The sequence below is a fragment of the Eurypyga helias genome, unplaced genomic scaffold, assembly GCF_000690775.1.
Source record: "Eurypyga helias isolate BGI_N326 unplaced genomic scaffold, ASM69077v1 scaffold14786, whole genome shotgun sequence".
Taxonomy (NCBI): Eukaryota; Metazoa; Chordata; class Aves; order Eurypygiformes; family Eurypygidae; genus Eurypyga; species Eurypyga helias.
This window is the reverse complement of record NW_010256248.1, coordinates 10,525-73,368: the sequence shown is the minus strand read 5'-3', so window position 1 is coordinate 73,368 and position 62,844 is coordinate 10,525. Positions and strand designations below refer to the sequence as shown.

Below are 62,844 nucleotides of genomic sequence, written 5' to 3'. Positions count from 1 at the left end.
TCCAATCATTTCATAACCACTGTAGCCAAGACAGCCTCCAACCATCACATCCCCCCAAAATCCTTCTGTGGTCACAAACAAAAGGTCCATTGACGCCTTCCCTAGCTGGCTGCCTCACCAGCTGTGTCAGGAAGTTGTCTTCCACACATTTCAGGAACCTCTTGGACTGTTTCCTCTCTGCTGTGTTGTATTTCCATCAGACATCTGGTAAGTTGAAGTCACCCACGAGAACAAGGGCCAGCGATCGTGAGACTTCTCCCAGCTGCTTGTACAATATTTCATCTACTTCCATGTCTTGGTTGAGTGGTCTAGAACAGACTCCCACCATGATATCTGCCTTGTTGGCCTTCCCCCTGATTCTTACCCATAAACACTCAACCCTTTAATCACCATCATTAAGCTCTACTGGTCAAAACACTCCCTAACATCCAGAGCTACCCCGCAGCCTTTCCTTCCTTGCCTCTCCCTTCTGCAGGGTTTATAGCCATCCATTGCAGCACTCCGGTTGTGAGTAATCCCACCATGTTTCTGTCATGGGAACTATATCATAGTTTTCCTGCAGCACGATGGATTCCAGCTGTTCCTGTTTGTTGCCCATGCTGCATGCATTGGTGTAGGTGCACTTCAGTTGGGCTATTGGTCCTCCCACCTTTTTTTGGGACAAGCCCTAATTCCTATGCGACTGTTCTCAGACACTTCCGTGGTTTCTAACACATCAATAACCCTTGTACCTTTGCTGTCCTGTGGATCTCCATCCTCAGCCTCCACTGAGATGGCACACTGAAGGATCTTGCTAGCACACTGTCCCTCAAGCATTGGCATGCCACCCCCAGGCTCATCTCTAGTGAGCCTGGTTTTATCCCTTTTTCCCTTCTAAACTAGTTTAAAGCTAGATTTAAACAAGCCCTGCTAACTCCTGAGCAAAGATCCTTTTCCCCTGTCTGTTACCAGCAGGCCCCACGGTAAGAAGGAGTACCCTGAGTAGCATCCGAGCTGTGGGCTCACCAGGAGCCCCTGCCAGCTCTCCACCGGTTGCCAATATTGGTGCCAATGGGGCAGACCATAGCCACATCACGGTGCTGCCAGCAGGATGAACCTGTTGGAGGTGGCAGTGGCTAAATTTCATTAAGTTTATTCTGAGCATACACAGGCTGATTTTGTGCTTTGAAGGTCATGCTCTTCCATTGTCCAACAGCTGTGTTCTCGCTGAATTTCAGCCCATGGCTCCTGGTTATGCCCTAGTGAATGATATGTCTTTTCAGGCAAAGGTGTTAAATATTTGTCAGATGCTGAACCAGCACATGCCTTCCATCCCGATTAACCCCTGGACAGGCAATTGGGATGGAAAAGATCCTTCTGATCAGGTAAAGTTTAATAATGCTCAAAGATCCCCAAAACAAGGTCATGTGATGACAGCTGTCAGTCTGCCTTTGTAGGGCTTTGCCAGGAGCTCTTTCTATAATATCATGGATTTCTCTCCACCTTCTGATGCCTGAGATGAATGCAGGGTTTTGGTCCCTGGCTCTGCTGCATCTTTTAGGTGAAACCTAGCCCCTCCAGGTGGAAGGCGAGGGAGGAAGGGGTTTGTGCCTGAGCTCATGGTGTCCCTCAGCATCTGTCTCCTGGGAGATCCCTCTGTCCTGTCACAGCAGACCCAGCAGCTGTCATGCAGGCAGGCTGGTATCTGAGTTTTCGTTGCTAAGCACTGGGTGCTGCATTTCTACTCCTGTACATTTATGCAAAATAAGAGAGGAGAAAAGCCTATACTTTTGGCTGCATTGCTCCCCAGTGCTGGCAGTGTTGCTTGGTAGGTGACTGTCCCCACAATGATCGAAGTGGAGGGTGTAAATCGAATTTTCCAAGTGCATCAGTGCAATTAGGCAGAAACATGATGTAAATCCTTCTCTGCTTCCGCTGATGCGAAAATTATGACCTTTTGTTTTTAGATAAATGGTTAGTGTGGCACTCGGCCAGGACACAGTGGTGTTTTCTGAGATCGCATGTGACTCATTAAATCTTTTATACCGCAGTTAAACATGCTAAAAAAAGACCCTGGTGGAAAGAGCTGCTCTAAACCTCAAACCTGCTTGAATTGCACCTGAATCTCAGAGCTTGAGGGATTTAGATGCTTGTGTCAAGCTTACCAAGATCCACCTGGTTTGAAAAGTGAGGAGCACTGGTGACTTACTAACACAAGGAAATCCCTTGGTGCTCATGTCTGTGCAAGCTCCCAATGCGAGAGGCCGTTTAGCCTCTCTGCGTGGGAGACTGAGACAGAGCAATCGTGGGAGACTGGGAATGTGTGTGGGACTCATCTAAGGGTAACTGATGTTGTATCACACATTATTGTGGCTTTAGACTAGAAATTGGGAAGAGGCTTTCTAGCAATAGGATCTGTTTGGGGGAATGGCCCATTGTGCTAGAGCCAGAAGCTGATGTATTCCTGGTCCATACTGGGAAGCAGAATAGGACTACTGGGGCTTGCTCGTCCCAGAAGTAATGAGCAATATTGCACAGGGTTGATTTTGGCTTTTTCTCTTCTCCTCCCACTGCACACCCAGGCCTATGACTCTAAATGAACTTCAGAGGCAGAGCTGGTCCTGGGGAAGACAAAGGAGGGTGGGGGCCCTTGATTTGCAGGCGTGAAGCAACCCACACTAGACTGCATTAAGTAGCAGGACAAATCCTGCTCTCTGTAGTGCAATCATTGGGGCTGGGGGTGGAGTTTCCTTATTTGCTTCCCAGAGCTCCTGTGGATCTAACACTATCTCTACTTGAAAGATGCTCAGAGTCCTGTTAAAGCTTGTGCTCACTGACTGTGCACACAAAACATGCACACCCACAGTGTATCAAATACGATACAGAAGTGTGGGAAAGTGCTGTCCCATGTATTCTGCATGCAAATCTTTAATATTATGCCTACAAGTAACCTGCATGCCGCTGAGAGGTCTCAACTCTGCACTGTTCCCCAGCTTGTGGGTTTTGGCAGACCTTTCAGCAGAGGTGTGGACCCTCGTTGTTAAGCTATGCTTACTTCTCTTAATTACCTTTCAGAGACCCTTGAGAAGCATACTTCGGGTCCCTCAAAAGACCCAGACCATAGTCTTAAAACCACTGATCTTAATAGGCTGTTTCTTTATGCAAATATGACTGCATGTCCAGTGGATGACTTTAATTGCCCAGTGATGATCAGGAGCTTGCAGGACCAAAAAACTGTAGGCATGAAATGAATAAAAAAAGAGAAATCTTTTAGGTTAATTGGAAAGCCTAGAGCTGAGCATTATTTGGAGCTGTGTTTGAGAGTGTGGGTGAAAGCAATGTTTGAGGAGCTTAGAAATATCTTCTTTTTTCCTCCAGAGAAGAGTATTTGCTGGCATTGAGCCAGGACCACTGTCTGCCCTTGGCTTGGGATGTAGTAGCCTTCTGCCTTAGCTGTCCTCTCTGCAGGGCTGTCTGACATGGGCTACCGGCCTCCTGGCATGGCTGGCTGGCTGACAGGGAGTGCGTGCTACCAGGTTGCAGACCACGGGCTCAGTTCTGGTCTCCTGCCCCTCTCTGTGACCCACTGAACTGTACCGCAGAACAGCATTTTCTCTCCACTCTCACGTAACATCTTCAATTACTGTAACTAAAGTTTAACTTTGTTGCAACAAAAGGTTAAATGAAAACCCCTGATTTCTAGCTTAGATATTACCTGTTTCCTTTGATCATTATATATTATTTGGATTAGTCATAGCTGACATTAGGTACATTTTCTGTTTTGCAGTGCTTCAGTGCCTCCACATTCAGGAACGAACTATCTATCCAGGTGGAATTCTGTCTGTCTGTCTATCTATCTATCTATCCATCTATCTATCAATCCATCCATCTATCCATCTATCCATCCATAATTCTTAATGGAAAATTATAAATTAAAAATTTCTGTAACAGAAATGTCATGAACGAGAGAAAAATCTGACAACTTCTACACTCTCGAAAGGGAATAATGGCAATTTATGCTGCTATTTTCTCCCCATGAAAACCTCAGAACAGACGCACTTCTAAAATGAGGAGGAGGTGTTTGCTGTGCATTAAATAGCACAGTTTTATGGAAACAACTTTCTATATTTTTGTTCTCAGAAATGTTTTTCGTTACTTAGGACTCAACAGATCCAGCGTATTTTCCTCAAGACCTGGTATTTGTCCAATGGAGAATATGGAAACATCTGATTATTCTTGCACGTTCGATACTGAATGTCCAGGGCTTAAAAAATGCTGCAACTCATCCAAAGGAGCAGGCTGTGTGGATCCAATGCCAGAGGGTATGTTACTGATAAACTCAAGAATGCTTCTAATAGAAATGTGCTTAATTTTTCCTTCTGAGGGTGGAAGTGAGCAGGAAAACTGTTACCAAAGCTCTTCATAAATCAAATATGGGAATCTGCCTTGGATCAGTTCCAGGATATTCATTTTCAGTACTTGCACCCGTGCGTGCTGAGCCGCTGGTGCTGCGGGTCCGGTGGACCTTACTCAGGCTTTTCTCCTTTGCTGGCACCACTGCCTGTGGCATATGGTGAATGAGGCCATAGATGGTGGCTGTGCGTGGGCCCTTTATATCTGCCAAGTTAAAGCTTGCTTCTGTTTCTCAGAGCCTTCCTATAGCTCTGTCGCTTTCTATAGCATCAGACCTCAGATGACTTGGCTCTTTTATTTTGTACTCTTCAGGAAGAACATTCTGGTACAACGTGACAGTGCTTGTGAAAATGGATTTTAATGAATTAATCAGAGTGGATTCCCACCTTCTGAATCACTCACGCCTTTTGCACTCCATGGTACGTACAAACACGAATGCTCCCCTGTGTTGCTCGTTGCATCTGCATTGCTGTTAGTCAATAATCGCCACTTGCTCCAGCCCGGGAGGGATGTCGTAGTCCTCTAGAATAACCTTGCCAACCTCTTCAGTAAGTTTTTCAGGTCCCTTCCAAGGGCAATTTAATGACATTCTGAAATATAAGTCTTTCCTGCTTAAGAATTGCTTTCCCCAGCTCTGGCTCAGTTTAGTTTTGGGCCTGTGACTAACAGGGTCTGGATTTTAAGAACTGCTAAGTGGGATGTTCTCTGATAAGTTAACTTTTGATGAGTTAAACCTTTCAAGAGACAAAACTGACCTGTGTCACTGGGACCTACATGGCAGGGGGACTCAGAAGTGCCAGAAGTTTCACTCTGTATTATAGCAGGGGAGTGTGCTAGGTCAAGGACGTTTTGTTGTCATTCTTGCCACAGAAGCAGTGCTGGAGGAGACAGCAGGGTGTTGCTTTTGCCATAGGACTGAAGCTCTGCCATGGCCAAGCTTTGGAACAGGCTGCCCAGGGAAGTGGTGGAGCCGCCATCCCTGGAGGTGTTCAAAGAACGTGTAGACATGGTGCTTGAGGACAGGGTCTAGTTGGTATGGTAGAGTTGGGTTGATGGTTGGACTAGGTGATCTTATAGGTCTTTTCCAACCTTAGTGATTCTGTGCCTGGATTAACAGTGGCGCTGGCAACAATGCATGCATGGCCATGCAACAGCAGCACGGCATGCCTCTCCCTATCTCCAGCATGGCAGGTGGAAAGAGTCTGGTCCAAGGCAACCAAAAAAACCACAGTCCTAGCAGAGGTGTGACGCACGTTTCCAAAAAGGAGTGTCTGCAGGAAGAACCAGGCTGCAAACTAAAGCAGCGCTCAGACAGGGGAGCTTGCTTTGTCTTCTAAGTGGTATTTAGGAAATGGATTGATGAACTAGGACAAAGCTGCTCCAGGCAATAAACCCAAAGCATTTTTCTAGCGCATATCACTATACCACAGAGAAAACCAGGCTTGGATGTGGCCTTTAAAAGGTACCCAAAAGGGCAGTTCCCTATTTCCCTCCATTTTTATTTCTATTGCTCCCCAGTTTCCAGTTGAGAGTGGTCTAGTAGCAAAGAAAACCCTTCTCCCATCATCTGCTAGCACTGACAGGAAGAAGAATAGAAGGTAGCAGTGACATGGGGATGCTGCATGAATTTACTTTTTCCTCCTACCTGAATTCACTCTTCTCATATCCTAAAAAAGTGAGAAACCCTGGTCCTGTTGCTATATACTAAGGAATAGAGGGCAATGATCTACCAAAACTTTCCTATCTTGGTCTAAAGCAAGCTATGGCTAAGTCAATCACTCAAAAAATAGAAAATACAGACTGAAGCTTTGCAATGAGCTACTACTCAGAGAAATGTCTTCTAGGCCCTGTCTGCTCCACTGGCTGCTAATGCTCAGCCCACCACCTTGTCCATTCTCTGACCCCTGACTTGCAGTTCTGACGACTTGGTCAGTCCTGGGGTCTCTCTCTGGCTGTTAGCCCCAGCCTTCTTACTCAGTCTATTGCTTTTCTTCTTTTTCTTTCTATTCCCTTTGTCAGCAGTCTTTTTAGTTGCTTGAAGTTAGACATGTCAGACAGCTTTATTGCAGTTGAGTTGAAATAAGCATCTTTGCCTATTGAGATTTTGATGTTTAAGCATTACAAGCCAAAGAGGCATTTTCCTTATCTTCCTGGGTTGCGTCCTCCTGACTAAGAATTTGAGATCTAACATGAAGCTCCCTTAGCTTGGCATTACTGTTTTGTAAGTCTGTTGTGAAATGTGATAATAAGAATAGCTCATGTTGCATAAATAACAGACTTAAATGTTGCCACTTTGCTATGGTTCCCGAACCGGTGCTTTCTGCACTCAGATGATGATGATAATCATTGCATAGGTTATGCCTCATGGGCATACAGTTGTGCTGATGAAGAAATGAGATACCAAAGTGTTTGTTCCCCTGTTTTCCAGATTACTGGTGCGTTACATCCCTTGAATGCCTCCGTGCACCATATCCAGAGTAACCGTGCAGAAGTATACTCTGGGACAGTGGCCTCCCAGGTTCTCATTGGACTGCACCAGCCAGCTCCGCTAGCAGAGGTTTCTTCTTCCTTAAAGGACATTGTGAAGCGTGTGTATGAAGTGATTGACACGGAAGTGCAAGGTTAATTACTATAATCCTGTTATGGGGGGGTAGCTTTTTCAGGGGGTGTCATCCATCTTCACTTGGGATTTCATCTGTATGACTATCAATTTGCTTTCAAAAATAGTGAATCTTGTGAACTTTGCAGATACGGCCCTAACCTATTCATTATAGGATGGAGAGGGGTATAAGTTAGTTAATAGTTATTTTGGAGTGAATAGTTTGGAGGGGAACACTCCTGCTTCCTCAATATAATTTATCTTCTCCTAATAGTATACCATCTTCATACGAAAAAGCGAAGGTGTTCAAAATCGGTAGAACAGTCATTAATTGTATTAAACAGGCTCTTAAAAAGGTGTTTAAAGTATTCTTTGGAAGCAGATATAGTCTCTTTCTATAGACGTGTATTACTTCTAGTAGCTTGCATGAAACAAGAAGTATTTATAGTCCTTTTATTATTATAGCATATTACTACCTTCTTTTTAAATGTTAGGTAAGTGCTTAAATATATTTGGTTTAAATTAATTTAATCTACTTATTACTGTGTAGTTATCTGAACATTTTCACTCCTGAAATGCACCCATAAGCACCGTTGTTACCACTTTTGATTTTGTGTTTACTTTTGAATCCTGAGTCCAACTTTCAGTGAAATAACCAGGTGGATCCCATTCTCCCTGCCCTGACATCTCTTGGGTTTGGGTGACACCCTGGAACTGCAAGCAAGAGCTACCACTGACTGTCCTCTGATTCCAACGAACTAGTGTAAAAAGTGATAGGGTTATAACTGAGCAGGGGCTACTTGTGGGGAAGGGCAGCATTCTGATGTCATTGCACCTGTATATGCCCAGAAGAGCTTCAGCAGAGCTACTGCAGATTTACAGTGAATTTGTCATGGTCTGAGCCTGGTCTATATACATCACAGATCAATCTTGATGCTGCTCTCAATATCTCTGCAAGGTGTGTTCTTCTTCTTAGATGTCAATGAATGTTTCTATGCTGAATTCAACACTTGTCCTGAGAAAAACACCTGTGTAAATCTGGAGGGTTATTACAGCTGTGACCCTCAGCACGGACAGGCAGATGTCAACCCTCACCAGCTGAGCCCAGGAAAGGAAGGTAAGAAACTTAGGTCTCAACTTGGGAAATACTGAGAATGCTTCTGCAGGACTGAGTGGTCTGTCGCAGGAGCCACCTGCAGGGCAAAGTTTTCTGGAGCATGTAGTGCCCGTTCTCCTCTTGTTGAGAGAAGATGCCACGAAACCCACCTGTTCACTATTTCTGATTGAAATGCAGGGCATGTATTTCACAGCACCTGGCAGTTTCTCCTATCTCACTCTCAGCTGTCCTCACTCACCTGCTAAACCCTCTAGCTTCAGTCCCTGACTGCTTCTCAGGGCAAGTCACTCTGTGTCAGTAAACCTCCCCAGCCTCCCAGGGACAAACGATCAGCGACCCTATTCATATATGAACTCTCCTTCCCCTTTTGACTGTGTGACTGCGGCCAGGACTCAGTGGTTTTGTACATCCTTCCCTGGATTATGCAGGGTCCTTTGCTGGAGGCAGGGGAAGTTTGGCAATGGGTGAAATAATAATTTGTGCTATCAGTTCAGCAAAACAGAAAGGCACGTACTTACAGCCCACAGACATCAATGGGCTTGCTAATAGGCTTAAAGGTAATGAGATAACTAAGTGCTTGCAGATTCAATGCTTTAGTTAGAAAACAATTTTACAATCCTTTAATCTCAAAATTTAAGATAATGTATTACTTTATCCTTTTGTGATATGATAATATATTTATTTTCATTTATATTACTTCTGTTGCTGCTTTTCAGCTGTGGAAAACATGAATGGTATTCCTTTGGATTTGCTTTGTTAGGAATGCTTTAACTCTTTAATAATACTATTTTTCCCCTAGGCAGGGCAGCATCTACTCCAAGTTCAGAGTTGGATCTCATTAACACTAGCAATAGCTCTCTGTCTGTAAGTGATTCAAGTTTCTTGTCCATGAATAACCACTCTACAGAAGCTGGATGCCGTAAGTAACCTTGGATTTGAATGAGTATTGTCTTGCTATTAATTCAGCAACTCTTTGGTCCCTTTGCCCTGGGGCTGGCTGAGTTACAGGAGGGTGTGCACAGAAGGTGGTAATAGTCTTGGAATGTAGCAATAGCTCTCTGTCTGTAAGTGATTCAAGTTTCTTGTCCATGAATAACCACTCTACAGAAGCTGGATGCCGTAAGTAACCTTGGATTTGAATGAGTATTGTCTTGCTATTAATTCAGCAACTCTTTGGTCCCTTTGCCCTGGGGCTGGCTGAGTTACAGGAGGGTGTGCACAGAAGGTGGTAATAGTCTTGGAATGAAGCTTTTTTTTAAGAGAGGGGCTCCCCCAAGAGGACATTCGGATCGGGATCTGTAGTGCTGTGACCGCTGGAGAAGCCCCAGTGCTATTGCCATAGCTACTGAAGGGAACTGGTCTCCTGGAAGTGGAGGTGGCCACGCTGGCTTCTTGAGCCACTTGTGCCTGGCGAACCATTCAAGTGGAGGTCCCATCACTGGGCTTCTGCTAGATATCCTCCAGCGCGAGAGCATGCCGGTGAGGGCTGCGCAAGGCCAGTACCACTCGCTCGCCCTGGTCCCAGCTCACTGCATGTCCCAGGCTTCTCCTGGACCAAGATTTGGGAGGATCTACTACTGACCGCAGGAGCTCCTCCTGACCACAGCCACTGGGATGCGGGCCTTGTGCTTTCGAGTTTGTGAAGGTGTTGGTGGGGTACATGAGTAAGGGAGGTTGGTGCAGCTACCCTACACTGGAGCCAACCTTTGTGAGTATTCTCCCTGCTATACATGATAGCTGTCTGAGGGACTATAATGGGAACAAACCCCAGGAAATTTGTCTTTATATGGGTGTCTTCAACCCTTTCAGGTGAGAGTTATCACAGTCCTTTTAACGACGTTTTCCTCTTGTGGGAGGAAATAGCTTTAAGTATTTCTTTGCAGAGGTCAGAGAGACAGGCTGGATGTTCTTGATCTGCATCCACAACTTCTGATCCAAGCTAAAGCTAGAGGAGTTAAACTGAAGTCCCTCTAGAGCAGGGGCAGTATGGCTTTGGGGGCGTTTGGCAGCCATATGATTCAGAGGCCTGGAAACAATTGTGGCCTATTGAAATAACTTAAGATAACAGCCCTTTTTCTCATTCTAACCATTACCATGAAAGAAGTGAAGTTGGGGCAGCAGCATGCCATGATCTCATGGTTCGCGTGGGGGATGATGTTCATCTCAGCTGACCCCAGCTGTTTACAGGAGAGGTGTCTAGTCCATGCTTGCCATTTGGGCACTCTCTCTGGTTAGCAGAGACAGATGGGCTCTGCTGGAGGGCAGTTCATCCTACCCAATTCAGTCACTTCCTTCTCCTCTTCCCAGGAAAGGAATGATCTCTGAAGGGTCTTGTCTTTTCCCATTGACATGACAATGATTGCACCGGACCAGGGTGGCATAAATAGGTGAAATGCTTCCTAACCACTCTGACCCCAGCCTGTAAAAACTGTTTTTTCCAGGCGTAAATCAAGGCAGCCTTTGCCTGAAGGGGGGCATTTTGATGATCAAAGTGACAAGAGGCAAAGAAAGTGTCAATGTATATAGAGTACACAGATTCACTATTCCAAACTTATTTCTGTTGCTTGAACCTGTAGCTTGCTGGCTGGTTATTAGTGTTACTAGAAATTCAACACAAATAGGTATAGTAAAAGGAAATAGAGTAAGCATCCAATTAATCACTAATGGGATGGTTCATGGATGAGGGTACCTAGTATTATGAGAGGGGCAGAATCTGTCATGATGTAATGTAAAAGGAGCTTCCCCTTTGGATTGTCAAAGTGCTTGTCTATAATGGGTTTAGCATAACACAGTGCTTTAAAGGCAAAATGTTGCTTTTTCTGTGATGACTCTTCCTGGCCCTGCAATAGATCCTTCTGCAGTTAGAAACCACCGAATCTTCAGCGTTACCAGCAACAGTTTTGAAATGTCCTGGCATGTCACTTCTACTCTGAACCATACTTTCCAAGTCCAAGTGTTCAAGGGCAAAGAGGTTATACAAAACCTGAAGACAGAGGAAATGAAAATGGACGTGTCTGGACTGGAAGCAGGTGTGATGTATTCAGTAGAGATCAGCTATGAAACCTGTGGAAAAACCAGCATCTCCCATCAAAATGTTAAAACAGGTAAATAGACACTTAAAAAAAAAGAAATTCTCACTATCTCCCTCCCTCTCTCTCTCTTCTCCCACACACTTAGAGTTCAGCAATGATCCATTTGATCCTCCCTGAACTCCACTTCCCTCCTCCTTTGGCACTTTTTCTCTCTTCTCTTACTCCCCAGCATTTATGCAACCCGGCCCATCAGGCAGCAGAGCTCTGGCCTTTTGATTTTTTTTATTGTTTTGGTGGTTTTTGGTGTTTGGTTTTTTTTTTTTTTTTTGATGCCTGGCATTGCATTCTGCTGCCACCTATCTCCCATCAGACACCATTTTTCCTAGTTGACACCTGTGGCCAGTGAGAAATACAGTCAACTGGTTTGTCAAGGGCTTACCTGAGCTAACAAGAGTCTCCAGAAGAAGGCCAGATTTAGCTGAATATTTTAGTGAGTGACTGGGATTAAAGGGAATAACAAGGGCTGTGTAAGAAAGCTTGCAGAATAGCTGCATAATTTTGTTCAGTTAGCTAGTGATGCTAGCTCCCTGCAACCCTAGTGTGTTGATCAAACACAGTTTTACTTTTCCTTTATAAAATACTTCCTAAACCTTCATGCAAATAAAGAAATAAATCTCTTCACATTTTCTTCAAAAAGCAGGCAGTGAACTATTTAATACTGGCCAGAGTGAGATATCCATAAGAGCCTTCCCTTTGATCAGACGAAGGATGACTCCAGTTTGGGTTGGAAGGAAATGACTCCCTTTGTCGTGGGAAGGTAGGAGGTCTAGGGGTTATGGAAACAGGGGGCTGAACTTCCGAGTCTGAAGCTGGGACGCTTGAGGAAAAGAAATGTTTTCCAAAGATCAGTCCAAAAAGTAACAGCCTCAGATTTTCGGTACAGGTTAAAGTGGTTAATAGATTCCTTGGCTCTTGGCTTCAGCTCACGTGCTCGATACGTTGTCTCTCAGTGCTTACCAGACAGAGAAGTGGTGTGCACCGTTTTTTAAAATCTAAGAACATACTTACTATCCACACTACCAAGATAAGGAAAAAAAATAATAATTGTGACTGGTGGAGCAGAGATGAGCTCACGGACAATTCAACTCTAGATGTAACTCAAATGCAGGAGTTGTGTAGGGCCAGGTCCACAAGGATAAGCATGTACCCACCTCTCACGCAGTGGAAATTAAACACCTAGATATCTTTATGAACCTGATGTAAGTGCGTCTCCTCAATGTATGAGGGGCTTGTAGCAGAATATGGCCTTTATTTTCTTGGTTTGATACCAAACTCTCATAACATTCTCTTACCTTTCCCCCTCCATCATCTGAGATTTTGGTCTGGCTGCATCAGTTCTGACTGAATCCTTCCTCTTCTGCTTTGTCAGTGTGTGTTTAAATATTGTGTCCTACAGAGGCCAAGATATTTGGTGTTACTATGAGGATTCTCAACTACAACTTCACAGAAGATTTCCATAATGCCAGCAGCTCAGCATATGAAGAATTTTCAAGACTGGTGCTTACAGAGGTAATGCTAAAATATCCGTGGGTAATTTTTTTTTTTTTTAAATTTAGAATTTATTCATGTAGTAGAGGATTTTATGCTTGGCTGAAATATCCTGTGAAAATCATCATATTCTTTCCTGTGACCTTTCTTTATAATTAAAACAAAATCCAACTGACTAAACAGATCAAGCCTTTGGCCTTATTAGTAATGGAGTCAGTGACAATTTTCGCCTACAAAAGAGTAAAGGAATTAAAAATGCAGGCATGCAACAGGGACTCCTTTCCTTGGATCTTTCGTTTGGCAATAAACTCACGCTAGATTGACTTGAGGTATTTTAATGGATTATTGAAATGACATTGCTGGCATTCTTTTCGGCACTGTCTTCTCAATAAATGTCTGACTGCTGTCAAAGCTCTTTATTCTTAAGCAAAAGTGACCGGGTCAGGCTTTCTTCTCCAGCCTCATTCATTGCCTGTGCACATGTAGCCAGTGTCCATGCTCAGGTGTAATCATCCATGAACAAAACGCGAGTCATGAAGTCTGTTACCAGCTCTCAGCTTCCCAAACGGGGGACATGTTTCAGACACACCAGTCTCTTACAGTTTTCCTGTAGAGAACAGGGTCCATGCAGGGGAATTGGAATCTCCTTCCAAGACAAGACTTTCCCAAAACAAAGGGGGACTCATAAATATATGTGAATATAAGTCGGAGGGGGGGAAAAAGTGGAGCTATGCTTTCAGAGACAGCAGAGAAGAGGCATTTGCTCATGAGAAACTTCAAGGTGAACCTCCTGACATGGTTTTATTTCCCATAGTTGCAAATTGTTCACTTTTGTTGTGGAGAGGGATTTTTGTCAGTGAATCTCCTCTGAGACTAATGCAGATCTAATTGGCATCATTGGGAAGGAAAAGAAGCATTGCCCATCCATGTTGCTTCCTCTGTCCTCTTTTTTTCTTGCCTCCCCACCCTGATCTGAACTTAGACAGCAGTATGGCAGCTTTAATGTTCAGAGTAACACCATTTGTTCAATTGGTGCTCTACTTACCGGGTTGGTACTCAACTATAATTGTGATATTGCCTTGAAGCTGGGCTGTCTCAAACACATTTTCTTGAAGTTATCCACCGCCATGCATCTTGTATGTCATCCTGAGATTTCTTTGTCATTTGACTCGACTGCAGGCTGGACTTGGACTGCTGAATTTCCAGTAATCCCTGGGACCTAAAGCCCTGCCCATTCTGCTAAATGAAACTTCCTGAACCATTCTCTGACACCAATTGGCACAAAACAGCCTGCGTCCATGATGCTGGGTCTTCCGAAGTTGGCGGTCACATCCAGATTGCCTGTTGGGGCTGGCTCCTAGCCAATGCTGTGTCACACTCTGCCTGGGGGATTGCTGGCTGGTAGCAGCCAAAGTCAAGCTAGAGTCTGCTCCAGCAGCAGTGGAGATGACCAGGTTCCAGCGTCTGGGAGTGCAGAGGCAAATATAAGGGAGGCGTGGGGCAAAAAGCTTAGGTGACATACAGAGCTAACATCAAGGGTCTGGTGCATGCAGACTTACTGGGCCAATTCAGCTATGATGCCTGCGAACCAGGGCAGAAGGAGTTCTGCTGCCTTCAGCCACAACGAAATTTGTTTTGTAAGATGGGTGGTCAGATGGGTACCATTTTCAAAGGTACCTGGGTGCACCAAGGAGACTCACACTTCTCTGTGTCCCAGTTATCTCTGGAAAGTAAGATTTAACTTTGAAACTTCTCTTTTTCTAACATTTTTCTATGTTGTACATATACAAATCTTTAAAATGGCACCGCCGTAGTTCAGTTTTGAAAGGAGCTATTCCTGTCGGGTTCCTAATTGTCAATGCTTCTCTCCCTTTGCTCAGCTTGAAAATTCATTTCCAGCCAACATTTCTGCTTTATACAAATCTGGGAAGCTGAAAGTGCAGACCGAATCCCTGCAAGCTGGAAGCATCATTGTGAGACTCAGAATCACTGTGCAGGACCCTGAGTTCCCAGTTGATGACTCCACGTTTGCTCTGGTGCTTTCTTACCTGTACAACAGCTCTGTGCTTCTGGTGGATCAGCAGAACACTGAAGTAGAAGGTAATTTAAAAAAAATAGTATTTCCAAACAATAAAATGGTGTTTGTATTTTGATCACACATAGTATCACCAGCATTCTTCATGAAAAATACTTAATAGAGAGACAAAGTATGCGGAGTTTACGGTGGCTTGTTGGAGGGAGAACCACAATATGAGAACTCCTCTGTGGGCTTTTATCCATAAGCCCAGGCAGGGTTGGAAGAAGGAGTATTGGCTCTTCCCAGGTACCTGCAGGCACTGCTTCCCTCCAGTGTGTTTGAGGAGTGAAGTCTTTGATTTCTCCTTGTAAGCAGTTGGAAGTTTGCCATGTCTTTCTGGGACTGAATGCAGATAGGATTACTGTGGAATATTTGTAGCCTTTAGCATGCATATGCCCTCTAAGTAGCTCTGCGATTCAAGGCTGTGGGGCTGTATTTGGGCCAGGGTTTAAGAAAAGGAATCTAACACCTTCGCCATAGAATTCCAGCCAGAGAAATTCCCAAATGTCCTCTCAGTGAATAGGACTAAAGAAAGACGTATGGAATTTATGTTAAACTAGGCTTTTGTTTGATCTTCAGTAATCACCATTTTTATCTTCAAAGGACTAAATTCTGGCTTCAGGTTTCCCATCTGGCAGAGCCAGCCGGGGTTCAGAGAGTTGCCAAAGCCAACAGAATAGCTTATTCTTCTCCCCCAGTGCACTGAGCCCTTAAAAGCTCATTTACTGTGATCAGGGAAAACTCCCTTCGGAGTTGCAGAGCATATGGAGAGAACAGGACAGGGAAACAGCAGAAGAGACAAATTGCACCTGCAGCCTACAGATATCACAGTGGTAGCAGATACGTAATTGTAAGATGCTGATGTGTGCCCAAATACCTCACAAACGTTATTGATCCTGGGACTGAGTGGGGAGGGAGGCGGCAATCGCTCTGGACTGTTACTTTAATAGCAGAAAGCCAGATGGTTTCCAGTAGCACCACTCAGCCAGGAGCAAGGCCAACTCCTCCTTAGGACTAGAGAAAAGGGGTCTTAGCTCTGCTCAAACAAGCAGTTTGTTTGACATGGGTTTCAATGTGGAAAATAAGGCAAAGGAGCACAGCACACGAAGGAAAGATTTGTATAATGGGCTGTATTGCTTCCTGACCCCCAAGAGCCTGGGAGGTGCCCTTTGGCAGCAAGCCCACGCAGCTCCTCTTGCACCAGTAGAGCACTGGGAGACTGCTAGCTTCACTGGCGCAAGAGGAGCAATGCCACCTGGATCCTTCTTGGAGCCTGGCCACCAAAGGGCTACATGCTTGGCTTAGTGGCAGCAGCAGAGCAGGGAATTCAACTTTGAAACAGCAAGGAGAAGTCAGAAGGGATAGCACAAATGAAGGGAGTGGAGCAATTGCACCTCTCTTTGTAGACTCATATATTATTAAGTTTACTGCCATGATTAATAGAGACACTAAAATGGGTGTCTATTGCATCAGTCATGGCAAGAAAAGAGAAAGGGATGTGTGCTGAGTGAGGTCCTAGACCCATCTAGCACAATATCATGTCCTCAGCAGCAGCCAGAAGCCAGTTTCCAGAGAGGTGTAAGAATATGGCCAAGTGCAGATGGTGCCTCTCACTAAAGTTCTCTTGAACACCAACTATCTTCAGCTTCGGGGCTCCCTGAATCCAAAGTGATTTCATTGGGTTTCTCCTCCATGGGATCCCCGTGAAGTCATGCAAATCTTCAGCATTTGCAACATCATTGGGCAAAGAATTTCCCAGAATTTTACCCACTGCATATACCTCTTACAGGTGTAATGGGTAATCAGAGTGAACACAAAGGTGTTTTTTAATACTTCTCGGAGTAGGACTGTTGGTTGAGGGGTGTGTGTGGGGAAGGCACTTGCCAAACGTGAAAGTTCAGGGAGATCCTAAGGGAGCAGAAAGAGAGCACAGAGCACGCCTTGGCCGAGATGTGTTGGTTATAGAGGAAAACGCAGCGTGTGTGTGTGTGAGCATGTGTGATGTGCTAGTGCCAGTGAGCACTGAGAAGAGACTGTAAATGTTTTGGGCTGATGCATAATTGAATGTGGCCATCAGAGGTGAAGGAATTTGCTTAAAAAGCCATGCTAAGTGATGAGAAAGGAAACCCTCAGAGACAATGGAGCCAGTAAATGTAAGTTACTTGGCAGTGAGCACAGTAGCATCTCTCGGATGATGTTTGAAGCTGTCAGGAGTCACAATTACCTCATAGCATAGTAAGGCATTAATGAGAGCACTTTCATTGCTGGTGCTTTAGTTAATCCTGCATACTTCTGTATTCCCTCTAAGTGGCTTAGGCTGTCACATAATAGGCAGATGCAGGCCATAGGCGCATGAAATTGTCTAATGGAAACAGTCATGGATACAACAATTATCTAATGAGGAAGAAAGGAAAAAGAATTTAAATATTAGCTAGAAGGAAGTAAAAGGGGAAGGCTGTCTGCAGGCAGAATGAAGAACGCATGTATGTGCATGCACACACCTGCTCTGTGCTTTTGGTTTCAAGAATGGAACTTTCCTTTGTTTCAGAGAAATAAACACAGTGATTCATCTCTGCATGTTTGCAGAAGAAGCACTTACGATGATGCATTGTTCTAAACAATTTTCTGGCTTCTGAGCAGTATTATTTGTCCCAAGGCACAGTTTTCAGTCTAGTTTTCTGCTTTCCCTCACTTATGGCCCTGAGGCAGTGAAGGAAGGAACACAGGAGGGGCTCACATGGGATTCACTGAGATTATTCATGTCCAAAGCATTAGCTTGGCCTTTGTATGTTTGCTGGAACAAGGTGCGAATGGTAATACAGGACTCCAGATCTAAATCCCTCAAGAGTGAAGACACTTGGTGATAAAATAGGTCTGTAACTCCATGAAAGAAGCATCTCTGACTCAGAGCAGCTGAAATTAGACATAAGGAGCACCCTTAGAGCATATTCATGCACTGATGAACCTGGATCTCTATCAGAAAGAGGGTCTCAGTTTTACAGTATTACCTTTGAGAAGTAATCTTTTCTAAAAAGAGTTCTTGCTGTTAGCACTTCCTCTGTTAGGAACTAAAGAGCATTTCTTGTGGGGGTTTCTTGGATTTACCTTTTATTTGAAGCAGAAAATTATTTGGATTAAATCTCTATTTAATATTCTGTATACTGGTAGCTAGTGGTAACAGATCTATTTATTACCTGATGTATCTGGAGGTACTGTACACAGAACTCTGTATAATGTGTGCTTTTGATATAGCTATAGTAGAAACCTACAGCATCTTTTTCTCTTCAAATAATTGTTTACTTCTAAAAAACTAAAAATTTTTTTTTCTAAAAAATCTTTACCTGAAGAAAATATTTTTCGGAGTACGAGGACAAAGGTTGATTTTTATGGGAGAGAATAACACTACATATAGTATTCTGCATCACTCAGAGATTGGCTGTCAGGTAAACTATGAAAAAGGAAGACTGCATTCCTGAATTCAGAAACTGAAGAAAGGACTACTTTATGATTATTTCTAGCCTAATGCGGGCAGAAGGGAGGTTATCTGACCGATGTTCTGGTTTTGGTCTTACAGACTGGGATGAATGTGCTTCTCATGTCGAGAATGACTGCTCTGTGTTTGCAGAGTGCATCAATTTGATGGGCTCATACCTGTGCAGATGTAAGACAACCATGGACACCAACCCATCCCGACCTGGGAGAAACTGTGAGGGTGAGCAAAAGACTGGCATGTAGTTTCTCAGTTCACCATGAAAGGTTGACATAAGTTGTGGTTTTCCACCTCAGCTTTTATTGCAACTGTCTATATAGCACACAGCATGTATATAGATGCACCTTTGCAGTCTCTGGCTGAAGGAGTATATATGATCTGTCTCTGAACATAAAGGTGGACCTTCATGTGTTTTCAGATTAAATCACTCTGAGATCCTTCTTGATTAGCTTAATGACTGACTGCTGAGAAACATGAAACATACTTTTTCCTCTTTATTATGTCTGTGGCCAATTTCCTTCCACTGCAATGATCCATGCCCTCCCAACAAGAAGAGGAGACCCAGGAGTCAAAACAGATTCTTTGAATAGGCACAAACCAGGTTCAACACCATAAAAATCACAAATGCTACAGTGTGTTAATGAAACATCCAAAACCTGTTTCTGCAATGCTGTTATGTGTGGCTGAGTGGTCTCAGCCCCTTTTTCAGGTCAAACCCTGATGCCTCCTCATCCAATTCCATGTGCATTTGCTGTGTTGCAGGTGAGATTGTGAACCCTCTCACTGAAACGATGGCTCCTGAGGTAGCAAACAGCACAGAGTTTACTTCTGAAGAAGGAAGCCCTGCAGCTCCTGCTTCCCCTGCCACCACCGAGATGGTGGCTGCTGTAGGCTACAAGATAAGCACCACAGTACACCTCCCTGCTGCACTGCCCGTGGGTGACAAGCAAGCACCCACCGTTCATTCTCCCACCAGCGCCCCTCCGCCGCCTTGGAAAAAAGGCCTGGCACCACAGATGGGCTACGCTGGGGACAACAGCTCCACAGCCACAGGGGTCGCAGCCAGCAAGGAACTGGCCGTGAGCACAGAGCGGCGAGTGGCCGTAAGTCCATCGCAGCAAAGCTCTGTGGCAGAGGATTCCCTGGGCACATCGCAGCGAGCGGCTCCTCTCACAATCGCGCCCACGGGCACAGCTGGGCAAGAGCAACTCAGTTTGCCATTGCTGGTGTTTCCAAATCAAACAGCCTCTGCTACCACCAGAAGTCACACAGCTCTTGGTGCGCCTCAAGCTGACTCTCAGGGTGGCCTGGGTACGGCTTTGCCGGCCACAGAGGATGCTGATGTTCCCGCCCTCAATTCCACTTTCCAAGCACCTGTAGAGATGGGAACAGAGAACAGCTCTTGGTCTGAGAAATACTCTGAAACCTTGGGATTGCCAGCTTTGCCAGATGCCTCTCCAGCTCCCACTCCGAAACCAGGCCCAGCTATGAATGGCAGTGAGTATGAGTTTGGTGGGGGCCTACGCGCATGGAAATTCGGCTGCATGAGAAGCAAAGCCTCATTTGGAAAGATGCACAGCTGGAATCAGTGGTCTGGGATGAAGGCTTCTGAAACTGGTTTTTCTATGTCAGAATTATTTTCTTGCAGGAATTGACACTTTTTTCTAAATCAGCATGTCAAAATAATACCTCTTTCTGGTAATTTGGCAGTTAATTTTATTGATGTTACATTTCTTCATCTCAAAGCAGATGAAGCAAATCATACAGTGCACTGAAGCTTATAAAAAAAATCACGTGGCTTGGCCTTTTGCCACACATCTTGGTTTTTCTGCATGCTCTGGCATGGAGGTACTGCAACAGCGACCCCCTGTACATCGACCTCAGCGGCCTGGGTAGGCAACCAACCTGCATTCCTATTCCTCACAGTGGAGGGTGGATTAGGCAGAACCCTGCAAATCCTTGGTGGGGCAGGAGCTGCATGGAAACCTCTAAGCCACGTTTTTAAGAGCTATAGTTGAGAGTAACTAGGGTGGTAGAGGGCTTAATCTGTTTGGGTTTGGGCAGATGTATTGCAGATAATTAGAGGAATTTTCTGTTGATTGGAGCTGAATCATATATCAGTGTTAGAGTCAGATCTGTCTTTGAATTACAGGGTTTTTGGGATAGGAATGCTGCTGTCTCTGTCCATCACTGAATGTATTTTTTCTTTAGTGTGTTAGTAAGTGATACCTATTTCAGTTTTGTTTCTGCTTGTCTTTATTCTGTCTCTCATGCCTTGCACATCTCTCTGGCCCTAAACCACACTCCCCTCTGCTCTTTCCTCTTCCCCTCTCATACAATATCCTGTTCATGGGGGTCTCTACTCATCCAGCCCCACTTCTGTTTCTCCCTCATTCCTTTCTCCCTGGAAAAATTCTTTTTCAGCAGTGTAAAGCCAGCTCTGCTGCTTCTCCAGCCTCTCTTGTACCACCAGTGTCCACTTTTCCAGTTGTGCTAAGCTCTGGGTGGCCATGCATATGCCCCTCTTCAGCTTTTGTCTTCTCTCTGTGTTATATCCTTTGCTCTGCCTGGCATGGGTGAGACCTGGGAGCAGAGCCACGCAAATAACTGATTTGGGACCTTGGTGGCCAAATGGATGAAATAAATAATTTTGGACCACACAACATGTTGACCTGAATTGAAAAGCTCTATTTACTGGTTTGCTTTGTGTTCCCCTTCCTCCTTTCAATGCAGGGAAGAGTTAAAAGATGTGTGTGGGTTTTTCTTGGGGGTGGTGGTTTTTTTGTGTGTGTTTTGTTTTTTTTAATGAAAACAAAAAATGTTCATTTAAAAAAAAAAAAATAATGTCAGCTGACAAAAAAACCAAAGGTCATTTTCTTCCAGCTGGAAAGCAGATTGAAGAATTTTACATTAACAAGTTCAGTTTATAAAAACTTGTTTTCTTTTCCTGATGAATCAAATATTCGGCCAAGTGCTTTTGCTGGGAAAGAATCTTGTTCAGGAATCATGCCTGGGGAACAAGAGTAAGAGCCACCATAGTGGTATCTCTCTAGCCTGGGGCAGGAAATTAAGAGGGCAAAAATCCATGTTTGGTGAAGTTTAATATATAGCTCCTCCTTGTGGCAACATCTCTGACCTGGAGGGTCAACCTCAGCCAACTCTGAATTCATAGTCTTTTAAACACTGATTTCTTTTTTTCTTCAAAACTTCTTCAGAACCTTTTCCCCTCTCACCATCAGATAACTGAATGTGGGTTTTCTCCTAAATACCTATGTTCACATGACAGGACAAGCCATAGCAAAAAGCAAGCCCAGATCCTTTGACTGGTGGTGGTGAGGGTTCCTTTGGGATCAGAAGTATGCTGGTATAAAGGAGGCCTGCTTTGGTGGCTTGCTTTAAGCAGGCACTGCTTTCTCCTTTCCCCTGAAAAGTTTTACTTGATGATTATTTATTTTCCTTTAGTACCTGTCCCAGTTCAAAGGATTATTGTCCCCAGTGTGTCTAGAACCAACTTTGATGGAACATGGTCCACCAAGTTTATGCAGAGCCCTGCTTTTCAGTTGTTGCTGCTCAGAAAAAGCAGCTAATCTGGGAGACTAAAATTCTGTACAGGAGCCTGACAGTCTCAGAGCTGGAACCTGTTGCCTTATATAATGCTGAAATCAGGACAGATGTTTGCGGGGAGGAAAGCAAGCTGGTACTCCAGAAGGTAAAGACTGGTAACTTGATTCAGAAACAATTTTAGACTAAATCCTTAGCCAGATCATAGAGTTCTTGAAGTTTTTGGTGAAGACTATCCTATATTTATATAAAACATTGAAACGTTAGATCATGGTATGCAGGGAGCAATGATTTGTTAGCAGTTGGAAGGCAGTGTGAGGACAATTGGCTGGCAGTGGTGGTGGTGTTGAGTGATGGCAGTCATCTTGTCTGGCTGGGGCGCTGCAAGGGTGCTAGAGGTGTGAATCATGTCTTGAGAAACCCTTTTTCTCCTGCTTGTGATCACGTCTAGTGTCTGTAGTAACAATGCCAAAACCAGTGATACGGAGAGATAACCTAAAACATTTGAGACTGTCTTAATGTGATTCAGCAGATACAACTTCAGGGAGGAAGTGTACACTGTGTTGGAGTTCATCTTATCTTACAACAGCTGTCTAAAACGTAGATGTCTAATCTCAGGCAGCTGTCTAGCCACCTTCTGAGGTTGGAGGGACGACCACTGGTGATGCAATGATTTGTCTTCTGGAGGGGCTGGTGCCACACCGTTGGGTGTAGAGGGAGCTGGGACTGCTAGCTGAGTCTAGGAGAGCAATTCAGATGCCTGAGCACAGTCATAGAGCGACATTTCAGATGCCCCTGAGCATCCAAGGCAGGTAAAATACCTGCAGGAGGTCACTGTCCCTCTTGAGAGTTAGGTAGGGCAGACTAAGGTGCTGGATACCTATGTGTAGGCATTTGGGGTTTTGGCTACATTTCAGAGGGCTGACATTCTGCTGTTACCAACTGGTGCATACCCTGTGTGGCCAGGCACACCAGTGACTGTCACACACTTGTCCGTGGGCTACAGTCCATAGAACATGTAATTTAATTGTCTTTTTCTTACTTTGCAGCTATCCGGAAACTTAGTGGCACAGTGCGGATAACAAATGTGAAATACTCTCTGGGCTTTAGCAATACGAGCAGTGAGGAATACCACACCTTTGCACAGCTCTTTGTTGATGAAGTAAGTGGTTAAGAAGGATGTGACCTGTTACCGGTCTCAGTGAAACCACGTGTACGATCTTTCTCCCGTGAAGGCTGTATATGGTCCCTTGACACACTGGTGAGGTCTGAGTTCTTTGACTGTCTGAGACCGCAGGATGAGCTGAGCATGCAGCTGTGTTTTGGTGTGAGATTTGGTGATTCTCTGGTGCCTCCATTTCTCCTGCTTCTTATACCAGCTGATAATGGCTTATTGATTTTCTCCAGGGGTGTGGTCAAAAGGTAATGGATATTTTCAAAGTGCTCTGATAACCCTGCCCTGCCCAGCGGTGTGTTAATGAGCTGTATGATTGTTATTACCCTTTATCATAATACCTTAAGGCTGACATTTCTTATAATCTTCCTTGGTTTTGTAGCCCCGTATCTGGAAAGGGAGTGGTTTCTTGATAAGTCACCTCTGCCCTCACTTCTAATTAGAGCGCAGGATATCAAAGCACACTGCACTATCAGCTGTGCCTATAATGCTCTTGTAATTCTCAGGCACTGCCTTCGACAGTAGGACTTTCCTAATTTCTTAGTGAATTTATCAGAAGGTTGTTCCTGCTGCTGTTTACTCAAACACACCTGTGCTTGGAAAACTGCTTGTTATGCTGAGCTGCTTCATTGCCTTCCTATCTCCCCTTTACTGTCTGTGTTTTTTAAAGGCCTTGATAACTGGGATGCTAAATCCGTCGCTGACAATTGTATAGGTTTTCAAATCCTACTGAGTTACAGCCTGCCACTGAAATACAGCTGTCCGCAGCGGGTGCGCTCACAGCAGTGTGTGTTTGGGCAGAGGTCAGGGCCAGCGTGGGGTTAGAGCCAACTGCAAGGAGGGAAAAGCGTGATTTGGCTGTGCATGATGTTTTCTTGGACAGCAAGTAAGTTTCCCCCTGGTTGTTACCGCTTTGCACCTTGCTGGATGTGTTAGCAGAGCACAGCTTTCTCAGGGTTGTTTTGGCTCTAAGCTGTCACATCAGAAAAACAGCCACAAAACAAGAGTGACGTGGTTAGCAGAGTGAAAAGGGAGCAATTCTCCACTGACCTCACTCTCATTCATCATCATCCTCTGCCTGAGGCTGTTTTGGAATAGCATAGTATTAAAATGCACTAAAATGAATATATTTTTCTTCATTCAGTCAGATACCTTAATGCAGAAAATCACAGATACACGTGTATTTGGAGAATTTGTAAAATGATAACATAAAGGAACTAAAGTAAGTTTTGTGTCACTTTTACCCAGTCTCAAAGTTTCAGGCAGAAAATGATCACATGTGATTATAAGGAACTAGCTCCTTTCTCCAGCACACCGGTTTTGTGGATCAGCTGGCGAGATTCCATCTACCTTTGAGCCACTGTATATAATTTGGAGTTGCATAGCTACTGGATATGGCAAAATGTGTTGCGAGTGTTTTATTACAAACGTCATCTTTCTGGATGCCAGAGAAGCGTAGGAAAACAGGAATATCTGCATATATCCTATTGAGGTTATAAGGGCCAGAAATTGATCCTTTAAAGTGAGGAAAGTTTCGTGGGCTTTAAAAGCAGCATCAGGTTCCAGTTAAATAAACTTTGCCAGAGATTTTTTTTTTTTTTAAAAACCTCTTGGGAGTCACCATCTACAATTCAGACGATTTATAAATCCTAATGTGTATAATGCCCTTTGGCATAGAGCTGCCCCAGCATTCAAGTGCCATGTGGTTAAATTGGCAGCGCAGCAAATGGAAATGCCTTCCTGAAAAATAATGTGTAGATGAGAATGAGGTAAAACCTTGGTGTGACAACTTGCACAGTCATTGTCCAGGCTAGTTTTGTCCTCCTTGCAATGCAACTGAAACCCAGCGTAGCAAAGGGCGAGAGAATATTTTTGTCTTCTTGGGTTTTTCTCAGACTGTCTTTTGCAACAGGCAAGAAGAATATCACAATAGCTAGGTCTTGCCCTCAAGAAAATGAATCGGGAAAACAAAAGATTTGAATTGAAAATGCATTAAATTCCTCAGTGGAAAGGTTGTTTTGAATTTGGGTGTCTTAAACTTAACTGACTGACAATGTGTGACACTAATAAATGGATTTGAATTGAAAATGCATTAAATTCCTCAGTGGAAAGGTTGTTTTGAATTTGGGTGTCTTAACTGACTGACAAAGTGTGACATTAATAAATGATATTGCCTTACCAAGGTGACCCCCTCATTTGGAAGTGACGTAGCCCTGGTTCAACGTAGCTTAATGCGCTTAAAAGGATTGCAGTTAAAGCTATCTGAATGTGGAAGGAGTGTTGATACAGAGATTAAGACAGTTTCATTAGTCCAGCGTAATTTCACCCCTTTTGTTAATTTGACTTTATGTGCCATTTGGGACATCCTTAAAGCTGCTGGTGATGGTGGCTGGGCAGATGTGTGCTCTAGTACCTTCTCTCTGAAAGTGCTGCCAAAACATGGATGTGAGGAGGTGGTTTTTTTTTTTCTCTTTGAGTGAAAAACCAGGCTTCAATGCTGTTTCAGGCTTCTGTTTGAATTAATGCACCTTTTACTTACTTATTTCCAGTTTCCAGGCTGCCAGTGGGTTCCTTGCTCTGCTGACCATGCAGGCTTCTGTGCAGTTACCCACAACAGCTCCAACGAGCTGCTGACATTTTGCCTGGGACATATGGATGGGTGGTCCCAGAAAACCCAACAAACATGCCACAGCCACGCATGGGGTGAACCTGGCTACCTGGGTCTACCATTCTCCTTCTGCTCAAAAATCCTATTGGGCTTTTACATCCTGTTAAACTGGTTATAGTGTGGCTTTCATCTGGTCCTGAGCTTGGATTTTATTCACCTCCTGTTTTTCTTGCCCGAGCAAGGGACGTTCCCTTCCCTCAGTGCTGATGTTCATTTTGCTCATGTTCTCTCCCTTTGTTGTGGCTCCTCTGGCATACTGATTTCTCCTGGTCTGGCATTGCTCACGTTTCCTTCGTGTGCTACAGGAACTGTAGATAAAATGCTGGATCCCAAGATAATTTCTTTGTATAGTAAGAAAACCTCATACTCAAGGGCATTATGTATTGAATATTTCAATCTACAAAGGAATAAGTTTCCTTTTTTTTTCTAGCCCCATCTCATCAACCAATATTTTGATAACCTAGGGTGTGGTACCTGTTGTGAAATCGTATAGCTTTCTGGATAAAGGGTCTTGTAGTGTCACCTAGTGGCTAAAATACAAATACAGCGAATGTCCCCTGAGACTTTGCAACCTCCGAGTCCTGTTATGTGAGGAAAAGTATGAATAAGGCCAGAAACCAACCAACCAACCATCCAACACAAAAACAGACAAAATATAAAAATCCCAAGCTTTAGGTAAAAAGAAACACTAGTAAAATAAAATCTTTAGGATAGATGAGAAGGGAATAAGGTGAAATTGGGGATGGGCTAAGAGGATGTCATGGATGTGTCTATTTAACATTCAGAAGTTCAGACAAAAGCTATGAAAGACGAAAACTTAGGGCTGACCTCCAACTTCTCAGTACGTGCTTGTGAAACAGCAGAAAGAGAGAGGAGAAGAGAGAGACACAAGAGCCCCCCAGCTTGGTGAAACGAGAGATTTTGGGGCTGACAAGGACAGCCTATGGTCTGCCCAGGCTTTCATATGGGAATTTAGCTCTTTCCATCCTCATGGCTCTGCCTGTTTGCCCCATGGGGCACCACCGGGTTTGCTGTGTGGGACTCCCAAGCGTGTGGGAGCCCTTTCCAGGTGCCCACAGGGTGTATTGCAACATGCAGTGTTACCTTGCCACCAAGCACATGCACACACATCAGCTCTGAGGACTCAGAAGAGGGCTGCAGCATGCCTGCAAAATCTGGGATCGTGTGGAGGGCTGGGTAACACATAGCAGGCAATTAAGTTAGGGCTGGGTAACACACAGCAGGCAGGTAGGTCAGGCTTGGCACATAGGTGTGCAAAAGCTGTGATCACCTCAGAGAATCCAGCACAAACTGCACAAGCTCTGCACTTGGGTGCAAGAGAAACAAGGCTGCTTCTCCCGTTGGGTCCCACTGCTGACCCTTATCTCCCTGATAGGAGTCACTGCCTGCACCCCAGAGCTTATGTCAGTGGTGTAATGCTTTGCTTTAAACTCGTGGCTGAAATCCAGCTCTGCTGCTCCAGATACTTCCTTAAGAAGACATGCAGAGGAAGAAGGGGTTGGAGGTGACCTCCACTTAGCCTCCCCTGCCCCCTTAATTCTGTGGAAATTTGAGCTAGGGAAGGAAGTGAGGGATATACCCTAAATAGAGGGCTGAAAGCAAAGCAATATACTGGGAAAGAGGGGCGCCTTTCCTGCACAGGCACATATCAGCTCTCACCTGGGCCAAGTGTTGCTCGTCTGGCCCTTACGGTGCGGTTCCTCTGCTGCTCTGTGCCTTCCTCTCTGCTGGCATCTCCTGTGAGCCTGACAGCCACTGGAGGATGAAGGCAAAGAGCAAGTGTGCTGAGGAATTGCACAAATTTAGGTGTTTCTGTGGGTGTTCCCATCTCTCTATGTCCTGCATTCAAGCTAGTGGCTGCTTTGTATATAGAAGCTGTACATATCCCAGGCTCAGGAGGGTTGACAGGGTAAGCATAGGTTTTGTCCTTCACATGCTTCTGGGAGCTGCTCTCTTACTGTTGACAGTCTCCTGCTGCACCGCTGCTGGCAGTTTCCAAGAGCAATTTTAATACCAATAGCTTAGAACAGCCTGTACTACCTGCCTGATGCAGGCTTGAAAGTTGTATGTCCCATGCTTTCTGTCACTGAACTTTCTGTTTGTAAGTGTGGAAGAATGCAAAAAGCCTTCCCAGGGATGTGTGAGAGACATTAAGAAATAGAGAATCTGTGAGCATCTCCTGGAGAAAAGGAGAGAAGAAAACATACAGTTCTAATGGAAAAATTCAGAACATTTATGGATGCTATCACACAGCCTGGGCTTACCTGGGCATCTGGTTTTCTGGTATGTGCTCTGCTTGCATTGAGGTTAGATGCTGGGGCAAGAGCTGGCATGCAAACCTTTGCGTGTGTGTGTCCCGCTTTCCCTTGGGACATGCAGGTAGTCCAGTGCAGTCTTATCAGTCGCCTTGTCTGGGCAACTAGAGGAAGAGGACTGAAAGGATGTCTCCCAGTTTCTCTTTGTTGTGAGTTTCTCAGACATAGGCTGTATTTCTGTGTATAATGTTTTCCCAGCATGTCCTTTAAAGCAGAATTAATATTAGCCCTGTGTTTTGTCAGGGGTTGGTTCCATGAGATGATGCCACCTGACCTGTGTCTAATGCTGGAGGTGAAGGGAAAAGGTGCTGGAAATGCAAATGCTGTTGAACATCCCCCCAGGGCTCCTGTGATGTCCAGGTGGCCTACTCCATGGACTGCTCTTCTGTGGGAGGAGGTGATGTTCCCACAGGTGGCTGCCCTCCAGAGGTACCCAGCCTTGGAGGGTGGAAAAGAAAGAGGTCAAACATACAGCTCTAGTCTGTTTTATCTCTTTGGGAGGGGTTGGTGCCTCCATCTGAGCTGAACAGTAGAAAAGCTGAGCAGCCCAGCTGATGCAAAGCTGCACACAGGGCTGGATTTTCCCATCCCACAGAAAGCAGACCATCCTGCTCTGCAGTGTGGTAAAGGAGATGGCTGTGGGGCTATCATGACTAAGGCTCCGTGTCCTTTGAAAATGGTGGCATTTTCTTTCTTAGACCACTAGTGCAGTCCAAGGTTACTGTGAACGCTTATTTTATTGATTTCTCTAGACTGACTTAAGTTTAGCTGCGATTCGGTGCTGCAATACTTTGAGGGTGACCATTCGTATCCAAAATAGTGCAGAGCCATATCCTAGCATAGCTCTTGGACTCCCGAGGAGGATGGTGAGTCAGGGTTGTGTGCCCTGATGACAGTCAGAATTTGCAGAAATAGGATACTCCTCAGGGAAGACTCTAATGAAATATTTCTGAGATCAAATTGAAGACTAGCTTGATGGAAGCTTGACCTGTGTAGCAGTGCTGATGAAACAACACACCTTTCTGTGTTCTTTACCCTGCTCTGTGTGTTTATAAAGAGGCATTATTTGCTTGGTTCTGGTAAGAAATCACCTGTGAAGGAAGGCTTGGGGGTGGTCTGCTCTCAGCTGTAATGAAGCTACAGTCCTGAGCTGAGGGATCCCTCTGAGTCATACAGGCAGTGTGGAGTATCAGGAGGCATCTCAACTTCCATCGGCAGCTCCTCCACATATTGGGTTGCCCCCTCTCCCTGCGGGCATTTGAGAGGCAGAACATGGGAGCTTCCCTGTGATCTCCTCCCTGCCCTGCTTTTACCAGAGGCAAAGACCTCTGCCAAATGGCAGAGGAGGTATCTTCATCATTTAGCTTATTTAATATTCATGGTTAGATACATACCATATCCTTCAGCTGCTGTAGAGTGGAAACATTCCAAAGCAAAAGATCAATTTTCTGCTGCTTCCCTTCAGAATATAAACCCCAATTGTAATCCATAATGCTCTCTTCTGGACAGTGTACAAAGCCTAAAATGTAATTGCTTCTGTCCATCCATCTCCGCATGCATTTTGTTTTTATTCCAGGTACATAAATCTCTGCCCCTTGAGGTTCTTCAGCAGATGGATGCTGGTCTGATTAAAGTGTTGATAATGGGTGTTAGTAATGGGAGCACAGTGGTAAGTTTCAATTTACTGATTGCAGAAGATGTGGACATCTACTACATCATCACCACTTTCCGTGATGCCTTTGAACACAGCACCTACTTCACAGTTGACAAGAGCAGTCTCTCCATAAACGGTAAGGAGCGGCTTGTATCCCAGTAGTTCTTCAGAACTAGAAAGATGATAAAGCCTGTTATTAATCTGTAATTTTTAAGATAAAGGTATCTGTAAAACTGACGGGTGAAAAGCCATTCTCTTCTTATATTGCTCCTTCTTATCCATCCAATAAACTTTTGTTTCAGAGAACACCAAAAGATGAAATAAGTGAGGTACTCCTGATCCAAAAGGGCAAAACCAACTGGTCTTTTTCTGCGTAGCTAGCATTAATTTGAAGAGAAGAAGATATGGAGGCGATAGAAACAGTGGTCACAAACTGAGGGCTTTATAAACTACCAGTGGAAACAGGTGTCTACACAGGCTTAACTGCCTCTCTTTAGAATAATTTTGAAACACATTTCCCTCTGCTTTGCTCTGATAATTTTGCATGAGGTAGAAACCCCAAGAAACAAATACACGAACACGAGAATTCTTCTGTTCTGGGAGCTTGTGTTTTCCTCACATGCCTGTGGGTCAGGAGTTCAGATGAAAGTCCACACTTCACCAAGACCAGCACAATGACTGATTGTACAACTTCTTTTCCTTTATACGTAATTTAAGTTGGTAACCAGAAACAGTAGTCTCCTGACTAACCACTGATGAATTCTGTTTCACAAGTCGATGTGTCATCTCTGAAAAAACCCTACCAATTCTATATCCTTAACATGATACTTCTGTCCACAGAATATTGTTATAAAATATACCTTGGGAAGAGAAAGGGAAGTAAAGCATGTTTTTCCTTTCAAAAGTGAAAATATTGGCCAAGTGAAAATTAAGAAAACATCTAGGCTGCAACTTGGACCAGTCACAGAACCCTCCTGCATCCTTCATACTGGGCATTTACTAACCATCTCAGGAGTATGAAATATGAAATACTCCCGAGGTTAGTAAATTTACTGAAGTTAGTAAATCCTTCCGCAGCTGAGGAAGCCCCTGCGGTTAGAAGCATCCCCTTGTGCTGTTGATCAGTTTAGGAGGGCGGGAGCTTGGCAGCAGGGTGCTTACATTTCAGTATCTGCTGAGCATCACTGGTACACAGCTCCCAGAGGGCTTTGCCAGTGCCTTGCAATTGGCCCCTTGGGCTGTGCTTCCAGTATCCCACCTCTTCGGGACCCAGCAGCTGCCTGACACGTACAGTAGAGTATTGCAGCTAAGAGGTGTGATATTGTGATGATACGACCGTGCTCCTGTTCCAGAACCATCACATTTTCATTCATACACTCTCTACCTTTGCCTTCTGCTTAAATATTCCAAACAGATTATGATGAGTGCAAAAGTGAAGAAGATGACTGCTCCCCAGATGCCTCGTGCCATAACACCCTTGGGTTTTACCAGTGCAGCTGCAATGAAGGATTTGCTGATATGCATCCAGAAAGGCCTGGAAGAAGCTGTGAAGGCAAACATTTTTTAATTATCTAATGGCTAACTGAATGCTTAGTGATCTGATCTTTACTGGGTCATGGTCACACTTGCCACAGGTGTTGAGATTTTGCCAGGGATGAATTTGGTTTGTTGTTTTCAGCTGGATTCTAACAGGAAAAGTCTTGCAGTGGGCTTTATTTCTGACTGTAATACTCCGAGACTTTACTATGTTAGTATTTAATGCTATCTTTGTACCTTTTTTTTAACAGTTCTGTTTTCTCATATTTATCATTAAAATTAGATAGGATTTTCAAGATGGTTCGTTATTTTCATTAGCAGCAGCAGAGGGGACAGCAGAGATAATAGAGAAGGTAACAGGAAGCACTAGGTATGTGGTTTGAACTCTATAAGGCAGCAGGGATGAAATGTTGGTATTATAAACTACTTTTTGATATGACTCAATCTGTCTTCTCTCTTCCTTAAATTAAATCCCTATGTTAGCCGATGTATGATGGGTCTTCAAGCTCCTAAATTATTTTAGGCTTCTTCAGTAATTTATATTTGTTTTTGTAACCACAGTGGTAAGCTGCTCTTTGGCTGAAGTCACAGGGATTTAACTGATACCAACCTTTGTTCAGTTTTGTTTAACCAAGATATTTAGCATTACAATAATGAGCTTTTGGGAAATTCAGTTCTCAGAGAGCTCAGACTTTTCTTTTTCTTCCTCTTACGTTCAAATCAACAACTTCTTACTTTGGGGCATTTCCAAAAGCTGGGGAATTCCAGAAGGAGATATATATGTACATATATATATATATCTCCAGAAGGATATATATATATATATGTACAGATTTTATAGGTTGCTTGTGAAATAGATGCTATTTGTATGTACAAGTCATTAAAATTATTTAAGAGAATTTTTGTGCCGTGAGACACAACCTTTGTGTTTCACTGCAGGTGAAAATTATCTTGGTGCTCTCCAAGTCAATGGTGGATGAATACTTAGGTTGTTTCTACCAGCAAAGAGCCACGGGCTAATCCCAGAGCCTGTGCTGGATGTCGGGTGTTTGACATACACATTGTCCTCAACCTGTGCTTCCCCTTTTCCCCTGCTTGCAATCTTCCTGAAACCATTAAGGTTGCTACTAACACATTTGTTCAACTCCCCTGTGTGTCTCACAGGACATGTATGTGCAGTGTGGGCCTGCTACATGAGGTCTGTCCTGCACTTCCCCCAAAATGGGTTTTCTAGTTCATTCAGGGTCATAACTTTTGGATACCAACTGGTCACAAATGGGGCTGGGTTTTTTAACAAACTGCACCAGTTTATACCCCACATCCAGAAGTGTGCAGTCTCCTGCAGCATTAGGCCATAACATATGAGCACTTGATGAGCAACTTACAGTTGGGGATCTCTTGCAAGCCCTGATCTTCCAAAAGCCGTGTTTCCACGTTTTATTTGAGCACACTAATTATTGCTGCTCTCAGGAAATAACACACTTCAGCTTTACTCACAGTCACTTTATGTATCTCTCAGGCTTTTTCTTACAAAAAGCAACAGCTTTGGCAGTAAGTAGGGCAGGTTAAACAGAGGCAGCTAGTTTCCTGCCAGTAACTGTGAATTTCCTCCTAAGAGCTTGCTTTTACTTTATGAAATCAATCTGAACCTGTAAATTACAGCAGTACCTTTATTTTTGCCACTCTTCAGCATTTCCTATCAGCCAGAAGGCAGCAGTGACGGATAAGAAACCTGTACACAACACCGTTTTACCTGCGACATCTTTGCAAACTTCAACTCACGTTTCTGTCCCTGCTTCACTGGATTTTACTACTGAGCACAAAGCTTTGGAGAACACCACTTTCTCCAGCGTGGTGCTGCCTCCTCTCACCACAGATCCTGTGTCAACTCCCGACGTTTCTCCTCAAGCATCTCCTGTCCCCGTCGTTAAACCTGCCCAGGAGGTTTCCATTAAAGATGCAGTGAGAGTGTTTTGTGAAATCGAGAAGGTTGTCCTTGCTGTCCAGAAGAGGTTTTTACAGCAGGAGTCTATCCCTGAAACCTCCCTGTACCTGGGGGAGCCTCGCTGCAACGTGAGCATCAGCAATAGCACCCACGTCATGCTGCAGGCCGGCTGGAGTGACTGTGGCACTGAAATTGAGACCGTAAGTCCCCTGAGTGGGTGAATGTAAAGAAGCCCCAGAGCACTTCTTTCTCTCAGGGAGATGAGGGAGCTGGAGGGGAGGGGCAATGGTAGATCCTCAGCTAGGAGTACAGTCTATTAGTTGCTGAAATGGTGGACTAAGAAATCTCTTTGGAGGAAGAAACCCCCTTCCTGTGATGGTGAAGTTCCTGTTTGGGATGAGGGGCAAGCAAGAAAGAGAAGGGGAATCTTTGAGGTCAGGCAGCAAAACTCAAGGGCTTCTCTGGGGTCCCTTGGCAGCTGTCAGAAGCTTCTCTTTTCTTAAAAGCAATTTCATCATCGTATTTAGACAAATATTCCAATTGCTACCAGTACTGGGGACAAAAAGTGATGGCTTTCTCTTTGGATCCCAAACCAAAGGCTATGCTCAGGCCATGACAAAGTATAGAAATGTCTTGGAGCAATGATCACTGAATACTAAGGAGGAGGAGGAGGAAGATGAGTGGATATGTGTTGTCTCACTGTACAGCAACTAAGATACTAGAGGTTTAATCTGTTTGATTTTTGCAGCCAGGAGAATTGAGAATACCTAAGCACTTGAACGTGGTAAGTCTGTAGCTCTGCTATATCCCTAGAAACACTGACAGTCACAAGTTGTGCTTTCTTCTTTCTGTGTTTCAGAACATAACTAATACTGTAGTGAAAACCATCCTTAGGACTAACGTGTCTTCTCAGGGAGTAATCCAGCACTTAAAAATTGCCAGTCCCATTCACTGTGTATTTCAAAACGATCTCTTGACTTCCTCTGGATACACTGCAGAAGGGTAAGTAACAGCGCTCTCTGCTTAGAAATGCTGTTGTGTGGCTGAGTGCTGCTGCGTTGGAAAAATGCCCTGGGACCTTAGCTGTCTCCAGTCACAGTATGTGCTGTGCTAAGTAGTCTGCCATCCTGGGACTCCTGTGCTCAGGGGATCCCTGCCGTGTGCTTCTCTCCTCCTCCCCATAATGTGTCAATAGATCCAACAGTCACCAAGCCTGGCCATTGCCTGGCTAAAGCATAGCTGAAAATAAACCTTTGTGAGCTACTGGTGTAGGTTCAGGAGCTGGAATTCCTGACATCTCTCTGCCTTCCTGGGCAATCCCGTGTAGCAATAACAGTATTTTCCTGCTTTTGGAACATAACAATGATATTTTTTCAACTGATGTAGGCATGCACACTGCTATGTGGGTGCTGAGGGATGGCAAATTATTACCCCCACAAATCCTTATTTGATCAACTTGGAAAACAGAGAAGATATGTAATGCAAATACTTCTTTATGGAAGGCCTCATCTTCAAGTAAGATGGGATTGAATCCACTCTTCACAGGAAGTCAAACCCATGCTCACAGAAAAGGCGGCAGCGCAAGCTTTGCTCTGATGGTGGACGTTCTCCCTTGGTGCAAGTGCACCTCCTTTCTCTGGCCTAGCACCACGCTTAAGCTATCATCACCAAGTCTAATTTCTGTTTCCTAACCCTCCAGACATTGCATCTTCTATCCCCCCACAAAGTCTTTGTCAGGTCCCTTCTCTCTGCGCTCTGTAATTTTCTCATGTCCCTCACTGCTCAGATTTGTCCCTTCTCCATCATTTTTTGGCTCTTCTTCACTAAGCTTTTACTCTCCTTATTTTGAATTTTAAGACAGCTGATAGTCTTGTTCCCCTTCAGCTCCTCTCCAATATCTCTCTTCACTCTATTTGCATTGCCAAGACATTCCACTCTTAGGATTTTCCCTCTTGTGTTTCCATGCTCCCTACCTTCCCAACTGAAAGCTCCGTGCGTTTTCACCCTTTCCTCTTGAACAATGTCTAAACATCCTGGACTGCAGATAACTCTTCACTACTTAAATGCACAACTGGTGGAGAAGCAGGCACTGATTTATAGAAACACACAGTCAAATTTGTGGTCTTTAAAGGAGGTTAATTGTTTTTTCAGACTTTACACCATCTTTGAGGATTTGCATGGATCTGGACACTTCAGAACAGAAATGCAGTTGTTTATCGGAAACTCCCCAATACCAAAAAATTTCAGTGTCTCTGCCAGTGACGATGTACTGATTGAAGTGGGGATCCAGAGCACAGAGAGCAAGCTCAAGGTGGTCCTCACTGACTGCTGGGCAACTCCAACTAATAATGCAGTGGATCCCCTCTCATTTGCTTTTATCAGCAACAGGTACAGCAATGCCACTTACAAATAGCATGCGCCATACCTTGGCTCTTCCAGTGGTGATGGCTACTAATGTGTTATATTTTAAATACCTTTTATGTGTGTTATCATTCATGTACACAGTCCCTTACCTTTCTGACCGGTCACATCTTCTCTGAACAAGGAAGGTAGGTAGGAAGAGAGAGTGTTTTCAAAGGGTAATGTGGTAGTTGTTTGAGTTTGGTTGCCTTCCCCATAGTTTTGTAAAGGGATTGTTCATTTGACCTGAAGAATTGGGTGGGTTTGGCAGGCAGTAGTGGAAGAACATTGAAAACTGTGTGCTTTATCCATTTCTCTGTGGTTCAGATATTACCAAGAACTTATGTAAGTCTCATCAATGAAGGTGTAGGTTAGTTGATTCCTATGTGTTGTGACTCACAGACAGTATTAATGCAGCCTCTGGTAAAAGAAGACGTTAGTTCTTATCTGGACCCCCAATCTCACCCTGATGTATTCCCTGGGCTTATCTGCCACCTGGAAGTATAGGATAGTCCTTTTGCTCAGTAATGAAAGCTATTCCTTTTAATACTGTATTTGGTGAAACCAAGTTTAATCCCTTCTTTCCCAACTCTAACCATTTCTCGAATCTTCTATTCTATGTGGATACTGGGAGAATAAAGCAACAAACATCCCCTTATCACCCCTGCAGTGCTGGAGAGTTGTATTCTGGCGGGTCTGGCTGCGGCTTTCTAAGGGAGCCTTGCAACCCAAGTTACCTGCTGCGACCACAACGTGCCTTCCGTGGCCTTAGCTGCTGTGTGTGATTTGTCTCTTCCTTTTCAGCTGTCCCATCCCAAACACGTATACCACACTGCTAGAGAATGGGAACTCAAGCAAAGCACAGTTTAAGATGAAAATTTTTTCCTTTGTCAACAATTCCGTGGTTTACTTACACTGCAAAATTCGTATTTGTATGGAGACACCAGGAAGCACCTGCAGGACGGTAAGGGGTTTGCTCGGATATGCTGTTTTTCTCCGACATGCCATATGCGGTCCTGCTATGGAATGGAAGGAGTGATGTTTCCATACAGGGTTTAAAATAGCTCTTAAAGTTTTCCTGCATTCTCTGCTGAGAGCAGGGAGGAGTGGGGAAAGACTACAACTATATGGAAGTGTCCGCCTTTCTGCCTGTTCCTCATCCTTGTGGCTAAAAGCGTGGGCCTTGCACAGAAATGGGTATCGGAGCCTTTTCGTCTCCACCGAGAGGTGGCTAGAGGGTAATGAACAGGGCTCGCAGTGAGATGGGCGTTCAGAAGTGTGTTGGCTCAGATGGACGTGTCACAAAAAAGCAAGCACCCACATGGGCAGTGTCAGCAGCAAAGTCTGTCCGAGTAACTGATTTGGGATGCTTTACTGTCGATTTGCTTCTCCAGGTGAGAATTTAGGTGCCAGGAAGGGAAGCTCCATGGCATTAAGTTTCTAGGGCGGGGAATCTAACAGAGTTTATGATGGCTTTTAAAAGCCCTGTTTCTTTTCAAAGGTGGAAACCAAGCAATATTCTGGTAACGACTTCAGTTTCTAATCATCTGTGCTCCAAAGCAATGCTTTGTTTCTTTTTAGTTATAAGTAAGTGATACACACTGCTTCATCTAAAACCGTGTTGCTACCACAGAAATCAGAAAAAAACAGTTTTTGCTGATGAAGCTTTATTTATTTATTTATTTATTTTACTGCAGGCACACAGGAATTCTCCTCTCCCTCTGCCAACCTTCCTGGCTTTTTTTTTTTTTTTCCTATCAAGGATGTTTTCATTAGCAGTGTGGTGTTCCTCCATTGTTTAACACTTTCCTCATGCTCTAAATAACTCTGCTTAAGCCCATTATAAAGCAAACGATCTCTTCCTAAATGATTAAAAGTGGCTAGCAGAAGATACTTGTTTCCTTTCTCAAAGTATAAAGCTTCCTCCAGATTAAAAAAAAAAAAAGAAGTGGGGACAGGAAACCCAAACAGCAGTTGGAAAGATGGCTCCTGGCTTCACAGCTGAATCTGCCTGTTAAAAAAACAGTGCTTCAGCAACCCCCAGCCAAAGCCCACCTTCGGGGGAGGTGGTGCCCTCCCTGAGCAAACCGTGCATCCAGGGGCAGGGGAATAAGAGGGACAGGGACTGCGTGGGCTGGTGTGGGCACTGTAACGAAGTTGCTTTGCTAGGAGCTGCCCAGTGTGCTGTTAGAGCAGGCTTTAGCTGTGTGGGTTGGAGTTTAGCAACACAGTTAGCTGAAGGACTGGCTTTGGTCTGAATTACAATGGTCTGGGGGTGGGGTAATTCTGCTGTCCCATGATGAGGTTTGATTGAGATTGACATCTGCAGTAAACAAGGCACAGCAGAGTTAATCAGTGAGGCCCTCTTTCATACATTTTATATTACTCACTTCTATATTATTCATATATATATATATGAGAGATATATTGTTATTTCTCCCATGCAAAATTTACCCCTTTTGAAAAGTCAGTGAATTCAGTATCTTAGATTGAGATTAAAATGTTGTGCAGAGAAGACAAGCTCTAGGCACATCTACAAAGATGACAATGGCTTTTACAAAGAAGGGAGGGGAAGCTGCAGGAGGTGCAAAGATCAAGGAAAATTGGAGCAAGAACACAGTATGTGTGGAAATAATGTGAGATGGCTGGGAGAGTGCCCAGGGTCTGGGATCTGATCCCTTGATCTGTCTGCCACTCTGGAGGATACTGGCTGGCTTCAAGGCGGGTTTGCTTCAGCTCTTTGCCCACAAAATCGAAACTTACATCTTGTATTATTTCTTCTTATCCAGTCCTTTTATTCCTTGTTTTCTTGGTGGAAGAGAGTAAGCTGCTGTAAAGTTTAGAGTAGGAAAGAATAGACAGGCAGGGGAGCAATGCAGTAAGAAATGAGTAAGAACCACAGCTTTGAATGGGAAGAGGAGAAATGTGCCACCACCAAACATGTTTGGTGGAATATGGCTGCTCCATGGCCACGTGGAGCCAAAAAATCACTGACATAAGGGAGCAGCTATGTGACCGTATTCTCTACGGGTGTGCCTAGCTGGGAAAGCTGTTCAAGGGTAGGCCAGAGTCGCAGCTACATGGGTATGTCTATGGGGGCTGACCTGGCTAAAGACACTGTTGCTGACAGTGGGTTGAACGTCCACCCTAAGGTTTCTCTAACACAAACAGAACGTTAATGAAAAGAAAGAGATTGTCTGTGTAAAATGTCTGTTCACAGCAGTGTTTTCTGGTGTGACTAATTACAGATTTTATACTGATGGTTTCCTAATGTCATTTCTTTTGCACTTCCATTTGGTGCTCATTTCAGTTTAACAAAGCATAACATTAAGAAACAAAAGCCCCAGTGAGTGAGAATACCACTGGGCTTCCACATACTCCTCAGAAGGCTTTGTGTTTTTAATTAGTAAGCCATGTTACTTGCTGGAGTTTGTACTGATTGTTGCAGAGGTGCCATGCCGCTCGATCCCTGAAGACTGGTGAAACCATCGCTTCCCACAGAACGTCCTGGGGACCCTTGTGTAAATCAACAGGTGAGTTATGAATAGATGCTTACCAAAAGGAGACACAGAGTGACTATGATTTTAAAATTCTTTTTCACTGGCATAGGAACCCAAGACCTGTGGTACAAGGTGTTCTTGCCCTTCTGCACATCTTTTCAGGAGTGGGTGTTCACTGAAGTCATGTGGTAGTGTGGAAAAGCATGTGCTCTCCTTGATGAAGTGACTGTCAGATTGTCAAGGGAATGTGGAAAGGGAGAGGAGGAAGTGCTTTGTGTAGCTGATTGCATGGGGTAGCAAGCACAACCACCACAAAATCCAACAGTTACTACAGTTGCAAAGTGTGTGCCGTGCGTGGTTTAACCTTGGCTCTGTCCTGACTAAAACCAACACAGTGTGAAAGCAGCACGAATGTTTTAGACTGCAATCGATTTCTCAAGTGCTTACACTGTTAGCGATTATATTGAGCTATGAAGTCCAAAATCAGAGGAGATAAGAGGTTGTGGTGTTGTGTTTCTGTGGAGTCCTGGTATTGACTTCGTTACTGCATTGAGGGAAAGTAGCAGAGCACAGCTGATGTACAGCACCTCCGTTCATCTGGTGGAGTGGTACAGTACAGGTTAATAGGGAGCGAACACCAGCACTGTGTACGAGCAAGGTCTAATTTGTTGTGGATCTGCCTCTTCTGCATGTACCCCGAGTGATGTCCCCTACCATTTTCCGTCCATTGGGCTCCTCCATCCATTTGCATTCATATCTCATTAGCCTAAAACACTCATTGAGAGTATTTGTACACACCAATGTCAGAGTTTTGAGATGTGGCTGCTGTGAGTAGACAGAAGTCACCCCTGTTCCTCCTGCTGGTTGTCTGTTTTGCCAGTCACTTAACTCTCTTCTGACTGTGGAGATGAGTTAATGCTGGACTGTTAGTGGGTTCAGGGTATTTTTTTCTCCCCTACTGTGACGGTCACAATGTCCTTTTGGACCTAGAAACTGGGTCTGACAGCATATTGTATTTTCCTTCCTTAATATGCAAGTATTAGTGTGTTAAAATAGGTCTTCCGTGTTGGTTTCTGAATTAGTTCTCCTTTTTTTAAAACTTAGCAATTAATACAGCTTTCTTCGTACAGCGCTTGTATCAAGTAGATCTCGCTCCCGTTTTCCCTGGACACCCCAATGAATTCCTAATATTCGTCACTCCTCAAAAAGAACTCTGGTGAGAGGAGCTTTCTTTTGGGTTGTACTGTATCAATTCCTGGGCAAAGGTGGCACTACTAGCTGTTGTTACCTATTTCCAGTTTGGATACTCACATTCCATTTTAACTGTGAGGCTAGACCCAGAGAGTGATGTGCATCTCTGTGTTGAAGGAGACGACATGAATTATGCTGGCAGGTAAGCTGCTGCAGTGAAATGTGCAAAAAGCTTTAGCTGCTCTGCTACTGCTTGGCCACATGCTATAGCAAAGACCACGGATACATGTCCTCAGGAAGGCCTGTGCTATCTGTGTCTGGCTACAGGCTGCCATTTCCACTGTGTATCTTCCTTTTTTATTCCTGAAATTCAGAAATAACCCAAAATATATTATGCAACGTTGCCTTTGCCTGTCTTGTAATGGTGCTCTGAACGTTAGGTAGCTTGGGCGCTGCTATTACACACCTCTGTGGCTGCCAGCAGCGCCCTTTGGCCAAAGACCTTCTCTCTGATAACGGGCACGTATGCATTAGCATTTGTGCAGTACCTGAGGTACACAGAAAGACAAGTGCTTGGCTAAAAAAGTCCACTTATTTACATACGCAGACATATATTTTCATAGGTGCGTCAAGCATTTACAAGAATGAATTAGGAGTGTGCCAGAGTGCCTGTACAAACACGAAGAGAAGCATAATGCTAAAGGGAGAGGGGGTTCCTCTTGGAGATTTGGACAAATACATGGAAGTGTCTACATGTGAACCAGGTGAACACGTTCTGTTGCTGGTCTGTGGAGCCTAGCGAGACAACTGCCAGCACGGGACTTGACTGCACACGGGCATTTACTGCTCGTGACCCCCGGCCCCCCATCCTTTCCTTCCCCTCAGTGTCTGGTGCTATTCCAAAAGACTACAGGTCCCATGGCATGTCTGCCAGACCTGTGCAGACAGTGTGGACACCCTTGGGCTTCTCAGATGGCACCAGGTGCCTGTGCTCAGGCTGCAGAGTTGAGCCCACAGTGACCACCTCAGTGTGAGTCACTTGCCTGCTTCCACTGACGGCTCCAGCCAGATCTCTGCTGACTGGAAAGGGAGTTTAGAGACCCAGCACACGTGGAGAATCCTTCCCTAAATACTTTGTGTTTCAAAAAGTGTTATAGATGAGATAAAAGCAAATCAAGGGTTTTTCAATAATCGTAGATGGATGGGGGCAGGATTGAGATGGGAGAATGCTTCACCTCTAGGGTCATTCTGAAAGTAAGGTGGCATTTCTAAAAGGCACCGGTGCCGATCCTTCAGTTCTTATTTTAACAGAAAATTGTGGAGTCGAATTCCAAAGACACATCACACATCTACAGGGACTCTACGCTTGTATGTAAATAAAGAACCTGGACTGTGGCTCACGGATCCATGAGAATCGCCCTCCCCAAAAGGCTGATTCAGTTCTGTATCACAGCTCTGGGCTTCAACATGCATGCTGGCTGATTGGTAGGCAAGGCTTGTTTCTTACCCCAGGAAAAGGTTAAAGATTTTCAAAGCTGCATTTTTTTTTTTTCAACTCTTGTTTCCTTTAGCATCTGATTTGAAGAGAGAGAAGGAGGCTGGGATGGGAGTTGGATACATCATCCTCATTGCCTTTGCTGTGTTTGGTTTTGTGCTGGGAGTTGTGAGCCTTCTCGTTTTCAAGTACCAACGAAAGGTGGGAAGATACAACTTCAGGATCAAGTCTGACAACTTCAGCTACCAAGTGTTCTATGATTAACAATTTCCAGGTTACCAGATGTAAGTACTGAATCATGATCAGTTACTTTTTTTAGCTGTTTAGCTCTTCCTGAAATGGTTAAATACTTGTAGATGAGCATCATCGGTTTATGGGTATTTGAAATTCCTGTCCTCTTTGCTGTGGCTGAAGGTCATAGAAGTAAGAATGAAATTCCTACTATTCTTGTCTATTTCCAAATGCTGCAGGCTGCAGAGGAGGAAGACAGCCTTCTCTTCCTTATCTTCCTACATGTCTTTTGTCTCAGTCAGAGTAAATGACACACCACTTCAGAAGAACACCAATAACCATTTCCACAAAAAGCATGTGATTTTTGGGTTTGGATCATTGATTAGTGTAATAAAGGAGAGAAACTTTACCACTCACTTTATCTGCTTCAGAAGTTTTCCCTTTCTGCAAAAGATTGGGGTTTTTTTTGTCGTTGTCTTGTTGAGGGAGTATTTTTCAAGAAAATAGTGGAATGTTAAACAATGAGCTTGAATATTGGTAATGCATAAGCAGTGCTTGCAAGTGCCTGCAGAGAGCCTGAGGAGACAGCTCTGAGGAGTGTTAACCACCACCACACGTTTCTACAACCTGGGAATTTAACACTTTTCCAGAGTACCATAGGACTCAGCACTTTTTCTGTAAAATGATGGTGTTCTCGCTGCTCACCCCCATTTGTATGTTTGTTCCTTTAAGAGGAGGAGAGATAGGTGAGAAAGCTGGTTTTCTGGAAAAGAACACCTAACATTGCTTCACAACTGAAGGTTGTTTACTGCAAATCTGTGTTTTGTTCATGGGAACAGGCTTACTTGACACTGTTACCAGAGTTGGCCAGTAACTCTTTCCTAACAGAGCCCTCACCTATGACAGTGCAGCTGCCATGACCATTCACTAGACTCATCATGATGATGTTTGGAGATAACTTAGTTTGCTTCACTGAGGACAATCATGTTTAACACAGAGAAAGGACAGGGGAGACTATCCCAGCTCTCTGCTTGTAAGGTCTTGAACAGCCACTATTAGCTCTGTTCCCCTGAGTCTTACATTACAGAGACCACCTCTGTAGCCATCTATGGGCAGCTCCTAGGAGATAGCTGAGGGTGGTGCTCTGGCTACTTCCCAAAGGCTGGGCAGGGCTGCCTGTCGGGACCCCAGAGGGAAGTTACCCAGGGCTCCTCGGCACAGCTCCATCAGTGATACAGGTCACACTAGGGAGCCATAATCCAGCATAAAGGGCGTATCCAGGTCCATTAAATGAAAACTTACCTATGAAGTCTCTGAGTCTCTCCAGAGAGAGAAGAACAGCTTGTCTTCCTTCATCATTCTGCTCTCATGAGTGGTCACGAGTGATTGCAATTCTTGGTAGTAATGGGAATTGTGGAGTTGTGCAACGAGGTTGTAACGTAAAGGATATTGTCAGCCTCATAATGCTTATACGTAATCAGCACATTGGAGCCTCAGCTGATGGCTGCTTTTAGATGCTGGAGCTACTCCGCTCTTCTTTCCTACCTATTTGCTTTGGTTGATTAACTTTCTCAATCATGTTTGTTTTTTATTTGTTCTAGTTGGACCTTGTCTCATCACATGGTGAACTGAAGCTTGTCTTCACTCAGCATTTGGCTTTCATTACTCTTCACCATGGTGGTCATGACTGGTTGCAACGATGACTCTCCCAAATTAATGTCACATATGAAAGGCTTCTGTATCCCTCTCTTTTTTTTTTTAATTTTTTTGGCAATCCGGCTCTTCCCTGATGTCCTAAGAACTATTTGTGACTGCAGCTCCAGATTGAAGTGAAGCTTGGAAGTTTTTTTCCATGGAGAAAATAGAAGGGAAAAAAGAAATGTTTCTTCCTGGTTCTCTATTCCAGTTCCAGTATCTGGCTCTCCCACTGTGCTGCGTCGCTATGTGCCCATCTTAGCATCACTTGTGCCGTTACTGTTCACAAGCTGCATGTTCCTATAAATATTCCAGGAAGTAAATCGGCAAACCCTTAGTGTGATCTCCTTTTCAGTCTGTAATTCTGTTTGCATAAGGGGAGGTTGAAACTTTGGGCTGCGGCAATGTGGAAGTTCTAATTGTGCAACGCCTTAAGTATACAGAAGCTGGAGAGAACGAGTATTGGGTTTGCCACCCAATAAAGAAAAGGCACCATGAATCTGGGGCTTAACCTACTCATAGTGTTCCTCAGCAGGAGTTTGGAGCTTTGATTGTAAATTCTTTAACTGATAAGACTTGGTGGAAAAAAAAAGAAACTGTTTTTGCTACTGGCAGCCCGTGTTTTTTCCAGGTACGTCAATTGGTACCTATGTATTTTGTTTAATTAGGCCACAGTGATTGTGCAGTTGAGCCACAGAGCGTGCTGCCTCCCCCTAAGTGGGAGCACTCTGGTTGCAACAGAGCAGCTAGAAGTTTGAGCGGAATTTTCCCTGCGTGCAAAAACCCTAACATCAGTGCAGCAGCAAAGGTTTAGCTTACATGCTCCCTTACATACAACAACAGTCTTTTCAACTGGACAAACTGGAACAGAAATCTTTTCCATATGGGAAGCATCTCCTGGAGGACTCTTACCCAGAGCTTTCCTCACTTTGCTGCCCCAAACCTCCACTACAGTGATTTTTTTTTTAGAAGATGGAGAGTAAAGCAGGGTGGTAACTTGTCCCCACCCCTCCTTGGTTCTGATTGCTGCGTGCTGTCCTCCTGCACAGTCATAGAGTAGGCTGTGTCTGGGTCACATGTGACTCAGTAATTTACAGTGAGCAAGATAATTCCTCTTCAAGCTCAGTGGATACCGTTATAAATAACCCTAGTGAAAGTTCGTCATTAACTTGAACTCAATACTCTGAGTAGCCATGGCGTTTAGGTCTGATAGTTTGGTACAGAGTAGCATTGGAAAGCTGCTTTTCTATCCTCCTGGTAAAATTCCCGTTACGAAATAAGATTACTGAGTAAAGGACTTCTACATTTTGCAAAAGGCTGTACAGGCCGATCTTAGAGGTTATATATACACCTTTTAAATACATCAGTGAATTTCAGAATAATCATTGCTTTCTGCTTTTCGTTCAAGTGAATCTATAAGGAGTAAAAATCTTCGACTTGACTTTTCCTTGCTGAAGTACCAGTTATGGGATCCTGACGCAAAAAAAAGTCCGTTTGGTTGCAATTCAGTAGTGAAACTGCGAATTATCTTTGCAATCTTAGAGACTGATGAGCACAACCATTAGCTTTAATTATGCAGGAGTCTCTTAACTTTCGCTCCGTTTGCTCTCAAATCTATCATGTGTTTACCTTCTGCACACAGTGAAAGGGTAAGCTATTCTACCATAAATATTGTTCTAGTTTTAGTACATAGAATCCTGAGCTGCTTGAAAGGGACGTGACTGGGATTTACCTGTTGGTTTCAGTGGATCTGCACCGTTTGCAGAAGGTGGGCACTAGCCTTCAGGGTGAAATGCAAAGCAGTAGCTTGTGTTTGATACCTTGCATGCTCAGCTGAAACTGCTGTTGTGACTATCTGGGTCTGTTCAGTGGAGGTTTGGTGTCTTAATAAAAGCACTTTTGAAACTTACTGTTGACTTTTTACTGTTGTATTTTCCTCTCATGATTTAGACAGAGGTATTGATCACACTGTGGATGTGGCAGCTTCTGAAGAGCTGTTCAAGTATCAGTATGATGTTAAAACATCACTCAAAACACAACACGTGACCTTACCCAAACACCAGTGGACTGCACTTACCACCACCTACATATGTACACTTACTGAGCGTCTCTGACCAGCATTGCGAAGGGCAAACGTATTTGTAATTTCATGCTCTGTAGCAAAGACGACCAAAAGAGTACTCAACATTCCCAATCCAACAATAGTATTGCAGCAGGGTGGTAGTCCAATCTGCACATTTCACTAGACCAGGTTGCTCATGGCCCCATCCAACCTGTCCTTAAACACTTCCAATAATGGGGATGTCCCATTTTCTCTGGGCAACCTGTTCCAGTGCCTCACCACCCTCTCCATGAAGAATTTCTTCCTGATATCTAATCTAAACCTCCCCACTTTCAATTTAAACCCGTTACCCCTTGTCCTGTCACTACAGGCCCTTGTAAAAAGTCCCCCCCAGCTTCCTTGTAGCCCCTTCAGGTACTGGAAGGTGCTATAAGGTCTCCCCGGAGCCTTCTCTTCTCCAGGCTGAACAAGCCCAACTCTCTCAGCCTGTCCCCATAGCAGAGGTGCTCCAGCCCTCGGAGCATCTTCGTGGCCTCCTCTGGACTCACTCCAACATGTCCATGTTCTTCTTATGTTGGGAAGGGACACAGCACTCCAGGTAGGGTCTCATGAGAGCAGAGTAGAGGGGGAGAATCCCCTCCCTCGCCCTGCTGGCCACACTTCTCTGGATACAGCCCAGGATACGGTTGGCTTTCTGGGCTGCCAGCGCACACTGCCGGCTCATGTCCAGCTTTTCATCCACCAGTACCCCCAAGTCCTTCTCCTCAGGGCGTCTCTCGATCCATTCATACTCCCGTGTGTATTGATACTGGGATTTGTCCCAACACAGATGCAGGATCTTGCACTTGGCCTGGTTGGATTTCATGAGGTTCACATGGGATCACTCCTCAAGCCTGTCAAAGTCCCTCTGGATGGCATCCCTTCCCTCTGATGAATGAACTGCATCTCTGCTGTGGTTTAGGCCCAGCCAGAGACGAAGCACCACATGGCTACTGGCTCACTCCTCCCCCGGTGGGATGGAGAGGAGAAAATAGAAGAAAAGTCTCGTGTGTCAAGGCAGGGACAGGGAGGGATCACTCACCACAGGCAAAACAGACTCCACCTGGGGAAAAAAAAATCACTTTGTTACCGATAAGGATGGGAGTAGGATAATGAGAGACAAAACCAGATCTTTAAAACACCTTTTCCCCATCCCTCTCTTCTCCCTGGGCTTAGTTTTACTTCCACTTGCTCGACCTCCTCCCCACACAGGGGGAGGGGATGGGGAACAGGCTGTGGTCAGTCCATCACACGCTGTCTCTGCTGCTCCTTCCTCCTCAGGGATCCTCACACTTTGCCCCTGCTCCAGCTTGGGGTCCCTCCCATGGGAGTCTTCCACCAGCTTCTCCAAGATGAGTCCTTCCCACAGGCTGCAGTTCTTCATGAACTGCTCCGGTACAGGTCCCTCCCACGGGGTGCCGTCCTTCAGGAGCAGCCTGCTCCAGTGTGTTCTTCCCACGGAGTCACGGGCTCTTTGGGCACAGCTGTCTGCTGCGGCGTGGGACCCTCCCTGGGCTGCAGGGGGGTCTCTGCTCCCCCGTGACCCTCCATGGCTGCAGGGCACAGCCAGCCCTCTCACCATGGGCTGCAGGGGAACCTCTGCTCCGGCCACCTCCTCCCACCTTTCTGCACTGACCTGGGTGTGTGTCTGGCTGTGTCCCTCACATCCCACTCCTATCTCCAATGATGGTTCCCCAGCAGGTTATTTTTTTCCCCTCTTAAATATGTTATCCCAGAGGCACTGTCACTATCCCTGACTGGCTCAGCCAGTCCCTGTTGGGTGGGACTTCATTCCCTCAGTCCCTGCCTTCAGGTTCAGGAGCTTCGCAGATGTGGGAAGAAAGATAACCATTGAAAATTGAGGCAAAAAATTTGTCAAGTACCTCAACCTGCTCCATGACGGCTGTAACTGGTTCTCCCATCTTATTTATTGGAGGGGGGGCACTTTAATTTTTGTTTTCTGACCAATGTACCTACAGAAGCCTCTTTTTATTATATGCATCCCCTGCCAAATCTAGCTCCAACTGTGCCTTAGCTTCCCTGATCCCATCCCTACACATCCAGGCAGCTTCCCAACTTCCTGTTCTTTGCAGGATACACATTCCTGGTTCCACTGCCTGTGCATTTCCTTCTTACACTTTAGTTTGACCCCGAGGTCCTCACTCAGCCATGCTGGTCTCTTGCCTTCCTTTCCTGATTTCTTACACATGGGGATTGAGAGCTCTTGCACCCTAAGAAATAGAAATACATCCTTACGGAGCTGCCAGGCCTGTTCAGCCTCTTTATCACTGAGGGCAGATTCCCAGGGAGTCCTATCACTAATTCCTTCCTGGAGCCATCTAAGCTGGGCTACTGACCCTGTCACCATTTTAGAGGAACACTCCCTAATTCCTTTGAGGCATTTTGCAGGTGTTACCTGTGAATAAGGAAACGTATGGGATGCAGTAGGATCCCTCTGTCCCTACTGTTTCGAGCAACCTGGTCTAGTGGAAGGTGTCCCTGCCCATGGCAGGGGGGTTGGAACTGGATGGTCTTTAAGGTCCCTTCCAACCCAGACCATTCTGTGATTCTATAATTCTATGATTCTACTGTTTCACCCCATCTGCTGCTCAGACAAGGTCTGATGGCTTTGGAGGGTTCATTTCAGACTGTTGTGATCAGTTCCCCGCATCAGTGGTCAGGCAGTTTCACCAAAGAAGTAGTTCTGAGACCAAGGAGAAATCCTGTAGAGGGGCAGCGCTGACCATCTCCCCTTTCCAGACTGGTGTTGCCCAACTTTTCTTCTGTTAATGAAGCACTGGCTCTAGACAATTATTTGAGACAATGGCTGGAAAAATGTGTAGAAATAAAATATTAAGATTTACTTTTGACCTCTTACATTGTTTCCTCAGAAGCGCTTTAGGCCGGTGGTGTGTGTGCCTAATGTCCCTATTGTTCACCGAGAACATGACGCTGCTGACACCTGATGCAAAACACTCATTGTTATTCCTTTCTCTCGTATTTTAATGTTGCCAAACGCTGGTCCCAGCAGAGTTAGGAAAAAGCCGAGATAATTGGAAAACTTCCCTCTCCATTTAAAATATAAGGGAGCTGACTTCTCAATGCCTGTTTGGAAAGTTTTCTTGTAGGTTGCGGAAGGAAATAAGTTGAATGAACTGGAAATGTTTAACTGCGACTGCTATAAAACCGTGACGTTGGCTACAACCAGGTCAAAAGCCTGGAGCGCAGAGCCGCCTAACGGCTTCTTTGCTTTGCTCCCTAACACCTACCCTGCCTGGGGTCTGTCCTGCAGGGCTGGTGGAAAACCTAAACTGGTCAGTATCGCCTGTGTGGAGGTACTGCCTTTCCTCAAGATCCCTCCCTTTTTCCCAGATTTATCTCCTTGCTGTCTCCTGACCCTAGCAGGCTCACCTCAGACAGTGCTTCAGCCTAGAGTTTTCAGGGAATCTCTGCCTGTTTCTTCAACTCCCTTCCCTCTGGCTGCGAGGACAGCTGCCACCCTGTGCTGAAGACACCACTGGGTACATAGTCTGGATGGGACACTGTCTGCCAGGGGATAACACAGGAGATTTGTCAGTGCAGCACCTTTTCACGTGCAGCAAATTCCTCTGGAAGTGCTCTCTGGCTCTCCTGCCCTTCTTACCCAAACCAGAGATTTTTCCTCTGAAATCCACAGAAAGACGAGTTTCAGAGACTTAACACAGACACAAAGACTTGTGCACTATAAGCACTCGTAACACAAGTATGAAAGAGGGAATGAGAAAAAGTCAGAACATTTGGAGATGGCAGGGAAAAGAGCAGTAAAGGGCCAGGATATTGAATTTCAAATGAAATTAAAGGAATGAAAAAATGTAGTAGTTTTGTCAACCTACATTTACGTGTGTTTGGGTGTGTGTTATAAAAAAATCAGCATGTTTAGGACTACTGCAATTACACGGTGTGGAGAGCTTGATTTGTTCCCACTTTTGTCCCTTTTTCTCTCCCCGTCCTGTCAGAGGAAGTATTAGTAGAAGTGTTTTCTCCTATGTGAGTTTCCTATGTATAAAAATATTTGGCAACTTCTGGAAAACTGCAAGCATTTGTAGGGCAGGTGAAGTTATAAAACTTTACTTAAAGAGTGATTTTCTCCTTTTCCTGCTTTACTATGGAAGTAAACCATTTCAAAAGAAAAGTCACACTTCTCTTCCATGATCTTCCTGTTTGATCCTGTAAAGAACACCATCTCTAGACGGTTGCTTTTCTTGGACTGTTTTGTGTCTGCTTTTGCCACAGGTAATTCTGAGGAGGATCAGAACCTAACGGCAATGAGAAGAGAAAATATGCTCCAGTTCACTTATTGATGGTGTACCTTGCTACATGGGGCATTTTACTCTTTCCGCACCTGGATGGAGCCTTTGGGAAAATCCAAGGGAAAAGTGGGAAATTTTAATATAGGCATTGAAGAGTGCTGGGGAACTCCAAGTGTGGAGCTACTTTCACTGATATTTGGAAACGGATCATGCATGGTGCGGTAGGTTATGGGGTAGCAGTATTCTCATCAGGCTGATGCAAATCCGTCACAAAGTACCAAGAAACCTTGCTTGCTGCAGGGTTGTGATGGTGACTCTGAATTCCAAGAAGAGGCGTCCTTTCTGACAGAGATAGTTGGATAAAATTTTCATTTAGGTAAAATATTTCCAGCAAACAGTATAACTTTATCCTTGGGAATGTGCTGGCAGCTAACACCACTACTGACAGTGTGAGTTCTTCATGGCTTATGTTCCATAATACTTAAACTCTTCAAATCCACTCAGGAAATGTCTGGCTTTGCCTCTTGTACTGCCTAGAGCTTTGATATGAGGTGCCGGCCATCAACAATGCTCCCATTTATTAGCTGCCTCTGGCATCTGGCAATTTCAAAGGATGAAGGAAGTGCTTCGCATCAGCATTTTGAAAAAACATGGCTATTACGTGGAGATAGAAGGGTTTTGTGTTTCTTCTAGTGCCAACCCTGGGAGTCTAATTACTGTTAATCTCTTAAAATTAGTCTAGCATATTTATTTGTACACTGTGTCATACCTGCTCAGTGAGAACATAATGTTGTCCACTGAGCTACTCAGTAAAGAATGTGAAAATATGGCTGAACTGGAATTTGGAATGGGATGTTTACTGAATCCAACTTTAATTTTTACAGAACAGTTTTGCAGAGCAGAGGACAAAACCAAATGCCTCAGCTCTTGTCTATGTCAGTAAGGCAAAAGTCAGGAGTAACAGTTGAAGAAGGTGTTATTGGCTTCTGGAGGTGTTTTGTCTATGTCCTAGAAAGATTTTCAGCCGGTAGGTTGGTTTAGACTACGTTATGCAGCCCATTAAAGAATCAGACAGCTTATTCTCAGGGGACACTAGATACTGCTGCCAATTTCCGGAGTTTCTCAGCATTTATTTGACCATCTCTTCTCCTCCCTTTCACCTGTTTGGCTACAGCTGTGATATCTAATTCTTAAACAGAGGGAAGGCAGCTCTGTTGTCTTGCAGGTGTATGAGAACACCACCTTGTAAAGTTTAGTCTCTCCCCTGAAATGACATCTAACTCTCACCTGATTTCCATGAAAGCCACAGCCAGTATGACAGGATGTCCAGGCTGTGGTCCCTGTCCTGTATCCTTGTCCTTTATCCTGGGCTTATCATACGAGACAGCACGACTAGAGATAACACACTATCCCCCTTCTGGTACTCCCTAACACAGACCACTGGAGTGTTTATGGCCTCCCTGGGAAGATACATGTTTAGTAACTGCTAGGTTTGTTATTTCTAGTGCTTCCCCCACATTTGTTCCTTAAAGTGATATTGGTATTTTTATGGAGTAAAGCCAAACACATCAGAGAAAGGAACACCTGGGATAACTTATGCTTTTGACTTACTGCCTTTCTTGTCACCCACCACAAATGGCAGTGACTTTCCACTCACATGAGCAGCCAATGGTTGTGCCACGTCTCGGTATAGCGCATCATTGCTTTTACTGCTTTCAACGCCCCAGCAAAGCACCGGTGCCGTTCATACACTGCGACTTCCTCAGCCGGTTGTCACCAAGGGCACAATGCGACGTTTAAGCATCGCTTGTTTAATCACATTTGAAAAGAATTTAGCAAGGGAACGCTTCTGAGGCTGCATTGACCCGAAGTTGTAGTTAAAGACTGGTGGGGTTGTTAAAGTAGTAACCTTGCATTAGCGAGATAAATGTCTTCAGCTGAGAAAGGCTGGCATGGAAAACATTTAAATTTCCCCTTCATACCAGCAGGAGCATAAGCAAGCCCTAAAGCTCATCTCTTATGTTTAATTATTGCCCTACTGTGTAACACTGCAAAGTCAGTTGCCTTCTTTTCTTCTCCAGATTTCATAATTACAGAACCAGGGGGAGACAACAGTAATACATGTGCTGAGGTGAGTCGGTGATGAGTTATGTCTGGAGAAAGTGCTTTTGTCACATTATTTCCCTGCCATGTGATTTTGCAGTGATGGCTTTTCCTTCCTAGCAGAACATGGAGACTGTTCAGTATCTGACAGTATTGTTTCATTCTCACTATGGTATTTCATTCATTCATTGGAGAAGTTGATCTTCCCACTTCTAGTTAAACCACTTTTTGCATTACACCTGATAGTCACCAAAGGCTGAGTATGGAAGAATTCTTGTACTTGTGAGAAAGCTGCACACCTGCTGAAAGCTCTGTGTGATAAATACAGGTATACTTATTAGAAAAGGCATGCTCTTAATGAGATGTTAGCTAATGAATCTTAAAAGACATGGAAGAAAATTGTCAAAACCTGTGGCAATTGCCTCTAAACTCACTTGGTAATTGCTGATAGGGAAACTGTGAGTGTTCTCACAAGCTTTACGTTAACTTGTTCCCAGGAAATGCTTAGCCCCTATATATATATATTCCTGTATTGCTGAATAGGTGCTAGATACAGATGCTAAGAACACCACAGGTTATGATATTCTTTACAGGTAAACAAAAAATTGTTTTTACTGTTGTGAACATGTTCATTTCCAATACAAGCTACTTAAAGTATTATACTTCCTAGCAGATTTTAAAGCTTAGTAACTTGGCATGTCTTGGCAAGGTGCGTTTTTTATTACATAATATATGTCATTCTTTTTGTAACACAGATATATGTAAATTCTCAGTGTGTGGCTTTAGCGGTCAAAGGGGTTTGCAGAGTCATGCACAAGAAACTCGTTCCTGATAATCCATGTGTGATATAGAGGTCACACACAGAAGCTGTGAAGAGCTTTTTCCCTAGCTGCCTCATCTGTAACTACCTTCTAGGTTTGTGCTGGTGGTTCTGACCTCAGAAAAGAATTTTCTCACTCATTCCTCCCTGCCTTCCTCTGCCTTTAAAATAGCAAGAAATAACATAATTTAGTCATTTGCAGTTTGTTGATGCTTGCTGTGTGCTTTCATCTGATGAATATACTATGCATATTATGACTTTCTCTTCTTTTGTCCTGTGGCAATGGCCTATTCTATACAATACCATACAGATCAAAGGCTGTATCACTTCTTCACAGAACTGGATACTGAGTAATTTTTGTGCTTCTTCAAATGGAAATAGCTTCCATAATATAGATCCTGTTCTGTAGCTTCAAGTCACCCAAATAACCGTTCTCTTACTGCAGCCAGTGGCACCACTTGAGCATTTATGGTCATATGAGTCAAAATCAAAGAGGACATGCAGCCCTTTGCAGCACACAGTATGACTTCTGGTAGAAGCGCAGGCCCAAATTTTGGAGGGCAGGGGTAGTGTGAGCCTTCCTTCACATACCTTTGCCTCTGCTGTGCTCTTGAATGTATTTCCTGCTCATCTGCCCATGACCTCTCTGGAAAGAATCACACGGCCTGAAGAGGGTTTGAGGCCTGATGCATGCACGCAATATTCCAGCTCTTCCAACTGCTGCATTCCTGTATGTGGATGAGCAGTATTTTGCTCGTCACATATTTATGTGCAATAAAACATTTATTCGTCACTGATCTTTAGAGATGTTTCGCTTTTTAGTTCCACTTCTCTGTTGATAACCATCTGGCAAAGCTGTTAACTGTCCACTCACATTGTTATGGGGAAATTCTCCAGGTTAGGAAAACAAGCCAAGGAGAGGTATGAGTGAGCCAACATCAAGAATAGGTGTGTTGTTCGTTCTGTCCTATACCTGTTCACTTTTTCCCAGTTTTTACCAGCTAGAAGGTGAGCAGGAGCTTTCTTAATTAAAAATGGAATGCGTTCGTAGTGCTACTTTTTTTGAGGTATCTTGCCATGTGATTGCATCACTACTGAAAACTGCTTTTTCATTCCTGATTCAAAGATCTCCCTTTTCCCCCTGTTCCTCCCCTTTCTCTTGGGATGGACAGACTCTTCTCCCCCTTCAGCCAACAATAGCTGGTTGGAAAATACTTTGAAAAACTAGAGTACAGAGCTTCTGGCAAGGCTGGTGTGTGGCTGCTGTGGTGAATTTACCTGCTAAATGAACCCACCCAGAGTGGCAAGAGACCAACCATAGTTTGTGTGGTAAATCTCACCAGAATCCTCCGTGGTCTTGCTCTTTCATCCACAGAGGTAAGCTTGGAGAAGCAAAGATTTTACTTACATGGAGAAAGGGGAAAGAGCTTTGGGACATTAAGGGAGTTTGGGGAGCCAACACAAATGAGTCAAATCTCGCGTTTCATGGCTTAAGAGTGGGTCCTTTCTAGGATCCTGTGAGAGAATGAATGAATAACTTAGCAGAGAGAAGAACAGCCTAAGAAAGAAAACCTGCTTTTCCAGTCTGAGAAGGAACTTCTAATCCCTTACCCCTCTATTTGTGGATCGGTAGCAATATTAATAACTATTGATTCCGAGTGATGTAAGTCAAATATGGGTAACTGTTGCTTCCCAGGGCTAGTACACAGGAAATAATAACCAAAACCAGAAGCCTGTCTGTACATACAGACAGCTAATCGTCCTGTAAAGAATAAATCTGTGTGCAAACAGACAGGAACACAAATTGGCATGGACTAAGCAGTGCCAGTGCAGATTAAGCTATCTGCTTTAACACACTAAATCCATTAGTTTCTGAACAAGTAAAGAAGAAATACAAGCACATATTCATAAGTTGAATTCATGCATACACTGACTGATCTGGAAAAATAGATATTTATTTTTGCTGGGTCATACCTAACCTTAGTGCTGTAGAGATCTCTTTGTGTGAGCAGGCATGATTTCCACACCTGTGTCATTCACAGGAAAACATGAGGGAACACAGAGGATTTCACAAAAACTTTTCCAGTTGGAGAGTAACAGTGTGTGGGAAACTATAGGGGCCACATAGCTGTGCAATCACTCATTTCCCAGAATTTTTGACTGTCTTAGAGACAAACCCATTAAGGTTCCTTGCTTTCCCTAAACACAAAAATGTTCCTTTTCCATATATTAGCATCATCATCTTTCTTTGTACTGGAATAGTGAAAGGAGAAGGCCCCTGTCCAGCATGCACTCAGACTAGAATTAGTGAGCTGAATGGGAAAGGGCAGATGCTTTTCCAGCTTAAGGCACCCTCACATTCATCTAACCACGTTTGCACTGTAGACTATCCAAGTGCATCTCCCTTGCTTAAAAAGGGGACACCTTGAGTTGATATCCTTTGTCAGTACAAGAACGAAACACAGACCAGGCCAATGAATTCCAGCAGCACGGGGTGACACAGTTTCCATCTTCCTTTCTCTGCCTGAAGTACCCAAACCAAAGCACTGTCCGAGCTGTGGGGAAGGCACTCTGGGGCTGTGCGAGCACGCTGTACTCACAACTAACATATTGGCAGATTGTTGGGAGGAGTCTCTTTTGTGCCTATTGACCAGGGCGTTCTCAAGCCTCACGATATGATGTGCCCAGCCTTTTAATTGTCTTGATAGCTCTTTGCTGGACTTGCTTCAGTCTCACGTTATCTTTTTTTCATACTGGGATGTTCCAAAACTCTATGCAAGACGACTCCTGTGGCCTCACAACTTCCAGTGAGAGAAACGGTGGCTTGTTATGAGCTATCCAGTCCATACATCCCCAGGCTGGATACAAGGATGATGTGGGAGAAATTGTCAAAAGCTTTGCTAAGGCCCAGGTTAATGACATCTGCTCTTCTCTCCCTGTCCACAGAGCTAGACGTTTCATCGTTGAAGGCATTCAGGCTGGTCAGGCACAATTTGTTATCAGTAAAGCCATGCTGGCTGTTCCGAATCGCTTTCTTCTCCTTCATGTCTGGTAAAAAAGATTTCCAGGAGGATTTGCTCTGTACACTTCACAGGAACTGAAATACAGCTGACCAACCTGAAGTTCTTTGGATATTCTTTCTTGCTGTTTTGGGAGAGAAGCCTCACGTTCGTGTTCTTAAGTCTTGTTAATTCAAAAGTGCTGATCTTGGGCTGCCCAAACTCCCCTTTCACCTGTCTCTTATGGAATTAATTGGATGAGCTGGGACAGCAGCAGTAGCACACTGCAATCCACTTCTCCCAAAGGAGTATTATATTATGGAAGGTAGGGGCACAGTGTAGACACAGAATGTCAGGTAATTCCCCTGCCGAAGAACCCACACCTAAAGGACTGGTGATGCATTAAGGCAGGGAGATGAAAGATTGAACCTGGTCCCGTAACCAGGAACTTTAGCACTCATGCATAGCTTCAGGGTTTTGTCTAGTACAGTGCTGTGATACCTTTTAGCCTCGTGGCTGGTCTCTGGTAGTGCTTGGAGGGAAGAGGTAGAGCATGACTGTCTTACTCGCTATCACTTTCTAGAGAACACACATCGTCTGAACATGCCAGTGGGGGATGTGTTGTCCCTAGTCAAGATCTACTCTCTTGTGCTTGGAGAAGTTGGGCTGTGACTGAGCCGTGGATCCTTCTCAAACTTCACCTCAGGTAATGTAATCTTGCTCCTCTCCTTCCTCCCTTATGTACCTTGTGCCAACGAAGCGCAGTCGGCCGTAACATGCCCCCACAGTAATGGATGATGGGAAAAGCCCTCACAGTCTTGCTGTCAGGCTATGCCATGCAGCACTAACATGTGTCTCAGCTCCAGGAGCAACCAGAAAAGAATGTACTGAGGGAAAACCAAACACAGATCTGCAATGATAAGATCAGAACTGGCACCTGCATTTTTTTTCTCCTTAAATGAAAACTTTGAGGTAGTGTTGCTTATTTGGACAGCCCCTGTTGTGAAAATTGGAGTCAGGTTTATAAAAAATACTTTCACACAGCCAACAAATCCTGCAGTTAGCTGAGACCTACAAAGAGGTATACTTCAAGAGCACTTGTATTACTGTATTTCTTTAAATACCCCAGGTGTGTACTTTTCTGTTACACTTGTATATAAATCTTTCCTTGTAAATCTTTTTCACACGGCGTTTGAGTCACCAGCAGGATTAGCGGAGGTTAGAAGGCAGTTTTCATCTCACTGTTAGCACTGCAAAGTGAGGTGTGTACCCAGATTATACAGCGAAGGAGGGGCTCCTTCCTTTACTTGTCTCACCATTCTCTTTCACCTCACCCACCGGTGTAATTTTCCCCACCCCTGTTACTTAGCAAAGCTGAACAGAGAGCTGACAGCAGCTTGTTGCAAGACTAATTCAGAATCATCTGGTTTGTGCAGCCAGTTTTCACTTCTTGAGATTGAGTTCACGGTTGCTTTCGTGTCTTCAACAGTAACTAGAAGAAAAGGTTGACAAAAATGCTAAACAAATGTTTTTCCTAACTTCTGTTACAGTGAACAAGGAGGCCAGGTTGGCTGTGGAGTCACTGTGCTCGGTGCTTACACTTTGAAAGGCATGACTCTCCCTTCTCCAAAGACGTTTTGGTGTAAAAAGTGGCAGTGGAAGAAATAAACATTACACAAGACACCCAGTCGCTGATCTAAAAGATCGATGTTTGGTTTTAAGCCATACAGTACCATCTCTCATAAACAGTAATATGTGTCACATCATAGAAAAGGAAGTTGTGTATCAAGAGCTAGTGTTCTTTGTGGTTTGTATTTCATATGTGCTTATGCTTATATAATTCCTGTGTACTTGTATACTGTAAAGACACCTCTGCAATATGCCGTAAAGACCTTAGCACTGAGGCTTTTTAATTTCAGCAACTTCTGGGCCCACCTCCCCTTATGTTCCACGCAAAGGACCCTACGCCACCCTCCCTCCACCCAATCTATTCTACACACTGTGTTTTCTGTGCACCTGCAGAAACCAGTTGTTCAGGCAGACGGATTGTGGAACATGAGTAGTCAATGTGTGTATAGACAATGCATCTTGAAGTACCCAAGTTATTAATGGGTAACATTTTCTTCCTTTCTGGAGGGAGCATTTGTGATTCATTCATGCTTCAGGTATAGCACTTTCTTTGCTTCTCTTCATCTGGAGGGAGGGGGGTTTGTCTCAAAGTCTTCAGTGAAAGGCAATTGTGGGAACTTTCAAATACTATATCATGTTGATGTAGCTCTGAAATGGTGCGCTACCGGGTAAGGTGAACCAGAAGCCTAAGCATCTGTGCTACAGGTGTACATGGTTGTGAGCCTCTACAGGGAGGCCATATCCTGACCTCTCCTGCAACGTGCCATGATTGCTGATTATTGATCCAGCGTAGTGATTTCACATCAAGTGAGTCTGTCATCCAGTTTGACAATCCAAATATAGCAATTGGTCCATCAGCATGGACACAAACACCCACGAAGATCCCCAACTGGGTTTCTGTTGTGTGACCAAAGGAGAGTGCTCTTGTAACATCCAGGGCCTCCAGTGATGCCCTGGCTCTGGATGCACAAACTAGTGAACTGTCTGGCTCAGGTGCAGCTTTTGGAACTTGAAGGGCATCCTCAATGAAAACTTGTCTCGAAAGATAACGGTTAGAGGGATCTGCCATCAATATCTGGATTTTCCCTAATTTCTAGGCAAGAGAAATAAATGCCAGGAAAGCGGCTTTGTGAAAAGAGGGGGAGAAAAACCCACCAGCAAAACAAACAAACAAACAAAACCCTGAACACCCAACCCACCAGTTTGAGGGATAAGTGCTCTCTGAAATCTAGGAGCTCTGCTTTTAATCCCAGCATGCTATTACCCTTTGGGAAGGCTCTGCTGAGAGTGAACCGATGTCAGATGCTTCAGTGACCACTCTTTCTGCTCAGGGCAGAGCCCACATACCACTAGCTTTGTTATGGTATCACCCCTTGTAATCTGATAATGGGAGTCTAGGGGCTTGTCTCTGCCTATATCTGATCAGTTAGAAATTGTGGGGTCTGTCAGGCAATGTCCTGCAACAAATTCTCTGTCCCCTCTTAGTGCAACAGGATGCCTATAGAGCCAAGGTTTGTACCAGGGCTAATGGGAAACTCAGCCTCATCTTACATAAAACGTCTGGGAGATTCTACTGCATACGGTAATGCAATTTCTGTGTTGTCAGCCATTTAATGAAATGTCCCAAACTTGAATTCATTCAGTGGAATGGCTGGTTTCACACCATGACTGTAACACATAAATCATAAGGAAGTGTTGTGGCTTTCTTCTCAAAACCAAACAGGGGATTTTCTTAATCATAGAATGGTTTAGGAATATAGTATTATTGCTAAAGCATCTCCATTTCTGTTTTCCTACCACACAGTAAGAATTTCTACCCACAGCTCTCCCCAACTTGCCTACCTATTTTAGAAGTAAATAAGGATACATATCCTCATGTTGTTTAATCACTTACATTTATTTGACTTCTAAGCTTTCTTTAAAGATATAGAAAGTTTTCTGAGTGTTTAAAATTTCAACATACCAGTTCTCCACCTCTTGCAGTACCAATCACTCTGCTGCACTCATTCACTTGAAAGCTATCCTTGGCAGAAACAGACAGATTTCTAGTCTCTAAATAGTCTTCAGGAACTCTTCTGTGTAAGTACTTTGAGCCAGATATCTAACCACTCAGTTTCTCTGTTAGTAAAATCAGGGAAGTGAAGCTTAGAGAAACCCCTGGGGCGGATGCTTAATGAAATGTAGCTAAATCCCATTTCTGAAACGGTTCTGAAAATCTCAAATGGCAGGTGCTATAGAGATGCAAACTTGGTTCTTGCATCTTATAATCCTTAGGCATTGAAGTCAAATGACTTTGCCAATGTCAGCACTGGCTTGGAGGGCTTGGAGTTTGCTCTGTTAATTGTTAATATTTCCAATTATTTTAATACTGTTTGATTTGCTAGTGATCATAGATCCTCTGGATGTCCTGTGCACTCTACACCCAACATGTTTTCCTGACTCAGCTCTGTGCTGTCAAGCCGTAATGCAGCAGTACCTGTTTGATTGTAAACATGTGCTTATGGCCTTTCCTCCTTATGTAAACACTCCAGTGCCTTGCTAAGCTGTGATCCTCGCCGTCAGCAGTGCGCTGCCATGCGGGTGATCTAGCCCCCTGAAGTGGCTATGGCACTGTCAGTAAACGGGTACGGCTTCTCAAAGTCATAGTGACGACAGCGAGCACAGGGCATTCGGTGTTTCTGCTGAACTATCAGTGTTTAAAAATGCAGCAAAATGCTTAACAGCTGTGAAGGATTCAAGAGGAGGTCTGTGGCTGTGACTAGATTCAAAAACACAATCTGAAGAATAGTTTCAGGTATTGTGTCTGATGTCTGGATTGCACTTCCTCAAGTTTACTACCCTTGCAGGCCCCATACAGGAATTTGAAGAAATTTTTTGAAACAATTGTGCTTTGGAGATGGATCAGCAGCTACTTTTGCTTAGAATAAGATCCTTTTACTGCATCAACCATTTCTGGGAATCTCCCTGATAGATAAAGATGCCAGTTTATTATATGTGTATTTTGAAAGCTATGGATAGGTAAGGCTGGTGGAGGAGAAGGTTTCCAAAGTAAGAAGGTAGGCTAGAAATTTATTAAGCTAATATCCCTCTGGAGAGCAAATCAGACCAAAATAAAGAAAGTGAGGAAAGAAAAGAGCATTCTAAAGAACTGAAACAAAGAAGTAGCAGCAGGGAACAAATCTTAGTGTTTGATCTTCTGCTGTCCTGGCAAAAAGTTAGCTGTCCTGGCTGGGATGGTAGCAAACCCAGGCTGTTCAAGCTCTCTGTACCCTATTCACAAGTGTTGCTAACTCCTTGTTCCCACAGCCGTGTTGCGTAGGGTCATTTTTTGTGTAGCTCTGGAGTACAAAAAAGGATTGTGTTGTCATGCCAGGTACATTGAGCAGTCATTACAGGCAATTCATTTTTTTTCAAAATCCATAAAGGTTGGGACTGTTATTTCACAGGGAGTAAAAAAGCAGCTGGAAGCATTCAATAATCCACATGCTCATGAAATTAACTTTGTCATTAATTACAGTACTTGGCACTGACGTTCTGCATGGTACTGAGGATAGGCAGAGAGGAGGGAAAGTCATATCGTATAGCTGTATAGATGTTATACACACCTTCGGGGTAATGTCTGTTATAATGCATTATATTTGTATGTGAATTAACTATCTGAGTCACTCATCTCATTTTTGCATATGCTCACTCCTTTGAAGATGTTAATTATGTTGTCTTTACCTGGCCTATGCTTTCATTTAATTACTGTATATAAGGAGGAAAGAGCACAGACTTTCACTGGGATGATTTCTATATACAGGCTACCTGTCTAGGGAAAAAAAAAAAAAGGCTATAGCTGTCTTGCTAGTGAGCAAAAGTAATAATTCTTTGTGAAAGAAAAATTAAACTCGTGAAAGAAAATTTAACCTAACAGCCTTTGCGTTCCACTACAGGCTGGAGTAGTGAGAAATACAGCATCAGTCACTCTACCTGAATGCTTAGCAGGGAGCAGCTCCAGGCAGCTCACACTCTGTATGGGAGGATCCAGCCCAGACTAAGAAATCAGCTGAATTCCAAGGGTATGCAGACAGGGAATATTTAGCTGCTACACACAGTTGGTTAAGCCAAAGGTATAAAGTGGCTTATTGGAAAGAAATTGCTTATGTAACACAGCAACTAATTAAGGTTCAGCATTTAGGCCTCAGGCAAGACAGACCCCCATATACCCTTGATGTGAGTATGTTTTATTAATGGTCTCATCTTCTGATTCTGGTCCTGAAATCTTCTAGATCTTGCACATGTCATTGAGACAATGGAAGAGGAATGATTGAAGCCTTTCATTGCAAATATCAGAGAAAAGCTTGCACAAATGTCTCCTCTGAGCAAAAAAGAGGTAGCACATTCTTACCAGTGACATCTATGCTTCCAAACAAAAGTGGGCCAGGGAGAGAGCTGGCTCACTAAATCTCTGGTGTTTCACAGTACTTAGCCATTAGCTCACTCTCAGGTTCTCTCCAAGACAAACCTGCTTTAGAGGGATGAGTTCTGTGTACGCTTACAGTGTAATTTTGAGCCAGCTGTTGTCTCTGGCCGTGGGATCCAGGAGAAGTACATAGCTTCTGTTTAGCCACGTTTGTTTTGATGGTGATCTTTTGGTACCTCCTTTTCTTTTTCACTTCCCATTTCTACAAAACAGACTCCTTTTCTGTAAAACCTTGACCTTGTGACTTCTGTGCAGCCACATGCAGTTAAGCACAGCTCTTCAGGAAAAAGGCAATGGAATGCTGGAATCCTGACCCTGGCTGTGGTGGTATGCTCTGCACTGTTCTGTAGCAGAGCTAATGCTTTCTGACAAAAGGTTTGTAGGTATGAAAAAGGGTAACCTAAGACGGAGCAAGGTCTTATTGCACAGTCATTACCTAAGTTACGTAAAAGAAAATTATCAGCATAGAGGATTCCCTGGAAAACACACTGCTCCACTGAAAGGTCTTTAACCATTTTTTTCTGGATTCAGAACAGAACTTTTTTGGGGGAAAAAAAAAAAAACCAAACCTCTTTACATGAAAAGACACTCTTCCTGAGAAGTGCACTTATTACACTGAAATTACCAGGGAGCAGTTACCACAACATTTCTTCCCAAAATACAGTCACATAGGTTTTATTTTTGCCTTTATAATTGTCCATTTTAGATAACATTGCAATTTAATACAGTTGGGAAACCAAAGTATATGAACTCAGATAAGAGTCAAAACAAGACCATTCAGCCTTACTGCAACCAAA

General features: G+C 44.2%; 1 protein-coding gene across 1 annotated transcript; it reads left to right on the top strand.

Moving 5' to 3' along the window:
• The first annotated feature begins 3,458 nt into the window (after positions 1-3,458).
• UMODL1 (uromodulin-like 1) lies at positions 3,459-41,979 on the top strand. Its single transcript, XM_010153619.1, has 20 exons — positions 3,459-3,501; positions 4,140-4,301; positions 4,705-4,811; positions 6,821-7,013; positions 7,968-8,108; positions 8,908-9,027; positions 10,958-11,212; positions 12,597-12,709; positions 14,569-14,788; positions 18,340-18,477; positions 19,018-19,752; positions 22,866-22,978; positions 29,571-29,784; positions 31,063-31,200; positions 32,875-33,329; positions 33,989-34,131; positions 35,281-35,517; positions 36,334-36,493; positions 38,978-39,062; positions 41,792-41,979. Exons 1-20 carry the CDS (start codon positions 3,459-3,461, stop codon positions 41,977-41,979), a joined length of 3,960 nt encoding a protein of 1,319 aa, XP_010151921.1.
• Positions 41,980-62,844: the final 20,865 nt, after the last annotated feature.

Excerpts from the sequence above, each read along its gene's own strand:
- UMODL1 (XM_010153619.1), top strand. The coding sequence starts at position 3,459 with ATGGGCTACCGGCCTCCTGGCATGGCTGGCTGGCTGACAGGGA. Across the intron at positions 9,028-10,957 it reads CTCTACAGAAGCTGGATGCC|ATCCTTCTGCAGTTAGAAAC; the intron begins GTAAGTAACCTT and ends GCCCTGCAATAG. Across the intron at positions 34,132-35,280 it reads TCTGGATACACTGCAGAAGG|ACTTTACACCATCTTTGAGG; the intron begins GTAAGTAACAGC and ends TTGTTTTTTCAG.